Source organism: Falco rusticolus, chromosome 7 (assembly GCF_015220075.1).
Source record: "Falco rusticolus isolate bFalRus1 chromosome 7, bFalRus1.pri, whole genome shotgun sequence".
Classification (NCBI taxonomy): domain Eukaryota; kingdom Metazoa; phylum Chordata; class Aves; order Falconiformes; family Falconidae; genus Falco; species Falco rusticolus.
The window spans coordinates 72,123,425-72,177,315 of NC_051193.1; the positions used below are offsets into that span (position 1 = coordinate 72,123,425).

General features: G+C 44.0%; 1 protein-coding gene across 3 annotated transcripts; it reads right to left on the minus strand.

Annotated features, from left to right (window-relative positions):
- Window positions 1-250: 250 nt before the first annotated feature.
- Window positions 251-40,476, minus strand: RPAP1 (RNA polymerase II associated protein 1). 3 transcript variants are annotated; one of them, XM_037394331.1, is made up of 25 exons: window positions 40,425-40,476; window positions 35,328-35,570; window positions 34,238-34,386; window positions 33,551-33,643; window positions 32,024-32,204; window positions 29,674-29,850; window positions 26,483-26,689; window positions 23,012-23,127; window positions 22,486-22,584; window positions 21,910-22,011; window positions 20,948-21,115; window positions 18,796-18,978; window positions 16,936-17,070; window positions 16,581-16,760; window positions 14,446-14,603; window positions 12,941-13,120; window positions 11,961-12,162; window positions 9,973-10,082; window positions 7,921-8,116; window positions 6,859-7,008; window positions 6,250-6,392; window positions 4,013-4,817; window positions 2,704-2,880; window positions 1,968-2,024; window positions 251-1,193 (listed from the first exon to the last, which is right to left on the minus strand). In XM_037394331.1, exons 2-25 carry the CDS (start codon window positions 35,515-35,517, stop codon window positions 1,038-1,040), a joined length of 4,314 nt encoding a protein of 1,437 aa, XP_037250228.1. In that variant the 5' UTR covers window positions 35,518-35,570; window positions 40,425-40,476; the 3' UTR covers window positions 251-1,037. The 3 variants fall into 3 exon arrangements, with proteins under 3 accessions (XP_037250228.1, XP_037250229.1, XP_037250230.1); XM_037394332.1 differs by lacking the exons at window positions 33,551-33,643; window positions 34,238-34,386; window positions 35,328-35,570; window positions 40,425-40,476 and adding an exon at window positions 33,185-33,290; XM_037394333.1 differs by lacking the exons at window positions 29,674-29,850; window positions 32,024-32,204; window positions 33,551-33,643; ... (1 more) ...; window positions 35,328-35,570; window positions 40,425-40,476 and adding an exon at window positions 27,175-27,273.
- Between the last annotated feature and the right edge of the window lie 13,415 nt (window positions 40,477-53,891).

Below are 53,891 nucleotides of genomic sequence, written 5' to 3' on the forward strand. Positions count from 1 at the left end.
AGATCATACCTAGAATAAGTTCTGGACTTGACCTGGCACTTGTGATGCATCTTTTAGGGCACTATACTTGTAGCCCTTCTGACTGAGACTGCAATACAGAATTTGGATGTGGGAGTGGGATCAAATTGGGAACTTTTAAAATCAGGTTTAAGCTTAGAAATGCCACTTGAAAATTTAAATTACATTCTCCTCAGAGGGCAACCAACACATATTCTAGCTAAACAAGCAGATACTGTGGTGGGGTTTTTTTCTGTAATGGGGAGTGGTTACTGGTAAGAATCCTGCCCTACAAAGAAAGTATTTTTGATCTTATTACACATCTAACATTAACGGAGAAAAGAAAGCAGTTTAGAGACAATCCAAGACAGACAAGGGAGGATATCCAGTGTTTGTACTACTGGATTAGAAACTATAATTTCTTAAGAGGTCTGACACAATACATCTGTGTGACTGGTTGTGTGCACAAGAACGCTGTCCTGGAGAAACTGCTTGTATGTGTGTGTGTGTGTGTATATATATATTTAAAAGAGCTCTCGGGATCAGCTTCTTCCCTGTTGTATTGTCATTTTATTTGCAGGGGATGGTGTGAGGAAAGAATCATTCAAAATTCAGGGTACAAAAAAAAGCAATGGAAAGATCTGGGGAAGACAGACACCATCTTGAGAACCCACAGTCTCCAGCCTGACTGAACAAAATAGCTTTTCCACTTCCTTCAGTTTATTCAACACTCCAGTGCCTTTGAGACACATTCTCACCTTCTCCAGGGAGCAGCAGAACAACCTGAAAGAGAATGGAGGAAAATGCTCCAGCGCTCATCACAGAGAGGCTACACACACTTATTGTCTGTCGTATCTTGAGAAGACGTGTATTGTTCTGCAGGGCTTGGGAGCATTCTGCTAGTGCTTCACTTTGCAAAGGCGTCAAGAATGTCCAGGTAAGACACTGAAACTCTCCAAAACGCACATGGTTTCGTCAGTGAAGCATAAACTGAGCTCTTGCTTTCTTCACCTTGGCCCTTTTCTTGCACAAGTGTTTTGCTATGAGACTAGTGCTGGTGCACTCTCCTTGTTTTCTTTCTGTGTCACCATCTGCAGGTACTTCAGTCTCATGGGAGGGAGCTGCTCGTAAAGGTCAAATCCCAAAGGGCTCTCTGCATTCAGCATTCTGTAGAAGAGCAGGTGCTTTTTCAAGGTCTGAGGAAAGAAGCAGCAGCCATTAAACACATCTGAAAAGAATCTGTTCTTTTCCACCCTGTCTCCAACACAACATAGCACCCTGCCAGATGGTACAATCCCACCATGCCCAACATATTTAAGTGCATAGCTCTTCTACTGAAGACTATAAAAAGTGTGTTTCTTCCAAGAGAATTCAGTTTCGATTTGCGTGAGGATTCCTCTTATGAACACAACTCCACTGTCTCCTCAACAACCCCTCAAAAAGACTTCTGGCCAAAGCCCAAACAGGCTTTTGAGTGGGATCTAAGAAGTTACCCTGGATGCTAAACATGAAGGGCCAAATGACACAGCTCTGTCACACAATGATGAACTTTGGCAAGCTTCCTGAGAAAGGGAGAAACCTTAAATCTGTTTTGTCCTTTTTGAGGGAATCATCCAACTAAGAGTCAAAGAAGATCACTGCTGGCCACCTATTCATAGTTGTGCTGGAATCATCCCTCTAGGACCCCTCAACTGTCCAGATATAGTGCTGTTTGGGCAAGAGGCACAGAAATACAGTACAGGAGATTCATCTGGGCTCCAATGGGCTCTGTTTTGAGTTCAGTTACTGAAAGACCTGGACAACAGTATTTATAGCCATCACAGGTCAAAATCCTGCTGCTAATCTTCTCCCATTCTCAAATTAGCAAGGAGGTTAAACACAAATTTCAAAAGCCAAAGGTAAATCTGTAAGAATACCATGCCGGAAAAACTTAAGACCCAGTGGCACAGACTGAACCTTACAGATCCTACCTCATCCACCAACAGCCACGTCTTTCTCAGCATGCTTTTCCGAGCCGCATCTGTCTCCTGGGAACAAAACATGTACTTTGCTTAACATGATGCAGTGCCACCTTTGCCCACAGGCGTACATCCTCCAGGAGGATGCTTTGCTCATTATGATGATGCTCCAAAGAGCATCTTGTTCCATCAGAAAGGGCTTGAGATGGCTAAAGCCTGGATCCTGCCTCTCCCCCTTCTCCTAACCTGAAACTCTGCTGGCTTCACAACTTTCAGGTAGAACTGTAGATCAGAGGGGAAACATTAGCAGGAGTAACCACTGCTAGAGGCCCCAAGGCCATGGGAGGGCTTCTGCTTGGTTATTCAAGCAAAGTGAAAAGAAAGAGTACTCTGCACCTTAAGATTACCCCAGGCAGAGGCTAAAACTATTACAAGCTCTTTCTGCCTGATCAGCTTCCTCATCCTCTCTGCTTCACTATTCCCCCCCAGGCCTGCACTATAGTCCATATAGTTATCAACTTCAAAAGTTTAGGATTGACTAACACTAATGCAAGTGCTTTAGGGTATAATGAACAAGAGGTGCTGTCCTCATCTCATATGTGGATACTCAGCTGACCAAAGAAAAACATTTGCTCACAACGTTTTCAAGCCCAGAGTCAGTGATTCACAGCAAGCCACACTGAACTTTGGGAAAAGCAGATGCAAAACCCAAAGCTTCCAGCCCTGAGACTCTGCTATCATTACCTACCTGTGTCACGCTGTCCTGGGAGAAAATAAAGCTGTTCACGTGAGCCACAGCCACCACGTAAAGAACAGGGCACCAGGTGTGGCGCAGTGCACCAGTGACCAGTGTTCGGAAGTAGAGTCGCAGAAGGTTCAGGTTATCCTCAGGAGGTGAAGTGTATCGCTCCAGCGGCACAGGAAACTGCAAGAAACCCACCCAGAGGCAACATCACAACTTTTTTTCAGGGTCTAAGTAGTGAGGGGAAGTTCAGGACTTTATGGTGCCCTTCCCGAGCTGTTTGTGCGTGCGCTCCTATATAACACGATGTACCTCAGTGGCAGAACCCTCTGCTTGGAGCAGAGCTGTTACTGCCCACGCTGGCTAACGAGACAAGCCTTTGACAAATCATCCTCAAGACCTCTTCAGCTTTCTGGAGAGGTGTTTTACTGGTTAAATCACAGGCATTGTATTTTAGCTCAGGTAAGAAGAGTGGTTTCAAAATAAGGAGACAGACTACTTTCAATAGCACAGCTAAATTCCATCTCTTGTGCTCTGCTCATTCAAAAGAAACACAGTCCTGCACTTGACAGATCAGATTTTCTTGTTGAGTTACCCAGCAAAGTGCAACTCCAGCACCCCTAAACGTGGAAACGTGGTTGAGAGGGAAAATGACTGCTTGTTCATGCATTGGGCAACGAAAAGGTTCTCACCAAGTTGAACCTTTTTTTGAACCTAAGCTGAGCAAAGACTCATTTAAGGGGAAGGTAACTGCTGGCAGAAGAGCATGGGGTGCAGACTAGCCCTTCGTACATACAGGCTATAAATGAGAAGAAGGTTCTCAATCGTTAGGCCAAGCAGGGTGTGGGACAGTTTCCACTGAAGTCTGAACCATTTCACAGCTCCTGCCCTCCACATATACACACTATCTGCTCTCAAAACAAAGTTAACAGGTTTCTGAAAATTATTATGATTATTGTACAAGGGTCTGCACATATACAGGAGCTGGACTCTGTTATTCAGGCTTACGATCAATCAAAAAAACCCCAAAACAACAAAAAACCCCATATACACTGCTGTCACAGCCCTAAATCTAAAGAATGTTGCTATCCATTCCTATTCTATTTTACATTCCATGCATTGCACTTTCTTCAGAGAGAAAAAAAAGCTTCTAAGCAAAGAAAGCATGCTAATTCTACTGGACAATGAAGGATGAGGAAGAAGGGGAATTGCTAGGAGGATGCCCAACTCCTCTCCAAAGTTGCAGAAAACACAGGCAAGAACGCAGTAACCCAGAAATACGCAGTAACAGGCAACTACCATAAGCCAGGATTACCTGCTGGAGCGGCACTCCCAGCGCCTGCAGGATACTTGTGTGCTCCCCAAAAACAGAGAGACGCAGATGAACACTGAAACGCTTCTGTAGAGGTAGAAGAACAAAGACTCCAAAGAGTGGATCTCCAAAGGAGACACCTTCAAACTGCTCCAGGAGACTTATATAAAGATCATAGAAGGACACCAAACCAGGAAGAGGAGCATCCAAGTCCAGGGAGTCCAATTCCTTGGGGTGGCAATATACAGAGAGAAGAGCAGCTGTGTAGTGGTGGACCGGTGCTTCTAGAAAGAGGTCATTGCCTGTGAGGAAGACACACATAAGCCGTGCAAGTTTGGCAGCAGTAGGGATGCTCTGAAGCGTTTTAGCACGCCAGGTTTCTAGCAGCAAGACCCACTGCAGGTTCCAGGTCACAATGTTGACAAGATCAAGTGGGAGAGAGTTCAGTACAGCCCCAGGTGTCTCTGTGTTAGTCACTTTGTTGTAGAGGCTGATAAGCGGAAAGAACGGCCAGTCTGAAGGCAGGATGGGCCCTTTGGCCTCAGGAAGCAGCAGTGACTGGATGAGGTAATTCTGTCCTCGATAGGATGCTTGGGAACGCTTAAGGGTATGCTGCAAGTGGACAAAATGAGAAAGGTAGCAGGAGCGGATCAAAGGCAGATTCTGGTACGATTCTCTCAGCAGGGCACCACGAGTAGCCTTTGAAAAAAATGCTGCTGCAGAGCCAGGCTGTGCCAGTTTGGCACTGGTACCTAGATGCAGGATATCAGAGAAGTCAGCTGCTTCTGGCCCTCCAGCTTTCCCTTCACTGCAAGATGAAGACAAACACCAGCTTAAGAAAAGAAAGGAAAAAAAAAAACCCAACAAAAAACCACCAAAACACCAACAAACAAAACACCACAGAAATTAATCTCTACAACCTTCCTGGATCAGGGAGAACAGTATACACCAGGGGTCCTCAAACTTTTTAAATAGGGGGCCGGTGCGCAGAGGAAGTGGCAGGCAGTCATCTGTGGCTGCTTGGTTCCCCCCCAACATTCAGTGGGGAGGGGGCGGGGGGGCAGGGGAGTTCTGTAAATACTGGGGGCTGGATTGAGGACCCTGGGGGGCCGTATCGGGCCTGCAGGCCGTAGTTTGAGGACCCCTGGTATACGCACAGCACAAGACTTCTGACAGCATTCAGCTATGATATTACTGAATGCCTGTAAGGCATCAGCTGTCTTGGTACTTACAGGAAATTTACAGAACTACATTTGGAATTAGCAACGCTAAGGCCTTGCCATGAAAAACCTTCACACAACTCCAGCAGTCTGGTGTGGGGGCTGCAACCCCTCTTCCAGAGAGACAGTCTACTTTCCAACACAGCTGTCAGGGTGCCAGGTTGAAAATCCACATATTATAAGGCCTACATGAATCAATAAGACAATTGCCGAAATAGCAGCTTTGCAGCTACTAATTGTGGTGGGGGGGTGTTTGTCAAATCCATATACCATGATCTCAGACCACCTGTCAAATTCTCACAAAATGGTAGCTCTTCAGCAGGTATTTGTAAAACAAAAAAAAACCCTACAAAAACACACACCTCCAAGCCACCACAACCCAAACAAAGAAACAAGCCCACTCACAAACCTTCCTTCTTTCTGGAAAACTACAGTACCTCCTTTCAGCACCTTGGTCCAACCTCCTACAGGGAGGCACCATGGCAAATTTCAAAGAGATTGTGATGAACAAAATAATCTGCTACCATTTTCTTGGTCAGACATGGGAGGCTTCGTATTTGAGATGGTCATGATTTCTTCCACCTTTCTTCCATGCAAGGTGGAAGACACCACAGTTGTTGAATCAGCAAAAAGTTGCATGAGAACTTGTATAATAAGGGTTTGAGTTAGATTTAATAACATTTTCAGGCTATGTCAAACTCCCATGTATTTTCTAGACTTACTGCTCCCAGGACAGCAGATGCTGGACCTTTGGGAGAATTAGTTCTATCAGGAATACACAGGACTCTTGCCACAGAGATCAAAAGAAACTGGTCACATTTCTCAACATTGATACATCGGAAACAAATCGGACTGCTCATCTGATTAGAAGGCTCTGTGACTGGAGAACATGCCAGCGAGTAAAGTTTGAATACAGGCCCTACCAAAGGCCAAAAACGATGACAAAACTGCAGTGCCAACATGTACTTTTTCAGTTTTCCCACGTACCAGACTACAGAAAGGAAAAAATGCAAAGCTTACGGAAGAAACTCTGGATTAAAGGCAAGATCCAGTAGGACCCCATAAACCAGATGCTCACTCCCTGGCAACAAACGGCTTAGCAACGCCATGGCAACACAGTGATGGAGTGAGGCATGCTGGGCGTAATCCGGACAAGTGCCTGCCTGTACGGGAAACAAAACAACAGATTAAAGCACTGTATCATCTGCCAACGAGGGCAGGAAGATCAACTGAGCCAGATCTCACTGGAAAGTGAGAGACTGAGGCAGACTGCAAGAACTGTCAACATTCTTACTGAGATCATTCTGCTTCCCCCGACCGTCTTAGGCAGCCGGACATCTTTTTTTAGCAGCACATTTGAAAACTTTGTTCTCACTCTAGCCCAAAGACAGGCAAAAATATAATTGTGCCATTCAAAGTACTTTGGATCTAAATCCCCACATCAGTAATTATAAAGATACTATTTGTTAGTGGGGCATAAAAAGACAGCCGGAAAGTCAACAGACATAAGTCAGATATCAAAAAGAACATTGATGCAAAGATCGGTTTCCAGTCTGACACACTGAGTTGGAGAGGCCAGGATGAAGTCAATTCCTTGGGTGAAGGAAATGAAAGAACTAATAGCAATACCATTCTCTGAGCCAAGGCTAACACAAAGTACTGCAGGTGATATTCATGGCGCAGGATCCACGCAGACGATGGAGTTACAGAGGGAGGTCCGGTCTGCCAGCTCTGATGCAGATAATCCTTCAAGCCTCTGAAGCCCAGCACAGAGCTGTACTATAAAGGAATCAGAAATGGAGAGAAATACTACTAAGAGTTTGTGCTCAGAGGAAAGTAAAACACAGCCCTCTCCAAGGCCTACCCCCGCTACCCCCTGCCTTCTCACATGAGAATTCCTGTCAGCTACTTCAAAAGAGATATTTAAAAACAACCTGATAAAACCCTGCTTTTCTGCCTCATGCATCCACCATGACCATCCCCACTGCAGGCAACCAACAGTCAATGCCACCATTTTCCTTAATGCTGTGTAAGGCAGAAGTCTGGCCAGCGGCTTAAGATGTTTCTCTCTTATCTGACCAGACACTCCTACTAGTAACCGGTCAGCTAATTCAACATAAGGGGCCAGAGGAAAGCTTTGAGAAAGCTTATGCTAGGTACTCCATCTCTCTAGGGCTCTGCCATTTCCCCTTCAGAGTTTGCAGTCTTCCATGACTCTCGTTCCAAAACTTCAGGACAACCAGAAGTGGGAAGAAATCTCTTCAGTCACTGTAGCACTCATTTTTTTGTTTAATTTTATCCAGTTTTTCTTTATTATATATGCTTCAACCATCCCTTTCCTCCTCTGACAGTTATTTATTTTGCTTAGCCAAACAACAGCTCTTTCACACTTCTCCTTTAAGTGTCATTATCATCCATCACCTGCCCTATAATTCCAGCTTCCCAGTGTCAACTGGATATTGGAATTCAAAGAAAGAAGATTTTTTTCGGATCATTATCTTACCTGTTTCCGACAATGGGCTTATTTAGCTCTATAGTACTTTGACATTTTTTAAAACAAAAATACACAAAAATTCCTTTTTAATAGCCCTATTATCATCACTCTTGAGCCTGGGAAGATACAAATGCTAACCTCTCTCACAAATATATCATCATTCACCTAGAATTTACAGTAAAAAAGTCCATTCTCACCTTGCTGGTCAGGCCCTTGTGAATGTGAGTGACGTTGTTGATGAGAAATAGGAGGGCGGTGAGGAAGGGGAAGGGTGACTTGGAGCCAACCAGGCTCAGAGGAGGTTTGCCTCCAGTGCAACTCAGAGATGCAATGCTGAAGACAGATTCTGGTGCAGGGGAACAGGACAGAGGGTTGCACAAAGCAGAACATGGCCTGTGTAAACAAGATCGAGGGGTCAGGTCAAAAGCACTCATGCCACTAAAGAATTATCTTGTAGGAATGTTACTGTCCAAACTGTGTCACACTGCAGTAAAATGGAAACCCCAAAGATTGTGCAAGAAAAAAACCTAGTATCAGTTGGTCAAGTACGTACTACTGCCATACGAGCCAAAGCCAGTGAGCCATCATGAATTCTAATCTTCAGCTAAATTGTTCCTGACATGCAGAAATTCTGATGCAATGATGCATCTCTGATGTCAAACATTTGAAAGCATTGGGCCTTTGATTAAAAAAAATACACACTTCCCCATGTACATACGTAAACCAGGCTAATAAAGCTGCGCACCTACTCAAGACATTTCCATAATAAATTGACAGGCAAAGCCAAGAAGCCAGCTTGTATCTTAAGTTGACATTGCAAAAATGCTGCCCCTTACATACTCGTGAAATGCGTATTTTTAAAGCCTAAAGAAAGAACCTAGCTTTAATGCACACGAGCATGACTGTGTATACCACTCTTCGTATGCATGCTCATTCTCCACATGCAAAACTAGAACTTGTCATACCAGCAGCACTTGCGGGGCCCACACTAGACATACCATGTCTGTACAAGCAAGGTCACTACAAGGAAAAGTGACCATAAGCATGCTGCTCAATGGTAATGGGGCAATTTGAAAATCCTGTTAAAGTTCCACATCATTATGACAGAGAACTAACTCTTTAAACACACTGCTCTTCTTGGCACTGGCATTACCATAGGAGATGCATGAACACATTGGGGGCTCACAAAGTACCCTGAACTCCTGGCCCTACTCTGCACAGAACATTTAGACAAGACTGCCAAAACATTAAGGCAGAGATTAGCTGACTCTTCATTTTTACCAGCCAGTGTTAAGAACAGCCTAGGAGAACTCGTGCTGATGGGCTTGTACAGCCTGACCAAACGCCTGGTCTCAGACCTTGAGGACAGGCAGGAAAGGAAGGGTCCATGGAATGCCCTCGTGTCAGAAGCTTTGGTTCCAAGAGCTTAAAACCTCAGTTCTCAGGCATGAAAGAACATGGGCCAGACTGCTGAGTGTTCAAGTACCACTTAAACCCAAAGATTTCAAGCGTCCCTTATATGTTCTCAACAGCAGCCAGATGTCCCCCTGACTACAAGTTAAGCCTTTCAGGGTCCCCCTCCCCGAGGATCGATCACAGGCCGGTAGGGAGGCTCCTTCTACAGTAGAAACACAGAATATCTGCAGGGCTTAACAGTTCCCAGAGCCAGAGAAAAAGCTTGTTATCCAAATGTCTGAAAGAACAGTTTGTGATCTGGCCTTTTGCTTTCCTGTAGGGGCTTTCAAAGCTTTAGTGAAGCTCTGCAGGAGCTTGAAGACGAGAGTCTGGTTTAAACTATTTTATACATGCAGCATCACACACAGCATGTAAATGGTACATGAACACACACTCTCACCTCCCCAATATAAGAGGGACTCAAACTGATGTTAATTTTTTTTAAAAAAAAAGTGAAACCAAAGAAGAATCAAAGCCAAGAGTGATTAAAATCAATCTGAAATTGATACGAAAAACACAGCTACATGGAAGGGCAGAGATGCAGACCCTGCAGCAGCACCAGTAGGAAAGAAGGAACTGGAGAACCACTGTGGCCATTGTGATTTTTGCTGTGAGGGGAAAGAGGACAAAGCAGGGTGTAGACAGAGCCCTGCTGCACTCTCATTCACACATATGGGGCACATATGTACAGGGGAAAGAAATGGGAGGGGGGAAACTGCCACACAGTACAGTAGAGAAATGAGGAGGCTCCCTTAGCTTCTGGCAACAGCATCTTAGTAGTGAAATAATTTCACCTGAGCAAGTCCCACATGCTGTGTATGGCTGGCTGGCTGAGAAGGGGCTGCAGCACCTCTGAAGTCAAACGTTCCAGTTCCTCTAAGCAGTCAATTGGATTGACTGATGGCTGCAGAACACAAGGAGAAAGACAGGAAAAGATGGAGAATTAAGGCATTCCAGTGAGGGCAAAAAGACAAGTTGATTTAATTGCTTTCTCTGTGTTTATTATCTTTTTGCCAGACCACATCATCTACAGAGTAGTACTGCTCTAGGTTAGAGCTGGCCTCACTGTTGGTAGTGTGGAAGGTGAGAGTGGTATCTCAAGGTGTTCTCACACTCAAGTATTAAAATACATCGCCAAAACTTCTTAACTGGCTGGAAGGTATGGGATCCTTGAGATCAAGATTCTCTAAATAAAAACTTGCCCTAAGTAGCTAATACATGCTGATCTTTCTATTTAACTTGAAGATGACACAAAGGTGATCAGAACTACCTTGAGAAAGCAGAGTGGCACCATGAGGCTCTCCAAAACAAAAATTCTTAAAAGAAAAATACCAGCTGTATAAAGTGTGATTGACATCAAAGCATGACTGTGGACGAACACAGCACAGAGGAGGATCTGGGGCTTTTAGAGAACCATCTGAATTCTTCCAACTCTAGTAAGCAGTATTCCAGCTTGAAGGAACATGTTGGCAATTTTTCATATTTTTCCCCTTCATTAGAATGCTACTTTAGGACACAGAAATACTCATTTCCATGACATAAAGTTTCCCCCAGGTGAAATCCCCCTCCAGAAAGCAGTAAAATCTACATGAAAATGTTAACTTTAGTTTTTAGTAGTCTAACAAAAATATTCTAAAAAGGTCCTACTATACACTAGTTACAAGTTGATTTTTGGTTTTTGCACTCGTCCATTCAAATTTGCTACATACGATTTTACTTTTTTAAAATCAGATTAGCTAACAACAGGTAGACAATTGAACTTCTTTTTAAGTGGCATTAAAAAAAATATTATTTCATAGCTCAAAGACTTAAAATTATTTTGCCAACCACTCTTCTGGAATACCTATAAAGGTTAAAAAGTAATATTAACCTCTTGGTTATCCTGATTCTCTGATGCTCAGGACCTAACGACAGCATGTGAAGGGTACTACCCACCTGTGGGGCACTGAAGACATCTTTAAAAGATACTATCGTTCTCCACCCCAGTCACAACTAACAAACTCAGTTGTTTTGGGCAAGTTTCAGAGGAGTTGCAGAAGCGGGAATAACTACAGCCATTAAATTACTCCTGCACCTTGAAGACAGCTCTTCCAGGTCAGAACTCGGGCACATCAGTTGGGCAGTAAAGAGGAAAATTGCATTTATCTTTAGAACATGAATCTTTAAGGTAGCTAAAGTATAAGACATTATTCTTCAACAGCATCACTTTAAAAGATGGTCACATACTACAACTGTAATTGGGTTTCAGAACTTGACCTTAAATGTCAGTGGGGCAGCAAGTAAGTTTATCTTTATTGTTTCCTATCCAAGGTTCATATGGCATGGACCATGTGAATCTTCCAAACAGATTGTTGCAGCGCAGCTGTCCACATGTAAGCTCCCATACCACAGCAAATGCAAAAATGTGCAACTTGATTTAGCCCGGGAGGAGAAAGGGCTGCCAGACTAAATTAGGTCACATTTGCTTCATGCTTCAAGTCCCTACAGTAAATCACAACAATCATAGCACTACCACATACCTTGAAGACTCTGCAGCCCACAGGAAGAACAGACAAGAAAGGAAGACAGTGATATTTGGCACTGCTAATGTGAAGGATCAGCAGACTTATGATCTATGATGCTAAATGCCACACAGCCCAGATGTGAGCTGTGGTAAACAAAATCTAGTCCTCAGCTAGATGCCTCAACATCTGTCTTTCTCAGCATTGCCTCTAATTTTCAGAGGTAATACACCGGCTGACTCTGGTAAGATGAAAAGACAACCTGTATTTTCAGGCCTTACCTGTTGGCTGCAAGCACTGTAATAAACTCCTAAGTAGATCACGTAAGTTGTGGCCAGAGGCTGGAGAGTTAGCCACGTTTCTGCCTGGGATATCTCCTGGAGGAATTTTTTCAGACTGGTCTCAAGGAAGGGCTGTAAGCCTGACACTTGATTCCACGCTACTGGAGGAGGTAGAATCTGTTCAGTATCTTCTGAGTTATTACTGAAACACAATGGAAGAATGACACAGGATAGTGAGTACATCTCAGAAACAACTGTCTCTCTAAATAATCATTTTCAACAGCAAGGTCTCCAATTGCACAAAATCTGGAAGGCGATACCCAGCAACAGCACCACGGGGAAAAAAGCCTTTGCACATTCCTACAAATCAATTTAGGCAGAAAGGACAAATGTAGAATCTGCTCATGAAAGTTGAGGTATCTTCACCTGCACTACTCTGTCCTTGAACTACGCTCTAGTTTCACCAAACACACTACCTTGGTATCCAGCTTTGTTTAAAGAGTTTCTTGCTTTTCACCACAAAAAGTACCTGTGTCTTCAGCAAATTCTACTGCTTTGATGTCTACCAAACCCAACCACCTTTTAATCTTGACCTACCTCAGTCTCTGCAGAGAGGTTGTTCCCTCCAGACCTCAGGGACATGACTTTCTTCTCCCCAAAGGGAAGGTCAAAGTCGCTTCCTAGCTCCTTTCAGCAGAGCGTTTGGCAACCACTGCCCTTCTGCCCCATAGCTGAATGCAGATTTTTACTCCTGCCTCTTACCATGCTAGCAGGCACACAGATGTCAGACTAGATACTGCTTATGACCTTGTGTCAGAGGGAACGCACCCCACCATGCAGGGGGACGTGGGGCAGTAAACCATCCAAAAGGAAGCAGGGGTGGCAGGAGGGAGAAAGTGATAGCCAGGTCTCCAAACCAGAGAGGGAAAACAGGATGCCAACTACTCAGATACACAGAACTGGTGACAGAGAGGGCCTACCTGCTCAGCTTGGCCTGCAGCTCCGCTGTGTAGGCTGCTGTTTGTGTCACTTGTATCAGCAGAGTAACTACTGCCGTAGCTCTCTGGACAGACAACTCAATCATAGGGCTCTTCCCACAGCAAGTGCTGATCAATTCAGGCAGGGACTGCAGTATCCTCACCAGCACAGGGTAGAGATCCCTATAGTACGAATCACAGAATACATGAGGTTGGAAAGGGTCTCTGGAGATCATCTATAGTTCAACTCCCTGCTCAAACCACGTCAGCTAGAGCAAGTTTGCCCAGGAACATGTCCAGTTGGACTTCTGACATCTTCAAGGATGGAGAGTCCACAATCTTCCTGTACAACCTGCTCCAGTGTTTGTTTGACTGCTTCCCAGTAAAAAAATTTTTCTTGCACTTAAGTGAAATTTCCTGTATTGCCATTTGTGCCCATTGCTTCTTGTACTTTCACTTCATACCACTGGAAGAACCTGGCCCTATCTTCTTTACATCCTTCCATCAAATATTTTAACAGTTGCGAAAATGAGATTATGAGAATGATCACTACCACCAAAATAACAAAAATAAACAGACATGGAAAAAAGATGACAAAGAAAGAACACTGTCATTCCAAATTCATCTGAATGGGACCTACCTAATACTCTGCCTCCAAGCACTGCAGTAACTTCTTGGAAAAACTACTATTATTCTTGTTTGCCTAGTTCTCAAATATTCAGTCGAAGTATCCACAGTTACAATCATGCAAATTTAAAGAATTTTCTGCTGCTTCTCTTTCCTCAACGTTATTTGCAGTGCTAAAAAATTATATACAGTTTTTACTTTTTATTAACCAATAAACCTGACTGGCCTGGAGAAAACAAAATTCTGTTACAGAGAGAGAATCTCCATTCTGAAACTTAACACTGGTCTCCCTTCTACTGCTCTTCAGCGGAACTCCACAGCCACCTCAGTGCTTCCAAGTCAGTGTAATAACAGAAAGAGGACTCAATGCTTGAGGCAGGTCAGACTTATCCCAGTGCCAACCTCGACAGTCAAGCACAAGAACTTGAACTGACCTGAAAGTCAATGCAGTATGCAGTCTGTCTGCATCAGTCTGCCACACTTAGCATGCATGCTGGTGACTGCTGCCTACAGACTGCCCTTAGATCATCAGATTCAATCCTAGGGGTGCTGCAAACTATGCATCTTGATGTTACACAAGCACAGATTATTCATGCTTTCCAGGGGAGAAAGATGCAGCCCTAAAAAGTTAGGGTGATCTCCTACAGCACAGAAGAGAAATACCAAAATAGCAGTACTTAAAACACAGGAGATAAAGAACAACCACAAAAAAGACAATACCTTTAGAAAATGTGAGGTTTACTGTAGGAGGCCAGAGAAAGGGAGGTAAGACTCCCCGAAAGTAAAGACTGAGCCTGAGCCTGGAGATCCCTCTATCTGCCCCTCCGTCCGTTTTCTCTGTCGTGCCCCCTCCACCCCCAGCTGTCCAGATCTGGCTGTACCTGTAGAGATCGCAGGCCTGACCGTAGCCAGCAGCCACAGCCCACAGCCGGAAGGCTTCGGTGCTTAGCCTGATGGCTTCTTCCCTCGGCAGGGGCAGATCCAGTGGGTCTTCAGCTATAAATCGGCTTAACCGACTTTTCATTTCAAATGTGTTAAGCTGTAAAACAAACAAACAAAAAAGAAAAGGATGAACAAAAAAAAGACAAAGGGATAAGAGACATGAGTTGCATGCATCGTTATCTCATTACTCTGACACACCAGAAGAGCTGCAGATTTCAGTAGAGCTCATTCTAAACTCCTCTTGCACTGTTCAAATCTGTCTTTATTTTGGGTAATCTTAAGGAACATACTACAAAGGATCAATAAATAATCAATGGCTATTAAGAGAGAAGCATTCCTGGAAGGGATGCCAGGTTTTACCTAATCCGTTCCTAACACAAGTCAACTACACCTAAATCATTCCTGACAGAGGTTTGTCTAGCCACACACACACTTGTTTTGGATGCTCTCTGCAGCCTTTAACTGATTTGTAAAAAATACATACTATCCTTCTTTTAGTCGTCATAAACAGAACTATTAGTCAGGATTCCCTGTAAAGATATGCTTATGAAAAACACTGTATACTAAAGTACTGAACTGATGCTGATATTCTTTTTGGCAGGTCATACTAAATGGTTTTCAGAGGTCCTACAAGCTAAATCTTTCTATGATTCTGTGTTTACTTTATAAGAAGGGTACTTCCTGTCTATTACTTTTATAAGATTATAGAATTTTGATGCCTTGGAAATGTTCTGAGGTTATTTTAGTACTGAATTAAGCATGACATGACTCATTTGCAGTGGTCTAGAAATAATTTTTATCCTCCCCAACAACTGCGTATTTTTGCTTAACCATAAAAAAGAGCTTCTCTTTCCCTCTCCCACACATACAAAAGCTTGCATGTGCTCTGTCTAAACAAGTGAGATAACAATGACTTTTCACAACACAAGGACATATTATAGATAATTTAAAATTCAAATGCTTTAGAGACATCTTGTAGGGGAATCAATGCACAGCAGCAAAGGAGCTGATGAATCAAACTATGAATTTTGACACCCCTCCTACAGAACAGAGAGCAAAGTCAAATTTACTTCCAGTGGAGGAGGATGGAAGAATTTTGTTGTTAGCTAGAATAAATTCCTACATTGATGATTTTGATTTAGTTTTTTATTATCATCCTCCATTCCCATGTTTAAGTGCCTCTAACAAGCCGTAACGAGAGTGCAACAGAACCAAAGCCTGAGTGGCAGGAACCTTGTAAGCAACCCTTGCATGCCTCGAAATACCTGGAGTACACAAAGCCTGAAACGGAGTAAAATTCACAGACTTTCTATTATGTTCCTAGCACCACTTACAGTCTTTAAATATCCCACTATCCATTATCAGCACATTATTCTATTTATTTTATAGCACAGACCGGTGTTCTGCTGATGTTAGCCATTTCCCGCATGGCAATTTATTAGATGCTGTTAACAACACTGAACCAAAACCCCCAAGGTGTCCATTGATGGGTGCTGCTCTTGGTAGATGTTACGCATTTATAGCACCAGTGTGATGACCTATATGAGTGAACGCAATTATCTCTGAAGTAGAAAACCTATCCAGAAGTAGGTAAGAGGAACTGGAAATACTGATAAATGACCTCAGAGTTATTAAGACAAATTAATGGCAGGGAAGTTCAACCAGGGTTGTAAAACACAAGGGTAGTGATTGAATCTCTGGTTTATGAAGTCCTAAGCTGCCTACCACTGGAACACGGGAGCATACAGAGCACCACACACCAGTGTGTGCTCTAACCATCTGCTGTTGGTCAACTATCACTGAGCTGGGCTGCGTCATTTTGCATAACTGCACTATGTAAAACAAAAAAAAGCAGAAACAAGCTTAAGACAGCTCTTCTACTGGTACACAGCAGAAAGCATCATTATTATGACACCCCCAACTCCTTCAAAACACACATATGTGCCTTCTTCATAGTGATTATTTCCGCTTCAGCTCAGAGTCCCTGGAATTAATCTTCTATCTTTACTTAGAAAGTAAGTCATAGAGAACTAAGGCCTTTGCAATCAGAAAAGCTCTTCTGAGATTCACTCACCAGCCTGGCTGTTGCATTTCGGCCTCCAGATGCCAACACTCTGATGAACTTCATAGCAGTGGCACAAGCAACTCCATGGAGGCTGGTGAGTAAACACCCTGGTTCAGCCACTTGGGGATCCCACTGAGTAGGGAGAAATTCCCTGACAATGGTCTCAATCAACCGAGGACAGTCAAGCAGCTACAGAGAAATAGCAAGCAGCACAAATAACTAAAGGTATGCAATTATGCAGACATGCAGAAGGCATTCAAAACACACAAGTCTGATCTCCTTGCCATAACTTTACCTGCTTCTTTCTTCCCTTTTTCAAACATTCTTCTATCATCCTCCAGCTCCTGTACAAGGGGAGACTTACCTGGCTGCATGCTTCAGAAGAGTGCCTTGCTATGTGAGTGAGGATGTGCAGTATATCCAGGACTACTGTCGGAACAGGTCGTACCACCTCCAGGATGTACCTCAGCCGGTGCTGGATTCGTGTCTTCAAAAGTCCCTGAAAGTAAAAAAAAAAATAAAGTAAAAAAATTTCCATTATGCTCTCAACAATTGCCCTCTGAACTGCAGTTGCTGGAAGACAAAAGAAGATTCTATTACATCTTCTGCAGAAAGAGTTTTAAAATTACCAGTGGGAAAACAAAGAGGTAAGTTTCTGCAGATTTGCCAGTATGCTAGCAAACGAGCAAGAGTTAGCTCAAGAGAGCAGAACAACTAAACTTCTGTTCTAAGTCAGACCACTGGTGGGGTTTGGACACTTGTGTCTTCCAGAGTATGAAACTGTAACAGGGAATAGGAAAATAACTTTCCCCATAAAAAGACTACTAAAACCTAATGTGGCTGACAAAGGTTCTCTAGCTCCCCTTGAATCATCTTGGCTAGACACCACCCACAGCTAACAGCACTCTGTCTAATAGTACCTGTCACGTCAGAGAAGAGCTGACAGAAGCAGAGAACAGACACAAATTCCTATTTTGCAGTAGGAAAAGAGATGCAGAGAGATGATGTGGTTTTTATTTTATGGTTCACAGAGCAGAAGACCACAATCAGTTTAAGTGACAGGGTTATGCATTCCTAGTTCTGAGAAAGGGCAACTCTCTAACACCAGAGTTCACAGTATTAATACTTTTTAAAAGCTGCAGCCAAGCAAGGTTGAGGTTCTAGGCCTGATCAGGTTCAGCTACTAGTTTAAATACTTCTGTTCCAGCTGTGTGGAGTAATTGGGTTGTAACAGCCAATAAACAGGTGTGAAATAGAATTTCACAGCAACTGGAACAGTGGAGAATTTTATCCCAAATACCTTCTGAGTTCAGGCCACTTGGAACAAGTTAAAGTCTATTATGCTGACCCATGCAACTGGTTCCAGAATCACAAATCGATTTCACGCCTTCTACCTACAACTCTTTTGTTAAGCTTTTTAAACAGTGTCACCTAGCAGACTTGTATGAAATCATGAAGCCTCTAAACAAGACCAGATGGCCAAGTACAGCAATTCATTTGCCCAGTTAGGCTTTCAACCAAGTAGCATTTGAACACAGGCTCAAGCACGTGGACTAAGTGATGTGATCACAAGGTTTTAATGATTCCAGCAGCTCCACCAAGGCTGTTTGAGATAAAGATTGCTATTTTTAGATCTCGTATCAGCAATGCGGGATTAGGTTTGAGTATGTGAGGAATTCCTTCCAAATGCTGTAACTCTACCTGAGAAATGCAAACATGAACAATGAAACTGGGGAAATGCTAAGTAGCCACCTTACATCAAATACAAAAAGAATTGTACAAATCTAACTAGTTATGAACTATCCAGCTGTAAAGCTCCTGTTTGACTTTACAGAAGTGCATACAGACATTTTAATAGTGGCTGGAAGCTTTTCACTTTTAGCTCAAGCAAGCGAGCTTTATAATCACGATTGTATGCAGTCTTTCAGCAAGTCTTACAAAGTCATGAGTGTGTTTGTTGCCAGTTTCCCTAGAGGAAGTTAGAGCTACTTAATGACACTGAAATCACACAGGTCAAGTCTTAACATTTTTAGAGATCAATAAAATTACCTCTCCCGGTAATATATGACAGAAATATAACATCCCACAGCCAGGGAACAGTTCTAATTCTTCTTCAGAACGTTCTTAATAGCATACACAGGAGAGCAGACATTTCAACAGCACACACAGCCACTGTGCAGAGCCTATTTTCCTAAAAAGGTTTCAGGTACAGCTCTGTGCTTACCTTTACAACATCGTATCGGGCCACATCTGAATCTGGCTTATTTTCATCCTTTAATTTTTTATCTTGAGACTTCTCTGTTCCATTTAATTCTTCTTCTTCCTCTTCTTCTTCCTCCTCATTGTAGGGGACAAAGGGGAATGCAGCCATCCCTTGGTACCATGAGAAAGTCCAATCAAGATATCTCTACATGGAGAGTAAAAGCACATGAAATAGAATTCTTACAAAGAAATCATCAAAGACAAAGAATTTTCAAGTATACTTTTGATTATGGAATGCTTTATTGATTCCCACCTAACCCCATGAAAACAGGAACACAGTAAAGTGTACTGTAAACATGCACAAGCAGAATGTAATGCTTTTTTCAGGGAAGTAATTTTAATGTATCACACACACACACACTTGGGAAACCATGAAAAGCTTTACTGTGAGGTGAATTAAATTCACTACACAGGTAACAGAAATGCAGCTTAACTGGAAAACATTTAAGATAAAACTAAACAAACCACCGAGGCTCTAGAAGTTAAACTGGAATTTGGCATAAAATAAAAGGCAGTCCAATCAAATGCTTGCACTACTGAATTACTGCTTTAAATTTCCATTTCCTGAACTGGCAATCAGAAGTAACTACTACATTAATCAGAAAAGAAGTGGCAGACTTCAATTAAACCCTGAACTGTTTTGAAAAATTTCAAATGCCAGTACCAAGGAAGCACAAGTTATTATTGCACATTGGGGGCAAAGAAAAAAACGTGCAATATTAACTAAAGTTGGCAAGTGAGCAAATGACAGTCAGAAGAGTCCTGACTTCAGGGATTGAAACTCTGAGTCCATCTGGAAAACATTTTGGGACTATAGCCCTCCTTCCACCAAGAGAAGGAAAGGCACAAGAAGAGCATCCAAGTCTTCAAAGGAAACCAAGAGAAAGGTGCTTCCTTCCCATAGCCACTGATGAATGAACAAAACCTTCAGACAGCATGATAATTTATGTGTGCTGATCTTCTTTGTTTATACTGGGGATAAATCCTGTTTGTCTTACAATCTTGGAGCAAAAGGCCAGACTTCTAGCCCTGTCCCTTCCTCAGAGACCTTTTGAAACTCAGCAGCATCAGACCCTAGGAAGGACTCTCCTAATGAAAAACCATAGACACAGCAATCTCACCGCGTGTGTCTGTCACTGGCATCAAGAGTCAGCAGTACTCGCTTATACAAGACAGTTATAAACCAGAGTAATATCAGAAGAAAGGAAAGCACATTAAGAAGCTGATTCGTAGCATTACCTGCCATGGCTGGGCAGAACTCACCTAGCAGAACACCATTAGGTTCGTATCTTAGAAAAGGTGCAAAATACGGAGAAAGCTAGCTAGTCCTTCATTTCTGTTGCCTCCCCACTAGGGATAGCTCTAAAGGGCTGGGAGAGGTTCCAGGGGGCTTCTTGAGATCTACCCACTCTTGTCCATCACCAGCCCCTTTCCAGTTGGACACAGGAGCCACTTGAAACACAGCCCACAGCGTGCTTTGCCTGTAATGGGCTACTGTCCAACCAGGAAGACATCTTAATCTTGCTGCTCAGGGCTCTCTAGTATCTGAACACCCAAAAGAAGTTTGAACTCCTAACAGGTGAAAAAGCATCAAGGGTAAAATAGACACATGACAAGGCGAAATTAGGTGTTTATCAGTGTAAGAAAAGCATGCGAGAACAGCAGAAAATGGATGAGAGAAAAGAGAAAACAGCATCATTATGAGTCATATGGGAAAGCAAGGAGAATATTTTATCTGCTCAGAAGCAGGAAAACTACAAAATAAGAAGCCAACAACGTAAGAGGCCATATCAAAAAAACAAAACTATACACATAACATTAGTAGTAGCCTGATGTAGATTGTAAAGATGTCCAAAGGCAGAGAACCTCAGCAGCCTGCGCTGAAATTAATCATGGCGCAGAGCTAATTCAAACAGGAGAAAAGATGCCTGCATCTCTCAAATGAGATAACACATTCCCTTGTCTGTCCCAAAGCACAGCCATGGCACGCTATTGACCATTACGCTAACCCATCCAGCACGCCTTTGTTCAAGCTACTTACCATGCCTCCTCATTCCAGTCCCTGTACACAGCTTAGCACAAAACCAGACCCAGGCACTTAATGATTGTCTCACCTCATCATCAAGTGACACCAGCAGAGCCCGGAGAGCACCAACAGATGCTGCCATGACATTATCCACTGCATCATCAAGTGAGAAGCGCAGCAAGAAGAGAAACCCAGCATCAAGCAGCAGATGCAGAACGCTGCCCTTCAAGGAGGAAGCAAACTCTCCAGCCCTGGCCTGAAATACATGCCACACAGAGCCAGTGTTACAGCTGTCTCGTCGCAACTGGGTACATCTCATCATTCTGTGTGTTTGCCTCTTCCCATTTCTGCTGTAAAGCAGCTGAACTGTGTGCAGGGTTTTTTTCTTCATCTTATCCTCCTCTCAATCTACAGAAGGCATGCAACTCCAGTTCCTTAAATGCAGGAAACCTTTCCTTCTAAAGTATGGACCCATCTTCTGTCTTCACCCTGTTGTGCCCCATCGTTCTCAAAACCACACTATTTCTTCTTCTCTGCCTCCACTACTGTTGGAAGGAAGGTAAGCACTTCCCCTAAAAGTTAGGTGGGAATGGCCACAGAAGTAAATATTCGTTTTGCTTTTTGCTATTGGCCCATTGCTTTGTGAGTAGGCTGGTTCATTCTCATCTCCTTCAGAAATAGCACGCCATGCAGCTGGCTCAGACAACAGGAGTGAAAGGGTCATTGCAAAGGATAGGTCTGTCAGAAGAATAACACCAAAAAACCCAACCACTTGTGTCCAAACCAACAACAGAACTGAAGTTGCAGCACTGCTGCTGAACAACCCTCGGAAGCATCTCCCTTCCAAAGAAACCTGAAACTCAACTTGTGATGTTTCAACACTTGACTCTTCTGACGGTAAGAAGATTGTCAGTGAAAAAGAATGCCCTGCTGGTGATTCTTCTCACCTTCATTGAATAGTAGAAAGCAAACAACTAGCATCAGAGAATCTGGGCCCTGATCCACCAGAAACTCAAATTATGGGGAGGAATTCCATGGAAAGTGACTTACCTTTTGAACAATACGACCCAAGACTTGTAAAGCCAGTGTCCTCTGTTGAGTAACTTGGCTGCGAGACAAATGAAAGAGCTCTTGGAGAGAATAACCAGCCCTCTAAATGGGGAAAAAACAAAACAAAATACCAAAAACTGAAAAAAAAAAAAAAAAGGCCCTCAGCTATAGGTAAAAACAGGCCCCTTAAAATAAGATTAACAATAAAACAGAGCGTAACAGGAGATAAACTGCAATGAAATATCGTTTGCTGTTTTGTGGCAATTGCAAAAGAGATTCTAATTGTTGATGTGACAGGAGAAAACTGAATTTCTTAAGAAAAAGTTGTATGTGCACCTTTTCCCAACACCACAGATCCTTAAAGAAAAAAAAACCATTAATGGAGTTTTCTGAAAGTAAAAGCAGTTAATGCATGCAGACCCAACTTCTCTTTAGGAGCTTATTTCAAAAGAAAACCACCCGTCTGCACTTCCCTAAGGTTTCTGTCACTAAAAAGCTTTGACACAAAAAGGAACCTGCCAAATCAAACACAGAAAATGGAAAACGGGTGTGCCCTTTCTACTATATTACACCTACCTCTGCCTCTTCTCCATGGTGATGCAGGCCTAGATGCGTCGGTAAGTCAGCATCTGCAGGAATTAGTTCTCCTTTTAAACTGAATCGAGCTTGCATTCCCTACAACAAAAGGGTGGAGGGAGATGATTATTTCTATTGCCTTCCACTCCATTCATGACTTAAAACACCACTTCTTACATCAACTGCTGGAAGGTGACAACTCAAAAACTCCCCAGGTCAGCCCTCAAATTCTTTTTTTTAAAAAATAAATAAATTCTTCCCCTCTTTCCTTTTTTCTTAGCTTTCAGACCTGTTTCATCCCAGATTACAGTTGATAGACTCTCACTTCCTAGCCCTCTTGAGCACTACATACTGAACTGACCATGTATCATTCCACCCCATGGAAGAAACTCGGGAATCTCTCAGCCTGATAAAATCTCACAGACTAAGTAACCATAGGACTAGTGTTTGAAACCTTCAAAACTGTTACTGCTGAGAACCACGATCCAGGTGCAAACATGAAAAATACCAGTTTCTGCTTTCAAACCTTTTTGGTTTTCTTCTGCCGCAGTGAAGGCAAATCTTTCATCCATTCCAGCTTCTCAAATTCCACATTGTCCATGTGAATCCATTCCTTCTTGGGCTTCACAGGCAGATCATCATCTTTGTGGAGGGGGAAAAAACGGCAGTCTTACCTTCCAAGGCAGGGATGAGGAAAATACTATGCCCTCTTTGCCAAGCTACTTGGCTTAAAGACTGTATCAAATGTGGGATTCATGTAAAATAAAAAGAAAACAATTTTCAAACTGACTGTTGGCTGATGCATAAACATCAAAGGTTTAAAGCTGTTTACTTCCTCTTCTAGCTCTCATGAAAGATTAAAACAGCACTGTAATGAAATTCACAGACAAGGCTAATTTAGGAGAAGATGAACAGAAATCAGGACACAAATAAGGCAAAGTGATCAGAACCAGAGCAGAAAAATAGTATCATCCCTACATTTGAGAAACCAAACTAGTATTGCCCAAGGAGGGGAGTGTTAGGGGGGTTGTGAAATGATTCAAAAGTATTAATACAAAGAGGTCCAAGCAAATTACTGGAAGCCAGTATGATTTCAGCCTAGATACAATGCAGAGAGCACAAACACTCCTATTCATGACTTTGTCGCATTCGCGATGCTGCTTTTCATCCTGTGTCCCCCTCTAAAGGCTTGAGGAGATCAGGCTCTGGGAAGAAAAGATCAAAACAGCTGAAAATGTACACAGCTTGAATGAGAAACAGCTCAGTGGGGAAACTGGACAGTTGAACAAGAATTTCAAAGGTGCCAGTACTAAAGGAAGAAATTACTGATTTAACTTTATAAAAAACTTTGACTAGAAGAATTTGAGAAACAAGACATGTATGCCTGCATCACAAGAGTGGCCCTAGGAAAGAGACAGATCAGCATGTGGATGAATCTCACAAGTGAAGGGACAGGAAAGACGGAACTGGAAATTATCTGAACACTAGGAAAGGTAATACTTTGCTACTAGGATACTATCCCATACCAGCATGGGAAGAGATGAGTTAAGAAGTCTTTGCTATCTCAAAGAGAATTACACGAGGACAGGAACAGGCAGTCTGAGGGCACAAAAAGGAGCAGCGTCACTCCTGCCGGAGAAGCCCAGAACCCATTTGCATTGCAGCTATTAATCCTAGTGCTCTGGTCTTCTCTTGCAAGGAACAATTGAGTCCCACCGAGATGCTCTTCTTTCATCAGATCTTTTCCTGCTGATAACTGGCCTGAAATCTAACCTTTTACTTTCCTCCAATTAGCAGACAAACTCTTAGGAAGGGAACTCATCCTTTCTAGGATGAAGCTTCACCCTTATGATCAATGTGGCATTGAGTCAGGCAAGGAACTAAGCACAGAGTTATCTTCCTCAGCCAGAAAGCTGTTCCACAGAACTTCAGCCAAAGGCTCAGCACACATTTTAACTGAAGAGAAGGAAAAAGCATCTGAAATGCAAGAAAGTGGAATGTTTGTGGGTGGTAGGTGCAAAACTAGAGGAAATAAAATCACCAGAAAAATGAAATCTATTGACATTTGTAATTCCACAGATTGTTTTCTCCATTAATCACTAAACTGACAGGGCTGAGTTAATCATTCTATTAATAGGATTACACATACCACCACCAGCCCTTAGCAGTACGATCTTGTCAACAAGAAGAGACAGATATATATTCCAAGGCATCAGATTGTTCAGTTACTGAGAAATCCTTTTACAGAAACACAAACTGACAGTGTGAATACAACATCTGCACTGAACTTTTTCAGACTTGGGTAATATTAAAGGCTACCACCCAACCTCTTCCCTTTCTGCTTTGCTTTCCCTTTTGTCTCAGTGCAAGAATTTACTTTTCCATTTGATAAGATTACAAGTTGCTGGATAAAGGTTTCACCACCTTGTTTCTAATAAACAGTAGCCTTTTATCTCATCAGAGAAACAGGTTTGACTTTTGATCAATCCCATTGCTTTGTGTCATCGTCCTCTCCCTGGGGAAATTCAGAATGACCATTTCTGCTGGGTTATTCACAATGAGTTTACTTTTGGGCATGAACAGATACAAAATCCCAACAGTACATGTTAATGTCAAATAAATATTTTACATCTCCTGTTGGCCAAGATGGGCTGCAGGCATAAACTCAGGTGCTGGAAAGGCTTCCCTCTGTTTTATAACTGTGTCCCAGCTCATCCTTTCTTTGTTATTTCAAATATCCTGGGAAAACTCCTCTTCGCCTTTGCTGTGCAGTCTTCCACTGGAAGCAAAAGATGTCAGCACACAATGCTCTGAGCACTGAGCTATTCCCCACAGCACTACTACAGTCTTGTACTTTACAGGCTGAACAACCCACTTCTATTGCTCCCAGTCAGGTAAAAGAATGTCACTTAACCTGGTGCTACTTGAGCACTCAATTGTTCTGGAACTAAAAATAGTCCTTTTGATTACAATGGATTCATGGAAAAGTAAAACTTGAGGAGAAACACTAAAAGGACTGTTCAGTGAAGTGTTTTCCTCAATAAGAGGCTAATCAGCTTTCCTTCTGCTCATGTACACACGCATACACTCACAGACTCATCCCTCTCATCAAGAAAATGGTAAACAGTTGTTACCTCTTGCAAACACCAAGCTGAAATACAGGAGTGATTCAGAGACCTCTTTAATCAGTCTGCACATTGCACTGGGACACAAAGAATGCATCAGAAGCAAGGATCAAGAGATGGAGGCAGCCAAAACTTGACATGAAACTGGGGGAGAAGCATGCTAACAAGGGAGAGACATATGCTACGAACAAAAGTGTGGGAAAGATGAGAATGGGAGCCTAAAATGATGACAGAGAAAATGAAACGGCTAAAGAAAAAACTGCATCCACACCACAAAGAAAAGAACTGTATTCTCTGGAAATCACCCCGTGGGCTCTGAGATACAAGCCACAGAGCAGGGCCATCAGGAGCAGTATCATAAGACATGCATGCACGCTATGAGCAATTTCCCTGAAGAGAGACTGTCCTCTCCATGCTATGCTGTGAGCAAATCACTAACTCTTACCTATCCAACACCCTCCTGTCCCCAGGTGGTCCCAGTTAAAAGAAATTACTCAAGTAGCAGCTGAGTCCCACTACCACACTTCTGCTTCCCTGTTCACAAGACTGAACAGCAGGGCAATGATGCCTAGCTTAAAATACTTTCTCCCTCCAGAGACCTCAGCACAAAGTTCAAAAAGAAAGCAAGACCTCCCACTTGACAACTCACCTCTGTTACATTGCTATCACCCTTTTAATCTATGGAGCCCAGCTAGAAATAACAGATGTTTTTTTCCTGAACCCAAAATATGTGTATTCTTTAAATACCATGATAAAATTCGGAGTTGGATAACTAACAAAGTAACATATCAATCCGACCTGGATTGATGCAAACACCATACAAACGTCATGTTTATGTTCAGAACATTAACAACATGCACCCTGTTTCTTACCTGTGATTTCTACCTTTGTATTTTCTTCCTTCCTTACAGATTCTTCCAGACCCGACTCCTGCATGGAAAGAGATGATCTTACATCATGCTGAGCCACAGGCAGAGACTCCACAAACTCCTCCAGTTTGTTCTGTTCCATTTTTAATTCCTTTTTCTGGCCTTCATTACCACCACGTCGTGACTTCAAGAAAGCAACTAAACTGGAATCTGCAAGTATTGACAAGGAGACGGAGAAGTGACAAAATACTTGATATGTCTATAGCTCCCGCTATTTATGTTTTACTCTTTGCATTCCCATTCCTCATGCCCTCTTCTTCAGTACCAACTGTCACTTCTTTTCAAATTGAGGCACTTAACTGTTCTATGACCTCTTGAGCACATAACCTGGGTACAACTGACCGGTGAGGCAACACCAGAGAAGGAGCTGATAAATATCTTTCAAGGTAAAGCAGCCACAAAAATTCTAGTTGTTCTCCCAACTTACCAATAAAGAGAGAATTGTTTCTTTCCCCCCTCACTGCCACTGAAAAGGCACATCCAAACAAGACTATTCATTATGGAGAGAATTCTGGTCTGTGATTTATGGGAGGAAGCTGGGTCTGATAGTTTGCCTACCCTGCCCGTGGACCACTCAGCAGCATCAACCTGAATGCTACAAGAATACACAGAACAGACATCACAGAATTAATTACCTGCTCTTTATTGAATTGCATGAGAGCTGCAGTGCATGATTTGCATATTACTTTAGGAGAAGGGTATCTTGTTTTTTCTGAACTGACTCCCCATCCTGAGAGTCAATTATTGTCTGATAACATCCAGAAAACAGACATGGCCACTCACTTCATGCTTTGGAGAAGAAGAGGAACATTTGGGAGGCAGGGTTATTTTGAAGAACAGATAATATTCCTATGGCTCCAAGATAGAAAAATGTCAGAAGATCATCATTTTACTTTCAGATCTGCTACGATATCCCACTTAATTTCTGATGGAGTGTACTTTCTCTCTGAACACTCTTCACTTAGAAGATGGTGTTGCGATGCTTATTGCAGAGGTGCATAGTAAGAGACAGCGCACTGTGCCTCCAGAAGGTACAGAGATACTCCAATAAGCAGTGTCAGAGATGTAAAAAATAACCAATGTAGGTGTTATATTCCGTAATTTTTTCTTCGGAGGACAAAGGACAAGCAATTCAGAAATTCTCTGTACCTGAGAGAAGTCATCCCAAAAAGAAAAATCTCCCATGTCTGTGAAACAGTTCAAAGAGGATGCAGAATCTATCCCACACTTCTGATTGCTGCACACTCTCCTCGTGATGCAGTTCTAAACTTCCCTGGGCAAAGGGGAGACATTCAGCCTAGCCTCATTAATGCACGCATGTGTCTTCCTGAATGCAAGCAGAGCTCTCGCTTTCTCACACATCACCATACACAGCAAGGAAAAGACTATTGACTATGTCATCATTTCATGCAAATGGTGACAAACAAGTCACTGATTCTGTCAATCTGTGCACAGTATGTCACAAAGTAAGCCTACTTCTGTGCAGAGTCTCCGTGGGAAAAAACAGAACAGTATCAACTGTAAGATCCTGAAGACACTGCCCAGCATGGAATTGCCTACCCATCCTAATACTCCACACCATGGAGTCTCACCTGCTTCATAACCAAGAGGTTAATTCAGAGACTGGGTAACATTAAACATCCACAAATTATTCACACTCCTGAATATGGAGGAAAAAGTCTCTTTAATCCATATCTCTGTACCTGTTCAGTTCCCAAGTTCATCTGTAAGCCAGTAACTTAATTTAGGAATTGCTTCATCACGCATAATTCCCTAACCACAGATATCCTGGGAATGCCAAAATTACTCCCAGTTTCCTTAAGACCTCAAAGACTGAAAGATCTACAATTTTAACCCACAGGGCATATAAACAAATATACTATTTTAGAAAACAATTTATTGTTTAAAAATACTTAAAGTACATCCTATCCTTTTCAAACTCCCTAAATATTCACTTTGCTATTATCCCAAAGGACAGAGTGGTGGGGACAAGGAGCAAAGACCATAAATCAGCCACAAGAAAAATGTGGATAAACAAGGTGTTTTTCATACACATGCCATTGTTATAAGCAGTGAAGTTAAAAAAAAAAAATTTCTTTTCACCTCAGGTAGTTTGGAGAGTTCAGCTCTCTGAAACGAATGATGTACCTAAACACAGTGTCTGCAATTATTTTGCAGGGTTTCTTTGTCACCTTTCCAGTTATACCCACACTGCTTGCAACAAAGTCAAGATCATTAATACGATCTTTAAACCAAACCCACAAGAGATTTACGTGTCTAAAATGTCACTCACACCTAGATATGACGCTAGAGAATCTGAAACTGAGAATTTCAAAAACCCTTGCCTGTGACCTACATCCGTACATCTGCTTTTCTCGAGCACACAAAATAATTGAAACGAATGCCAGCAAGTTTTACAGTTCCCTAGATCACACAGAGTCTTATCAAACATACCACACTCTGTGTTCTCCCCCATCTTGTCATCAGCTGCCAGTGACAGGCATTCCTAGAGCACCACTGTGGACAGGGCTCTAAACCAGAGACCACAACCCTGCCAGAACACCTGCACCCAGCCACCAGATAATTAAAACACATTTTCAAGAAGTTCAAGTCTAGTTGTAAGTTTTTGTGCTCTACCAAGTACAGATTTGAACTGAAAACTCCCACATTCCCAGATGTTTCCCCCATACAGGTACTGACAGTTTTGGCCCGAGTCAGGTATTTTGGAGGGGAAGACCAAGGGTTCTCTCTCACCTCAGCATTGCTGCAATCATCCTAATAGCTTTTTTTCTTACCTGCTTCAGACAATTACATTTTAGGACCTTCACATATGTATATGTAACCAGGTATTGGGTGTGCAAAGTAACAGAGTGCATAGACCATCTTCTCTCACAGCAAAGGGGAGACGACAAGCTAAGCCCCCCTTTCACTGAGGAATAAGCACTCTTTAGTTCCTTCACACTTAATTCTTACTCATAAGCTACTGGCACGGCATGGAAATTAGATCACCCACATATGCAATGAGCAGGAATACCTAGCTCCCATCTTTGATCTGTGAATTTGGTAGGACTTCAGCACACTACACATTCAGTAAACTTCCACATCTCTAAAATTCATCTCTGGGAAGCACATACCCAGCTGAGCCAGAAGCCTTCCCTGCTCCTGCAGGATCTCCTCCTCAGACATGGACTGCAGCTTCTCCAAGTTCTCTTTGTGAATAGCTTGAGCTTCCTGTTCACCCTTTTGGCTTCCAAGACCCTCTCCCGTTATGAGACAAGGCCGCTGAGAGATCAAAAAGTCACCAGCTTTATCTGAAAGATCCAGCAGAGAAAGCAGTTACTGATTTAAGTGTCTCCAGCATTATGAATGCAACTCAATTTTGTCATTACCACGCTTGCATAATTTCTTTTTCTATTTTTTTTTCCACCTTGGTAGGCAAGTTAAAATAGGAGTAAAGGAGTTTAATTTAGCTTCAAACATAATTAAAATATTTGGGCTTTCAACCCACGTCACAACAAAATGTCATTTCTACCTTGCTTGTTTAGAATTTTGAGGAAGGATGGGGCAAAAAGAACTTTGTTCCTTCAATGCAAAGCAACAGCAAGAAAAGGTAAACTGGAGCATAATTCACAACTGGTAAGTCAGAGCATTCTTCCAAGCTAGCTAGTAAATACTAGACGACTCCTCTGCCCAAGAACACCTGAACCCACACTTGTACATCCACTGAAGCACAATGTAGTAAATATCTGTTGAGTGAGAGAGAGAATTAAAATTACTAGGTAATCTAGTGTCTGAGGGATACAGGATCCATTCTCAACAGAGGTATGTTTGCTTCTAAAAATGTCCTGCATTCACCTCCAAGGGTTAAACAAACGAGAAGTTTAACCCTTAGAGTTTAACCCTCTAAGGGTTTAACATATGAGAAGTTCCAGCAGCGGTGCATTTTCCTACCCTGAACAAAATCAAGTCTCCTTTACCACCTGATCTAAATCCTTTTTAAAAGCTCATTTAATTTAATTCTAGCAGCAGGGTAACATGCTCTTTTGGTCAGCGAGACCCTCCAGCTGTCCTGTAGCCCACTATACAAGGACCTGACTTAGTGGTCTTATTCCTTATGTTTTGTTCATATACTCCATATAGTGACTTGGAACTTCCCTATAACCCTAAACCAGCCACCCCTGAAAGCATCAAACTTCTGTTCAAACAGCAGTACTGACATTCATCACAACATCAGGAAGGTTGGATGTCATTTCCACAGCAGCTGTCCTGCATATTGAGCAGAAAGAGATTCGAAGACAGTGATGTGGTGAAAGATTCAGTAAGCTTCCCACTACCAGCAACTAAGCTGAGGGTTACCGGGCGCACACACTTTGTTACTACAAGGAATGGCACTCGCCTTCTCCTCTTGCTTCTAGTGATCCTGCCACAACAATCTTGCTGAGGACGGCAACCAATTTTCTGATTCCTCTGTTGGGCTACTACATTTTAGAAGCGTTCTACTTCAAGAAGATCACAGCTATAGGGCTGCTATACTGCCCTCAGATTTCTCAGACAGAAGGACACAGGCACAATCATAACAGGATACACAGTAAGCACAGTATATTGACCTGGATGGTGGATTTGGGCACACACAGCACAGCACAACCAGGAGTTGTCTTAAGAGTTCTCTGACAGGGGTCAGGACAGAGAGAAACCTTAACCAAAAGGCGATACCCCTCAAATGATATCTGGCCTCTATTTCTATGTGAAAAAGGGGGTGTTGGAAAAACCCAGACACATGGTGGTCCAAACCAAATAGGATGGCCCAAGATAACAGAAAAGAATTAAAAAAAAAAAAAAACAAAAAAAAAACCCAACAAAACACAACAAAAAACACACACACATCCACCCCAAAAAAAAAAAAAGGCCAGAGATGCTGGAACCAGTTGAATTGGTTTCAGCTTTCCTTGTCACATTGCTGTCAGACAAGTAACTGCTGGAGGTGGCACTGCCTCATCAGCACTGCCTCACAGCATTCCTCATGAAGCAAAGCCACAGCCTCATGGTAGCAAATCTGGTGACAGGAGACTGAGCTTTCAGCTTCTAGGTAGGAGTGAGAACCTGCATCACAGTGGTCTTGAATGCCTTCACCAGACACAAGAACCCTCTTCCTAAAATTGCAGAAATCAATGATGAAACAAGAAAAACTTTACATATAAGAGAGAGAGTAAAAGGGAGGACAAGAACCATGAAAAATAAAGCTATTTGGCCCTGTGTGAAGCAAAAAGAAAATGAGTGAGAAAGCTAACCCCATTTTTAGAACGTTAATTTGGGTCTCAGACCATTTCAAATCCTTGTCACACCACAGACATTCCAAGTGACCTTATGATTCCTAAACTGAGGACAACAGTGCTACCCTAATTTAAAAATAAGGTGCATTGATGTAATGGTCACTAAGGCTATGTAAATACAATAGGTTGGATAAGCAGAACCTTCTCCACTTACCATCCCGGCTGGTGGGGAGAGGTGCCTCTCCCACTGATCCCTCAGGATCCAGGGCATCGGGAGCAGCTGATCTTACTTGCACGCACTCGGCAGCGGAGGGAGCTGTTGCTGCCTTTTCAGCAGCTCTTCTCACTGCCATCTTTTGTGCAAAGATGCTTTTTCTTCCAGATCCCACCTTCACCTGCAAACAGGGAAGCCATGTGTCACCACTTTCCTCTCCAGACTCCCACACACACCTGCCACTAACAAAGGTACAGCTCTGATCCTGAAGACCCCCTCAGATCAGACTTTGGGACATGACACTGAGAAGCTGCTGGCAGCCACCTGCCCTTTTTTGTGCAAGTGCTATTCTTCTTTTAACACACAGTTTAACGTTAGGACAGAGAGACAAAAGCATGAATGTTTTTGCTACCTAGAGAAGGAAGATGATTAATTATAAGTGAATTCAAGCCAGGCAAGTACACCTAAAATATCACCACACACAACAGCTCCAGCTTTCCTGCTGCTTGGAAACTGCATAGCCGAATACTTTGCATTTCTGAGGATAAATGTGGCTGTACTGCACCGTGCTCACCACAGGCTTGGAACAGGCTTCTTATAAGGTGATTAGAGAGCAGCAGGGTGAAGTGATTTACACAGCAAGAAGCGGACAAGTGGTGCTAAAATAATCCTGACTAAATTACTGTGCTGCTTGCCTAGGCGATGGAAGGGCATGGCTCTGAACAGCCTTGTACAGGATGCACAGGAAATCCAAAGCAAGGAAACTGTTGCATGTCCCCAGTCCAAAGAAGCAGATTAAAAGGCAGTCTGAACATTTGGTAGCTGCAATGTGCACTCCTGCATCAGGTAAACAGAACTGGTTGTTGAAAAAGCATTACTCTCTTCTTTCAAAAAGCTGTCCTTCAAAATAAGCTACCTCTTCAAAGCAACCACAGCTATCAATCACATGTCAGTTCCCAGCATCTGACTCCCACTCAGCTAGCAGCCTTTGCTACTACAGCAACAACTGATGATAATAGCCATGGCTTCCCGTTTTGCAGCCTCAGAAAACAAATTATGCCAAAATCCAAAAAGCTGCAAAAGATACCCTGTGCAACCATACTCAGATGTCATGCCAGGAGAAATCAGATGCAACTTCCATAAGTACAGACTTAATCAAACCTGGTGGACAAATTAACAGAGGTTGTTCCTCAGAGAACTGATCCTGTTCTGCTTGTTTTTCTGTTACAGCAGCACAGATGCTATCCACCTCGCTGAAGTTAGCTGAAGGGGATCGCCTTTTTCCTAAACCAAAAGGATTCCAATGTTACTTAACTGCAGAGTATGGAGTGCCTACTTGATGGCAGCTTGGTAGAACTCTCTCCTACACTAAGTTGACAATGCCAGAGATAAGTTGAGCTAGCTCACCATCTCCAGCATGCCAAGTCACTTATTTTGAGCCCTACCACCCACCAAGCATTAGGTTTTGTTGTGAGGAAGTTGTAATCATTAATGAAGGTAGCACAAAACAGCTGCTCCCAATCTTACCTCGCTTTTTATCTCAGAGCGGTGAAATGTCTTTGGAAATGGGTCTCCTGTGGGCACTGGCATGCTCACTGCTACTGCACTTGTGTCTCGTTCCTGCAGCAAAAAATTCAGACCCTGTAGAAACCACTGCAACAGCCAGATATGTTTATATCATTTATAATGTGGGCTAATAGTGGGCTCAAAATCTCTCAGCTCTGCAGATCACAAGCCTTCTGCTACAACACTGTCAGGCTCAGAATACCTTGTGCCTATTTAGAGCCAAAGTGAGGCTATTTTCCAAAAGGCTGGACTGCCAGACTCTACACACTGCTCAAAGAATCAGATAAAGGAAAACCTAAGGCCAGTGCAGAGCACAATGAGAACACTGCCCTTATGAAGTCCAGAAACTCACCCAAACCCACATGACAGCACAGACCTGCATGCAAGCAGTGTGACCTGCAGGCACTCTGGACTGGAGCGCAGATTCAAACCCATATTTAACTGAGCAAAAATATACCCAAAGGTCTTTTTCTTACAGGGTGCTCCAGGACACAGGTCTACAATGCTACAACTGCTTCATTACACTGTAGAAATAAAAAGCAGCAACAGAACCCTTCATCCCTGCCCACTGCTCATTTCAGAGCATTAAAAAAAAAACCCACACACTAGACCATCACACTAAAAAAAAACCCAAAAAACCACACATACAATAATTTTGCTGAAGACTGCTGTAATGTGTTGATCATGCCTTTCCAGTCTTTCCTCTGGATCTTCATCCTCAAAGTGGACACAGGCACTTTTAATCTTGGACTTTTTTGGAGGAGCTGGAGTTAGAGCTGGGAGAATATCAGGAAAATCTGGGGAGGAGAAATAATAAGAAAAAAATAGTCAAGTTACTCATAGGTACCAGGCCAAGGCTCCCTAATAGCACCTGTTATTGCTCTAACGAGAAACAAAGAAGATAAGAAAGCAGTAAGACAATTAGTAGTCCTCTGTTTCCGACTTGCACCGGGTAGTGGAGAGAAACACACTCAAGAACTGTATTCTTTATGTATTGGCACAAAGGTCTTTCCAAAGACTTGCAAAAGTTAAGAAGGGTACTGAGGCCTGACTGCAAGTACTACGGGAAGAAGCAAGGCTGTACAGAAACAAACAGGCCCCCGCAGGTTGCGTCCAGGCACAGAAAAGCACATTTCCACTGCCAGCTCTAACAGTGAGTGATTTGTATGATCACGAGCAAGTCGAGGCCTCCTTTTCACTATCTATAGACTGGGATTGCATTTCCTTACCTGGAACCTGCAAGACTTAAGTTGTTGCTTTCAAGAAAGTGCTTTGAGCTTCTGAGACCATTAAGAACATTACAGAAGTGTTAGTTACTACTGATGAAGGAAAACAAAACTGCAGGAAGGGGGCTTATCAAGCCAGATCTGGGGGCTCAAAGCTGAAGCTGTTTGCAGAGCTAAAACTCAAAGACACCGAGAGCAGGGTTTGGATAGATGGCAAAATAAGCACTGAGTGTCCAATGAGTACAAATCACAGAAAACACCTCTTGCCTTGAAGCTGGCAAGGTACAACAGACAGCTGATAAATGTAGACAATGGCAATGTGTTCTACTGGATGCTAGTTAACATGGGACAAGTGCATTTTCCAACAAGGCTATGGTCTTGTTTAATACCGCAAGGAGGGCACACATGCAGGGCAAAGGCAACACTGGGTGGACAGGGAGGTGAAACAGCAAGCACTGAGGAACACTGACTGAGAATCCTAGTAATTCAAAGAAGCCCACGAGGGAAATTACCATCCAACATGACTACGTCCTTGCTGTCCTGTAGCGGGGGTCTCTCAGTATCTGTGCTCCCTTCCTCCCCCCTCCTCTTGTCTGCCTTCTTCATGATCTTCACTGCAGGTGAAGCTCTGGCTGCCAGGAACTGGCTTTGAAAGTGCAGCAGGTCTGCCTCGGACTCCCCAGGCTTTGGTCTCGACAACATCCTGCCTTCTTGCTCCTGCAGCCCAGCCCTGTGTGCTGTTCACATGGAATCATCTGGAGACAGAAAACTGGTTACAGAACTGGATTCCCTGGGGATAGGATGGGGACAGCAAGAGAAAAGTATTCCTTTTTGTCCCACTCTGCTACTCCTGCACATACTGCAGCCGCCCTACTTCAGGATCACCCCAAGACACAACTAGTTGTACCAGAGTCCCAGACAAACACTTTACCTTGTTCTTCATTGTCAAACAACATGCTAGTAGACAAGCCAACACCTGGTCTACCAGCCAGCTGGGAGCAGAATGGCAGCCATCCAGCAAAAAGCCAGCCAACAAGTGCATCACTGCCAGAATGCCAACAACACAGCCCTGGATTTACAAAGCCACAGAAGCACCAGGTCCAAGACAAAAGATCTGACTTACTCTGTGATCAACACCAATCAAGAACATCAGAGGAACAGTATCATGCAAACCTCCTGCCTCCAGCATACAGTCTTCTCAGGATCCTCTCATTAGCATCCCTGTCAGGATGCAAGAGCCTGTCCACATGGATTTGGACAATGCACTCACTCTCACAGTCTCTGCTCTCCTTCTCACTCAAATCTCCCAAGCAAAAAAAAAAAGGTTTTCTTCCTTATCTAGTCATCCTGCATTCATTCTCTCTTGCTCTTTTACTGCCCTATTATTGGCAGAAGTCATGCTAATTCCAAGCATTTTTATTGACTGCCCAGGCCAGTTTTGGGTTGAAAGCTAAGGGTGGTATTTATAAAGACTTCTACCTCCAGGTTACTATTACTAGGAAGGCAACTATTCCACCTCCAATCTACTGGGCATGAAAATATTTGCAAGTATTACTCCCCACCTCCTATCCCCAAAGCCCAGGACCATCAATCCATTTCTCACAGGCAGCAAGTAAAGTGTTTACAAATACGTTCCACACTAATTGAATCACTGATCAGCACTAATGCTACAGACTTGACACCCTCCCACACTTGGTATGTTGAAATATTTTATACACATTTGATCTCTTCCACTTTTAAAAGCCCATCAGGACTCAATGATGATTTATTGCATAGTTGGAAAGGAAAGTGGATATGGATTTTTAAAACTACAATTATCTGCTTTATTGATAGGCTGTACACATGAGAAAATGCAAAGCTTGGAAGTGAATCTCTGTCTTAATCTCAGACCAAAACAAAGCTCAACCATTGTGTGGGCACAGCCACTGCCCTGAAGCCAATGTTTTGTTTTATGCTATTACCATACTTTATTGTTAAATATGTGGAGAGATGCCTTGCAGGAAGGATGCTAACGGACACAAGAATTACTTCATGTAGTATTTGTGACCTACACTTGCAGTATTTATACTATTTTCAGGGATCTCATTCCTGACCAAGGTTGGTTAGATGTGATGTTGCTGGTTCCAAGAGCATGAAGAGGTCTAGGGAGTTTTATATTTGGTTGTTTGTTTGGGTTTTTTTAACATCAAGGCCTCAGTGTAAAACCACCAACCATTAAGACTTGCTGAAATTTTTTTCCTGCCCCTCATTTTGTGCAAAAGCTGGACTAAAACCATTCAGACTTAGCTTTGTATACCAAAACAAAGCGGATTTTCAGAGGTGTCAAGGTTTCCAGGGACTCCATTCACTCCGTGGCTGAGGAACCAGATCTCTTCATCCAGTGCCAACATCACGAGTTAGTTGCTCGATTTCAGACATCTCAAAACACTGACCTTAATGAAAGCTGTCAGCTCAAAAGTCCCAGAACAACAGCTTCCTTTTACACCAAGCCTACATATGGCACAAGCAGCAGCCAGGGGAACTTCCCTGTACCCTCGGAACAATAAAAACCTCCCCCAGCACACAAGGAAAGTGCCCGACTTCTCCACCAGCACTGCCAAGGACATCTGTGGAACACTGCCACTAGCAAAGGCTATTTCAGGGCAGGAAGGGAGAACCCGGTTACCATGCCTTGCTACTGTTGGAGAAGGACTTAACACACAAACACCTGGGATGTCATTGCAGGTCTGACTGATGCTGAGAATGCAGAAACACTCCCTTTCAGCCCAGTTTCCTTGTAACTGCACAGCAAAAACTGCAACTTCTGCAGACAGCTCCTTTTTTTGTGCACTCCTAGCATAAGCACACACCTACCTGCTGTTTATTTATGGAGTTTTCTGCCACAACAGGGGCTGCAACAGTCATACTTCAGTTGAGAGGTCCCTCTTTGATATGCATAAGTAGCGCCACATGCATCAGAAGCCAAGTATTTCATACCCTACCATGACAGGCTTCAAAGCCCAAATGAGGATGCCAGGATTAAAAGAGGCAAAACACCCATTTATAAGCAAAGTGTGCTGCTAATACTTCTGCACTAAGCCTCTTCCACACTAGGATGTACATATGCTTGTCCAAGTTCCTGTGTATTAAAGAAGTTAATCAAAAATAATATATAGCAGGACTTGAAATTGCCTTCATTTGTCCGGGGAATTTTCAGGCACAAGAAGTCAACCATGTAGTCGTTGTCTAAAGAGGTTAGAAGTTGTGCCAGGAACCATTTCCTCAAAGTCACTCCTTCCACATGAATGTGGAGGCCATCCAAATGTAAAGTTTCAAGATGGTAATATCAAGGTGGGCATTAGTTTGGCGCAAAAATAGACAAAAGCTTTAAATGCATTCTTTCCATGTTCTAACAGGGTCTAGAAATTCAAACTGAGGCCTTCGACTTGGTCCTTCTGCAGTCCAACAAGCTAGAAACTGCTTAAATACATACGGGACTTGGAGACAGAATGTAGTGAAAATAGTTTGCTTTCTTAATAGTACCTTTTTTCAAGCCCCCAGGAAGCCATCTAAGCACATAGGCAACACTCACCCGGCCATCATAAGGAGTAATTCTTACTCACCAGCGCTCAGAGAAAACATGCAAGAAAACTACTGATGATCAGCACTAACCCCAGCATCCTATGGTCTGGTTATCTCCAATCTCACAACTGGGTAATTAAAAGCTAACCACACACAAACTATGTGCCCAGAGGGACCACCATCTAGCCAACATATGCAACCTGCTGAAGTTATTGTTCTAGGAATGCATGTAAGGGATCAGAAATACTGTCAACAGACCACGAGCACCTATACACACCAGAACATTGTGATTATTATGTGAATACACTATAATCTGCTGTTGTATCCCCTGTCTGCACCAGAAGTTTCAATAAATAGTTTCCTGCCATGCTCTGGACTTCCCATGGATATTGTTTGAAAAGCCCATCAGTGCTGCAGGAATTTTACATTACATTTACATCCATTTCACAAATGCAGCTGGGACCAGCAATCTAAGACTAAAAAGATGCAAAAGCACAGAAGGCAATAAAGCCACAGACTGTTTTAAGTGCCAAGATCCACTTTTGAATTAACGAACTTCAGCTCAAGTATAAGTCTAAGAAACAAATCCAGTTAAGACAGTAAAGACCCTAATCACCAATTAATGCAGCACCAGCGTATCACAGAGAATAGCATTTACTTTACAGAGAAACTGAGGTCTAGAATATTCTTCCAACGCTTTTCAGAAGCAGCATTTAAGCTTCTGAGGCATATATTACCAACCTCTGCCACTACTCTCAGCAGACATAAAAAACCATTTAAAAATCAGGCACAACATTTGTTTGAGCAAAGTACCATTCCACTCCTGTCCAAGGTTTTTAAAGGTGCCATCAGGCTACAAAAAACTACTTGATATAATCCAACACTGTAGGGTTTTAATCTTATTCTAGCTCATCTGCATGTACAATGCATTTTTCTTCTGCGGCAGCAGAGCCCTACAGCCCATGGGAGACACTTACATTACAACAGCCATGAACTAGACACAGTTAAAAGAAAAAAAGGTAGCATGTAAAAGCAAAGGATCATCTCCTACTGTGACTCCTACTGATTTCTGAATCCTGTCTCCGCCCTGCTCCCCATTCTTAAATCTACAACTCTGCATTATTTTGCTAAAGTTATCAGATCCAGGTCAAAGAAGAACACAAGGTCCTGCTGTCACAATCAGTGCCTCAAATTAATGTGTTTCTTCAGACATTGTTGGCTGAGATAAGTAATTAAAAGAAGAAAAGGGTCACATCTCAGCCTCTCCGCTGCAGCTGAGCAGTCAATGGAAAGTACGATTCCTCTGCTCTAGATTAGCAGTCAGTGAAAGCCTCACTCCGGGTTCTTGGCTACGTTGCAAAATGGTGATGTGCATGCTCTGCTCTGCCACAAAAGCACTTTCTGTGCACAATATTGTAACGACCGGCAGTTTAAAACAGCTAGACTTCACAAGACAGGCAGTAACTTTTGTCGGCTACAGAGAAGGCAGATACCTGCAAAGACCCTCCTCCCAGAAGGAAAACCCCAGGCAAAAGCCACAAGAACATCACGCTGGTCACGTAAGACTCCAACTGTTACCCTGCCTGTCAGAGACATACCGTGTGCACTCATACAACACCCTCCCTCCAAAAACACTGCTGTCCCCCGCCTGCCCGAAGACTCCCTGCAATGCAGAGGCACCGGCATGGCACAAGACAAAAAGCAACAAGCTACTATGAACAGACTGAAGAGCTGATGCGCCCCGATGCTCCCTCCCGCTTTTACGGCCCTCGCGGGCCTTCCCTGAGCGAACGCGAACCGAGGTGTGAGGCGAGCAGATACCGGCCAGGCCCGGGGCCTGGCGAGGCCTCTCACCGGCGAGAGCTGCTCGGGGCGGGGGCCCAACGAAACCGGGCCCCGCAGCACAGAGCGCCCGGCGGCACGGCCGCTGTCCCGGAGGCGCCCGTAGCCGCGCTCCCCTTTACTCTAGGGTGAAGGCGAAGCCCCGAGGCACCACCGGCTGCCCCGGGGACCCCGCACCCCCACGGGGTGAGCGTCCCGCCACCCACCTGCGGACAGGCCGCGCCGCGCCTCTCGCCGCCACCACTTCCGCCCGCCTCGCAACAGCTACTTCCGCCCGGCGCGCGTCACTTCCGCCCGCCCTTGCCAGCAGCGCGCCGGCGGCGGGGGCAGGGCGGCGCCATTTTCCCTCCCCTCAGGCGGTTGGCCCGCGGTGTGCTGGAGCCCGGACCGCGGGTGGGTACGTGGAGCGCACAGTACAGAGCCTGTGAGGCAGGTCCCGGGCCGGTCGCCTCGCTGGCGGGGGAGAAAGGCGTGGGGATGCTGCCCGCTGTTGGTGGCGGTTGGCTGCTCCTGAAGGAGGGCCCCGTCGCTGGACTGCCTGTCCCAGGTTTGCTTCTGTGCAGGTTCTCCCAGGCGTTTGCGTTGGACCTAAATACAGGGCACCTACACCCCATAGCGTGTGTCTGCACACATAGAAATACAATTTATGTAAATGTGGGATCTGTGCCTTTTCAGTATTAGAGGGCACTGATGTGCCCGAGATGAGGTATTTCAGGAGGGCAGATAGACAAAGCTATATAAACACGGCTGTAATGTACTTTTCATGTCTGATTATTGCTTTATTATATGTGCCAAGCTTTATTGAAAACTACTGGAAAGCTGTCAGAACTTGGAGAAGCCTTGATGGTAATATTGGTCATTAGTTTTAGTGCTTGGCACCTTTCAGCTTTTTTACCTGGGAGATGAATTCTGTGGGCATGTGAACAGGCACAGACTGTAACCTGGGCTTGGGCTGGAACAGGTGGGCCCACTGTTTTGGAACGACTCACCACAAGTGCCCTCATGCTGTCAGAAATGCAACACTTCCTACACTACTGGATCTCACTGGGGGGTTTTATCCCTTCAGAAAGCTGTGATACTACAACAAAATTACAGCTGGAAACAAGTAGTATCCATTATGAGCACTGAAAGCACTTCAGTCTACATAAATGAAGACAAACCATCCAGTCAACAGCCAGCCAGTCTTAACCACAGTGTCAGGGAACTAGGGCCGTAATGAACTCATACAAAATTGAAATTCTTACTGAAAATGCTGGACTAAAAACATCTCAGTTCTGTGTTTTCTGACAATCAACCATGTTCCTGAGATGGTGAAGCTGATAACTGCACTCCTTTAGGTTGTTGAGCATTCCTGAAGTAAGGAACCACCAAGATCACTTGAAGATGCCCCATTAGAAAACCTAAGCATGACCCCAATTCTAACCTATGAGTGGAGTTTTTTCTACCACCTATTCTAGCACAGGTGTTTGAGCAATTACTACTGTTATATATAGTGCTTATAGGTGCCTCTAGCAGGAAAAATAAATAGACCTGCTCTTAATTACATTTGGAGATTATCAGAAGGGAGCCTTGAGAGCATTTGGTGTGATGCTTTGATGCTGCCCTGCCAGACTACAGTTCATAGCTGTGGTGGAGCTCTGCTTTGCACTCCCTAAAGGAACTGGTATCATAGTAAAGTCAAACCTCATTCAGGAATAGCAGTGACTGCTGAGAAATGTGGCATCAAATTCTCCATTTCACCAAAATCAACTGTTACCCTACCACCACAATCTGCCACTTAATGTCATCATTCCCAGTTTCTGCTGGCTTGGAACACGAGAAACACTTTGAAATAATTGTTCAAGATTCTTGCAGTTAAACCTCAACAGCAGCAGTTTCTACTCCTTTCTCTGTAGAACCTCCAGACATTGCTGGTGGCCTGGATGACCAAAGTGGGAAGTTTAATGTTTCCTTTGGTGCTTTGTTAGCATTTGTCTGTCATTGCTTCTGTGTCAGTGAAGGTCACATAGAGCTGCTCCAAAATCTATTGAAATCAGTGGATTGTGCCTCCACTTAAGACAAAAGGTGGAATGGGGATTTTTAGGGTTTTGCACCATTTATCTTCAGACCAGACAAGAGAACGCCATTGATTTCACACAGGGGTTTGGCAGATGAACTGGTGTGAGTAGAAGACTTCTTGCATTTCGAGGCTTTGCTGCAGCTGAACTTGGGAACAATTTTCTGTGGACCCCAACGAAGGCATTTGGGTTCTCTTACTTGGACAGTAAGGCAGGGAGGCCTTGGCAGTGGTTGCATTGGAGCATGTTTGGGTTTAGTGTTGGGACTGTTTAGACCATGTAGTGGTGTGCTCCCCTCCACCGTCCTGACCTAACAATGACTGTATTTGGCTCAAAGTGGATTTGGGAGTTTGGCTTGGGCAGCATGCCTATCTCACAAAACACATAATGGATGTGTACTAACAAGCAAACTGACTGACACCTGGGGCGAGGCAGGGGCCTCACAGCCCCCTGTTGATTCACTGAAGGCCAGGAAGACTCGCACACATTTGTAACTGTGAATCTGTATCATAAATCTGCCTGTACCAAATCTTCCCCACTCTACACTGAACCATCAAGCCCAAGTGACCTTCCAGAATTGATACCTTGTTAAGGGCCAATTGGCACACAACAATTGATTAGGCCCACCTCACCACAAGTATAAAATCTGGCATTTTACAATCTTTTTTTGAGAACAAGAACTCAAACTAGTAGGCAGTTCGACAGGTGTGGAGCTCTCTTCTCCCCAAGCAGGGATACCTCTTTGGTAAGTTTTGCACCTCTGACTATGTCAGATAATATTGTTAACAAAAGCACCGAACTCTTCACTCAAACTTGATTTTTGCAGTAAGTGTATTTATAAAAGCAATTCCAAACTTGTTATATCTGTCGCCTTAATAACTCATCTATTTTTCCTCCTTAAACTGGGCTCTGACGGGCAAATGTTGACTCTAATGACTGGCTGTACATAAAATCCCTTAGACTTAAAATTGTTGACCAAGTCTGAGACTAGGATTGGATCTAGATGCGCCTAAAATCCTCTCCAAGAGGTTTAGAAAGCAAGGGGATCCTTCCTGAACCTCGTGACTCAATGAGAGGGCTGTCTCTCCCCGTCCAAGACCCCTGGCCACTTGTCAGACTCTTAACATGACAGACCATCAGACAACTACTTACGAGCTGTTCTGACTCCAGGGAATTTAATAAGTAGTTATAAGGTCACTTTAGCCCTACTCATGTTACTAGTATGGAAATTATGTAAATGAATGACTGCTCATCCAGTGGAAAAAGATACACTAAAGGCATTACAGGATATTTGACTCTCTGTGTCTTTTAACTGTGTCAATTCAGTAAGGTGGGCTGTTTGAGTTATGGTGCTTTGGGGTGGTCCTCCTATCATCTTTTTCTCTTAAACCCAGGAAAGGTGCCTGTGAAGACATAACGAATTGCTAGCCGAGTTTTGCTTTGAATAGTCCTCTGATTCTAATCATAGAAAACATTAGCTTTGTCTCTTGCTTTCTGCTGAAGTAAGCCTGTACCTTTCTGTAATACTTCTCATGTGACTGGCCAGCATTGAACTATGCAAAGCTGTATCTAATCTAAACCTAATCTGAGGGTCAACCAGGCAGAACTGGTCAATGCCCCCAGACAGTAATCCTGTCCTGAGTGTGGAGTGGCATTCAAGCCTGACAGCCATAAGCATTTTTCTTCCCTGATTTCTCTCACCCTGACTACACAGGTTCTGCGGCTACACAAAATCTCTTTGCATGTATGTGAAGTGGGCAAAGAATTCATTTTGTCAGAAAGGTATACAAACATACTCCAACTACATTCAATTTTAATTATGGCAAGACAGGACTACTTCCCATTAAAACTGCCAGATTTTTATGTATCTTTTCTTCATTCCATTAATTATTTACCTTCAGTTTTAATAATACAGTTAAGGGCACTATATATAGTTTATGCTTTATCAATAAATCATATGTCATCACAGCACTCTCCAAACTAGCCAGCTACAACAAGGTCTTTTACCATCACATACCAACATACTCTTCATGCCAGTCCCTCTGCTGCCTTCTCCTTGTTTCTTCTCATCCAGGACACGCATGCACACTCTCTGCTTCTTCTTTCTCTCTTGGCTGCTCTCTCTTCATTGGCTGCCCAACCTCTTAACAGAACCAGCCACAGCTGCACCTTATCTACATCAGCCAACCCACCGCCCCTGCAGCCAGCCCACAGCTGTATATTATCAATGTTAATTAACCCAGCTTCAATCCTCTATAATGTGTGTGCATCTTCATATTTATCCTATAAATTATAAGTACCAACACACTTGCGTGGATCTGCTGAGCTATTCTAGCAAACATATTCCCACCAGAGCATCTCTAAGAGTCTGTGGAGGTGAACTCAAACATTCCTCACTTAAGGGGAGCTGTTTTGTGAGATTTTAAAAGGTTGTCGGTCTTCTCACAAGCCCTGACAATCTCCCTCATCCCCTTCTTCTACCTCACCACAAGCAAATAGTTTCACCTGACTTCCTGAAGTATGGTTTTGGTCTTCCAAAGCAGAGAAGCATGAGGGCCTACAGCAAAATGCTTTCTCACTGGATTATAAGAAGGAAGGGATCAGGACGACAAAGATAATATGGCAGTGGCCTTGGTGCGATTAGAAAAGGTAAATCTGTAAATGCAACAGTATTATCTGTGTTGCAGAGTTGATAAATATTAGGATGAGTTGCCTAAGTAACTGGTGACCAAGAAGACAGATGATCCTAGTGTTTTGTTGCCAGAAGACAGAAACTGCAGACAAGAACGGAGTAGCTGGAGAGCATGGTGGTAGGCATCACACAGGTGTGCTTCAGAATGGAGAACAGGTAATAATAAGGGATTGGTCCAAGATAGAAGTCTTTACTTGTGTTCCCTTGTAAAAAAAGCGTTGCATCTGGTAGGACAGAATGTTCAGTAGTAAGTTTTCACCTGTGCTAAAGGTTCAACTCTGGTAGGGCTCAACACTGAACTCAGAAGGAATGGCAGTATGTCATGCCTCAAAGGAGTTGTTGCACTGCACATCAACACCAATGTCTGCAGGAATCCATCTTGGAAGCGTGAGAGCCCCGAGCCGGCAAAGTAGGGACTTACACACAGCAGTGTCATGCACAGGACATTGGTACTCTCTGTGGTAGTGAAAAAACTACGTATGTTCTTAAAGAAGTGTGCATGCATGAGAGCAAAATGGGATTCTGGCCAGTCAATGGCAGCTTTCTTGCCGGTGGGAGAACATGATAGGTGAGCAGAGATAATGTGTGTGTCTGAGTATCTTCAGAGATCCACCCACAGAGCCTTGAGTGGCTTTTTCTGCAGCTCTGGGCTACTTTTGGGGTGGAACTCTGGGACTCCACGGCAGTAAGACCTCACGGAGCAAAGGCTGCTGGGCATCCCTGGGACAAGGCAAAGCAGGGATATTTTAAATCAAACTTCTACTTGCTTACCAATAAAAAGCACACATCCATGCCCAATGTGAATTGATTTAACCGTGTGAGTGAGGGGGAAGATTTTGTATTTTAAAAGCCCGAAACAGCAGAGTATTTACTCATCTCTAGCAATGCATCTGCCAAACATTATGTTGGCTTTTGACAGTTAGTATGGGATTTCCTTTTTGTTGTTTGTTCTATCAATTGTTTCTATAGAAATGCCATTTTTATCAGACTAAATGACAATATCCTGAAATAACACACATCTTCAGCAAATAAAGATATTTCTTGCTCAGTAAGTAACATATCTATATCACACTGGGTTTTCCTCCCCTCATTACAACATTGAAGTAAAATCCAGCTAAAAGCAAGCTGCCATACAGCTGAGACTTGAGAGAACAGACTGCTGTGGAAATTAGAAGGGGCAGTCAAGCAAATGTGTTTCTCAAGCATTCAAACGCTGCCTCTGAAGAGTATTGCAGGTGAAAATCAGTGTTTGCACAGATGGTGAATGCGTCGTCATTGACAGTCACTGCTTCACAGAAGGCTCTAAATGAAAATAGTGTCTGAGCTGACCGTGCCTGACAATGCCCTCTGCCCCTGCTATCAGTGAGGAAAGCAACATTTCTGAAATTCAGCTTCTCTGGGCTGAGGGGAGTGTCTGTCATGGCTGCTGCTATGGGATCTGTCTGCCAAAATCTGAGCAACGTAGTGGATGTGTTCAAGTCTACTGTCATAGATTTTAAAGGAAGCCTGTCAAAGTGCCTAAGCCTGATATTTCATGCAGCTTAAGACAGTTTAAAGCACTGGATATGCTCAGTTGATTATCCTCCATGGAAAATCTCCGGAAGAACTGGCTGTTTTGTTGACATATCAGAATTTGTTCCTTTCTTTTCAGATTATTTACTGTTGTATTAGGGGGAAAACCTTATACTTCTGCGCCAGAACAGGATAAGAGTGATGCTTTCATCCTTTATCCAAATCCCATCTGTACTAGCCAGGATATATATTGAAAGGAGCACTGTGGAAAGCTCACCTCTTCTAGACTCCAACTCACACCCTGAGAATGAAAAGCATGGCCTCTGCAATGCATTCACTTTAGGGAGCTCAGTATTCGGTGTAGGTACGTGCACAGCTGGTACTGCCAGTGGACCCAGGCCTGAAGGACTTAACTCTAAATAGCTGTTCCGATGCTGCTAGGTCTGCCAAGAGTTTTTAACAGTGATGGTCATGATGTCCTGATGACATGGACTGACAGAACTAACTGCAGTCATGCAGAGCTGGGCTTTTGCCTTTATCTTTGGAAATGTAAAGGACTGTGGTGAGGAGCTGTGCCTCATTTTCAGAAGTACTTCCCCATGGGTCTTATGAGGCCGTATCTGGTTTTGTGTCTTTTGGGAGTGACATGGAAAGCTGTGGGTTCCCAGAGGAGCATGCAGGTGGTGTGCGTTTCTGCTGCTCAAGTAGCAATACACACTGCTTCACCCAACTTTCTGGGTAGGGAGAGATAAGCAGCCTGATGAGAAACAACTGTCTAAAAGGACAGCCCAGAAAGGTGGAAGAGAATTATTCTAAGGAAACTACCAGAACTGTATTGGTATCACACGGGATATCTAATACCTAGATGTGGCATGGGTACATAGTGCCGAGTCACTTCTGAACTCTGTTGCCACCTCATACGCTGAAGAAGTGGCTTTGCCAGTCTTCTGCAGGGTAGGAACTGGCACTCTGTTTCTCCAGAGGCTGAGTGCTTGTGAAGTTTGGTGTGTGCCTGGCAGCAGAACAGGACTGTTGCCTCACTCGGTGGTACTTCGTGATGGAAGTGAAGCCATCAGAAAGCTTCAGCTGTACACACTTCTCTAGCAGATTGATGTGAGAGCATCTTTCTAGAGGACTCTTTTATACTTGTTATTTGCCTGACAACAAGTTCTTTTCCATGTTGTTTTTTTAATTTTATTTTCTGAGGTATTTATAGCTATTGTGATCTTTCATGACAGTTGCCTGTGTCAGGAGCAAAGAAGTTGATCGTGGCCAGAGAGAAGCTCACAGGCAGAGAGCCCCCCTCCTGTTAGCAGCAAGCGGTTCCGCTAGCAACACCAGCATTTAAAAGCCCTTTTCTTCAGTAGCACAGTTACAGGGGAAACAGCAGAGATCGCTCCAGTGCTTGCTCAGTGTCACTGTGTGGAAGCATTGATTGCTTAGATGTGCATGTGCACCTTTTCATTTTGGTTTGTCACTGAGGGCCATGCATTTTAAGAGTCTGTCTGGCACTGGACAACAGCCCTGAGCACTGGCAGACTGCCTTCTACAGACATACAGCAGCAGCAACTGTCCAGCTTTCTTCCCATGGGAAAATGTTGGGAACTCTCCAAATCATTGACTTGGCTCTGAAACGGCACTGCCCAGATGGCTGTTCTGCATCAAAAGTTGTGAGCTGTGGAGCTCGATGGATAGATTTGGGTTCCAAGTTTAACTTGGGAAAGAAGTTGGCCAAGCCCCATGATAGTTAGGTACTTCCTGCTAAGGGCCAGAAGTATTTTCTCTTCATCTAGCCATACACGCCACATTTTGGTGCTTGGAGCTGCTGCTGATTTGCCTAGCCTAGGATTGCTCCTCTGGTCAGCCAGTGTGTCTAAGGACATCTCTTTCCTATTTAAGATAACAAAATATTCTGAACAGACTCTTCCATTGCTGCTCCCTTTGATTTACAAAGTCCCTTAGTGCCGAGGAGAGAGAATCTGGGGGGTGTAATTCCTTGGTGTTGTCTGTAGCACCCCATTAAAATTGGAACGCCTTTACAACATTTGTAAAAAGACTTTTACCCTCATTTTCTCCAAAGCACTTTGTGGACAGAACCTGGCTAGTTGCAAGCCAAGCTACCAAATCCCACTGCAAAGCAGGGTACATCAGCTCAGGCTTGGTACATGAGCAGCAGCACCAGCAGCCTCAGGATGCTGGTGGACTATTGTAGGCATGGCCTTTTGCTGCTGCCTGTCTCTCAGAACACCTGTCCCATTTTACACAGGTACGTTCAGCATACATGGAATAGGAAATATCAGCACCAGCAGAAGACAAAACTCCTGTGCACAGAGAAGGGCAGAAGCAGCAGTAGGTCGCTCATGCTGCCTATGGCCCTTCATGTCCTACCTGGGGCTGAGAGGACAGTATCTGTTCCATCTCTGGCCATGGAGGTTGGAGATGTCCTCCCTCATCAGCAGCCTCAAAAAGGAAGAGCAACAGTTTGAAGAAGCAGGAAAAAGAGTGATTGGATTCTGCTCCAATACAGTTGGCAGAGGAATAGCCTTTGCTTATTCTTAAGTGCATCTTGGTAACGACTCAAGAGAATGGTGTAAGGGGAGATGAAGCTCTTGTTGACAGCGATAGGAACAGAACTGGGAAAGGTTTCTCAGCACTTAAAGATTGAAAAATCCAGGAAGCAAGAAGTTGTGGGAGACAGTGGGTGTTCAGGTGTAGGAAACAGCATATCAGAAGGAGCAAGATAAGGGAAAGATAGAAATAAGAAACGGGTGCCAAATTTGAAAGGCACAAGCCAGAGGAATAGATGAGAAGGGAGAGCATTTCATTCTGAAAGGAAGGAGCGAATGTCAGTGCAAATTCTGACATATCTGTGCAATGTGGCAGTAACATTTCTAAGCTTAGAGCTTGAGAATAGGCATCACTGCCACCAGGAAGGATGGCAGGAGGCAGGGCGGGGACATCAAAGAGAATGGAAGGGAGACAGTGTGGAAGCAAAAAGCCTAGAGTGTAGAAATGGGTTGAGAATTAAAGGGAAGACAGTGGGCAGTGACAGGAGATGACAGTGGCAGGAGATAACAAGCAATGAGGAGCACTTCACCTCTAGAGAATGGCTCTTGTGGGCTTCATGTCTGCGTGGGTGTCACTCATGCCTTCCAGCTGCATCAGATCCCCAGAAGTTTTGTCCGTTGTCCGTTAAAGCCCAGGCCTCTCAGGGCACCAAGCCTGCTGATTATACCAGGGGTGCCTGCATGCCGGGGTGGTACGAGTACCACCTGGCTCATTTCATGCTGTTAATTGGAAAAGCATCACACGACAACAGGCTGGTTGTTCATCCTGCTGCAGTCCCTGGAGCTGTGACCAGCACACTGAGAGTCAAAATGCCCCTCAAAATGAGGCATCCTTTGTCAGCAGCAACATACTAGAGTATGCAAAGACTTCACAACCTCAGAAACAATATTGCCTTTGTCCTCATGTCCTCCAAGAAGGCAGCAAACTACAAGCACTGGAGGATGTAATCCAAGTGCTAATAAATTATTGATGTCTCCCATCGGCTTTTTACTTACTGAAAGGATATCAAAGCTCATTCTGTGAATGGTCCAGACAGATTCTCTTTTGCTATATTCACAATTTAATTCACAAATATTGCACTAAGCATTAATATTGAAGCAATACAGTATTCTCTCTTTACAGGCTTGTGAAAGATAATAGACATGTTTTGGGTTGCACAGACTCATAAACAAATATGGTGAAAGAAATGCCACTTGTGACTCCAATGGACATTTGAATTTGTAATTTTAAAAAGGCAGAGCTTATTATTACCTAGGAATACACTTTTTGTGTGTGTGTGTGTATTAACAGTCTGATCGAAATCACTGGACTTGCTCCTTACAGATAGTCTGCATAGTTCTCTGGCAGCTCACACATGTTGTAGGACGGTATGACTTACTTTATATTTAGCAATAGCTCCTCTCTTTCAATATGCCTATTTGCATAAGTCAGCTAACAAACCATCTGTATTGGAAATACTCTTTCCATTACTGTCAGCTTTGGGGCAGCATGTGGCAGTTTCTTAACAGCATATATTAATTTATGCTATTTTTTGGAGCAGCAGAGAAGTAATTTGAAATCATCATACTGCAGTTCCCCGGGTAGGAGTCTCCCCTGCACAGACGGCTTAGTGTTCCTCTTTCAATAAAGCACTCTGCAACTTTTGATGGCTAGAAATGCTCAGGATCCTGATAGCTGACAGACACCAGGTTCCCAGGTAGATCTTAAAATAGTACTGGATCTTTGCAAATTTAGCCCAAATGCTGTGTCTCACTAAAGGGCAGAGGAAAATTCTTCCTGTTAAATCTGTGCCATGGCCCAGCCGATCTCAGAGAAAGGATTATCAATGTTTTAACAGAAGCATGGTCTGAGTGACAGGGAGCTGATCTTAAACTAACACAAACTGCAGTTCCTGACTGCACCAGTTTCTTCTTGCTCTGAATAGAGGTGGCAGTGCTATGAATGTATGTTGTCTCTGTTCTTTGCTAGCTATTTAGAAAGAGTGAGTGACCAGGCACAAAGCCCAGAAGAGAGAGCTGATTTTTGCAATATGGTATACATATTTTGCAAGCCAGCCTGCAAACTGCTTATCACATTTTTGATGCTATATACATAAATATTCATAATTAATCTGTGCAAGAATAGAGGGGAAAGCTTCCAAAGAACAAAAATAGCCCCTTCAGGCAGCTCATACCAGTGACACTGATCCTCGGTATTTCTGAAATAAAAAACAAGCTTCTTTGCGTAGATTTTGCAGTACTCCAGAACTCAAGCTTCCTTATTTCCCCTGTTCCTTCAGGATGTGAAGGCGACCTTGTTAACAGAGATCAATACCTTGAATCTAGAGCTAGAGAGGTGGAAATAAAGGCACCAAGTGAGACATGACATTTCCAAAGCTTAAATCTCAGAGATAGCAACCCTCATTTTGTCTTCTCCAGGTCTGTTTCACCTCTAGGCTTTTTCCCATGTCTTGGTCTCAGGTACCGGCAGAACGCTGACACGTGGCAGGTGGGAAGATGTACGTGCCTGTGCTTTTCAGATCGAAAGCCTGAATTCAACTGGGGCTACATATCCTCAGAGACAGCTTCATCCCTTAAAGGTGGAAGGACCAATTAGCCAGTCCTTGGGACTGCTTGCAGCTGTAAGCCAAACAACAGCCAGGATTGGTTTAGATTAAATAAATCACAGTTTATTCAACATCAAAAGTGGAATGTCTGTGAAAATAGAAATAAATTTGAAACCTTCATGAAGCTGTTCAGGCTGCCCCAAAGCCCAGCAGGTATTGGACATATTTATTAAATAGAGGCGACTATAGGAAATGGGATGGCAGACAAATCTGACCGGCTGAGCTCTGCCAGGTCTTTGTTTTCCATCCTTGTCTGACTCAGCTTTTCAATTTGATGCTTTTACTCCTGGGCTGCTTGGCTTGCCTGGCTGACACCTTTCTGGTGCACAGATTCTCCCTGCTGTCTGTACAAATGAGGCCCGCGCCTTCAGAAAACTGCCAGCCCTTCTGCCTTTCTGAATGGGGGTGCTTCTTCACAGCTGCCTTGGGATACTCTGAAACCTATTTTTAGGACATCCCTTCATGGTGGCTTTAAGTGTTGCTTTTTAACAGCCCCTACAAGAAGTGCAGCACAAATGCAGTGTTCAGCCCAGATTTCTCAGTGCACAATTCTCTCTGGCTTGGCCCATTTCCCCTCTGCCCACAGCCCTCCATCGTGCCCCAGCATGGCCACAGACACCTGTTTCATCGTGTATATAAGGTCACTGAAACCATCTAGACAAACATATGTGGGCTGACCGAGCAGGACAGGGGTTTAGTTTTTCTCTTCTCCAATAGATCTCGTCGAGTAAGTGACAGGCACTCCTTGTGCATTCCTTATGGCTTCTTCCCGTGTCCCAGATGTGACCTGCTCCCTGCCCATCTGCTGGCTATCTTGTCCCCAAGAGATCATTTCTTATTGTGCCATTTACGGAAAGGAAACAGGGTATTTCAAATGTGCATTTTCATGTGCTTTATAAACCTGCATTGTACTGCGTTCCGCTATGTGCATCCGACAGCTCCTCTCCAGGGCCGAGGAGCAAAAGCCAGACTGTTTTGCACGTATATATTGGATGCAGCCAAACAGATGCCACTCCTGCCAGGAGGAGATGTCATCGGGGGAGGACAAGGCACATGCGGCTATAGCTACAGCAGCAGTAGATGCACTGCAGCATGATCCAGAACCACAAAAGGCAAAGGGAGTTTGTCAGTTGTCTTTCACAGACATCTGGCACTTCCAAAATTGGGGGTTTTTCTCCATCTGGCATCAGCCAAGACTTACCCTGTGCAATGAATATCCTGAAATTCAGACTTAGCAGACCCCAACGGTTCTAAAAAATCTCAGCTTTGAGGCTTTTTTCTCAATACATTCACACACCCAGTACTGGTCCCTGCTCTACAATCATTCTAATCAGCCTCTTACGCAGCCCGAGGGCCATGAAGCAAGTGGAGCTTTCCAGAGCAGCATGCCTGTAAAACAGCAAGCATGTTGTGCAAGAGTAGAGGTGTGAATATTAATGTGAAGGTTGATGCTTCAAGTGTGCTTACTTGCCTGGTTGCAGGATTTTATGCAGCATTTAAAATATATACTGCTCTAGGGCACAGGGAGAGAAACGGATCAAATGAGGTGAGCCTCACAAGGCAAAGACTGTAATGAAACATGAAGCAAACATGCAGAGATAAGATGGTGCAGTACACCGGTCTTGGTCCGCAGAAGAGCAGATGATGACTGGATGCGCTGAGTGCAGGATGCAGGCAGGAGGAAGAAATATTAACAGTGCAGGAAGTTTGCAGGAGGCTGCAGCTGTGGGGGGAGACTCCCCTGCTGGGGCTGATGAAACCCAGGAAAGGCTCGGGCAGCAGCAAAGGAGGAAGGGGCAGAGGTTCCCTCCGCCAGCTGCCTCTCCGGGAGGAAGGAGGCGGAGGTGGGCGGCAGGGCCGGGGGGCCGGGCAGCCCCGCACCAGCGCTGCAGCCGCAGCGGGGGCAGCAGAGGTGCCCGGCGTGGGACAGGAGCGAGGCTGCGCCCCGGCTGCGCCTGGAGAGGCCGGGACAGCCCCAGGGCTGGGTCCCGGCAGCGCCGCCTCTGCCCCCGCTGCGAGCGGGGCGGGGAGCGGGGCATCGCCGGGCGAGTTTGGCTGCACCATGCGGGAGCGCTCCGCCGGGGCAGCCTTCCCCCTCCTCCTCCTCCTCCACCTCCACCTCTTGCCGGGCCGCGTCCCGCCGAGAGGTGCAGCCGCCAGCCCGGGCGAGGGGCGGGCTCCGGGGAAGGGCGGGGGGGTGGCGAGGGCGTGATGCTGCGCTGAGAGGGGGTGGCCGGCG

Coding starts and splice junctions, on each gene's coding strand:
- RPAP1 (XM_037394331.1), bottom strand. CDS start 35,517: ATGTTGTCGAGACCAAAGCCTGGGGAGTCCGAGGCAGACCTGCTGCAC. Junction 22,585..23,011: donor GGCAGAAGAAAACCAAAAAG/GTTTGAAAGCAG, acceptor CTTTTGTTGTAG/GGAATGCAAGCTCGATTCAG. Junction 17,071..18,795: donor CCCGATACGATGTTGTAAAG/GTAAGCACAGAG, acceptor TTTTACTTTCAG/GGACTTTTGAAGACACGAAT.